At 38.6% G+C, this 72,089-nt stretch overlaps 3 protein-coding genes and 1 pseudogene across 3 annotated transcripts; 1 reads left to right on the top strand and 3 right to left on the bottom strand.

Annotated features, from left to right (window-relative positions):
• Positions 1–15,232: 15,232 nt before the first annotated feature.
• On the bottom strand, positions 15,233–16,178 carry LOC112829297 (olfactory receptor 5B3-like). Its single transcript, XM_025878777.2, is given in 2 exon segments — positions 15,233–15,842; positions 15,844–16,178. Coding segments are annotated over 2 exon segments (942 nt in total). The 5' UTR covers positions 16,176–16,178.
• A 24,425-nt stretch (positions 16,179–40,603) lies between these two features.
• Positions 40,604–41,524, top strand: LOC112829295 (olfactory receptor 5B3-like). Its single transcript, XM_025878776.1, has one exon. It carries the CDS (start codon positions 40,604–40,606, stop codon positions 41,522–41,524), a length of 921 nt encoding a protein of 306 aa, XP_025734561.1.
• Positions 41,525–48,011: 6,487 nt separating this feature from the next.
• On the bottom strand, positions 48,012–48,953 carry LOC112829294 (olfactory receptor 5B12-like). Its single transcript, XM_025878775.1, has one exon. The coding sequence runs from the start codon at positions 48,948–48,950 to the stop codon at positions 48,012–48,014; it is 939 nt and encodes a 312-aa protein (XP_025734560.1). The 5' UTR covers positions 48,951–48,953.
• Positions 48,954–59,494: 10,541 nt separating this feature from the next.
• Positions 59,495–63,740, bottom strand: LOC112829293 (olfactory receptor 5B2-like; annotated as a pseudogene).
• Between the last annotated feature and the right edge of the window lie 8,349 nt (positions 63,741–72,089).

Below are 72,089 nucleotides of genomic sequence, written 5' to 3'. Positions count from 1 at the left end.
TGACTCAGCATTTATTAAAACCCTTAAAACTTACATAGAAAAGAGTAAAATTAATATGTACAAGTTTTGGTTTCCTCATTTTACAAATGTCCCATGGTAATATTAAGATTACTCTTTAGAGGAAACTAGGTAAGAGTTGTATTCGTTTCCTATGACTGTTATAACAAATGACCACAAACTTGGAAGCTTAAACAACATATATTCATTATTTCACAGCCTAGAATCCAGAGGTCCAAAAAAAGTTTCCCTGGAAAAAAGTCGGTGTATTGGAAGAGCCATGCTCCCTCCATAGGCTTTAAGAGAAAATCCATTTCTTGCCTCTTTCATCTTCCGATGGCAGCTGTCATCCATGGTTTGTGGTTATATCACTTTCATCTACTTCCAGGGTCACATTGTTTACTCCTCTTTTATCTGTGATTAAACTTCTTAAAAGTATACATGGGATTACCTTTAAGGTATACACAGAAAATCTGAGATAAAATCCTTAAGCTAATCACATCTGCATAGTCCTTTTAGGCCATATAAGGTAACCTTGGAAAGTCCTAGGAACTAGGATGTGGATCTCTTTGCAGGCCATTAATCAGACTGCCACAGGGTTACTTTGAATAGTCTGTAGCATTTAAAAATTTTTTTATAACTCTCAAATAGTTATAAAATTAAATAATTATTTTTTATTATGTTCAGTTAGCCAGTATATAGTACATCATTAGTTTTTGATGTAGTCTTCAACGATGCATTAGTTGCATATAATGCCCAGTGCTCATCACAACACCTGCCCTCCTTAATACCCGTCACCTGGTTACCCCATCTCCCCACCCCCTCCCTTCTGTAACCCTTAGTTTGTTTCCCAGAGTCCAGAGTCTCTCATGATTTGTCTCCCTCTCTGATTTCCCCCCCTTCAGTTTTCCCTCCCTCCCCCTGTGGTCCTCTGTGCTATTCTTTATGTTCCACAAATAAGTAAAACCATATGATAATTGACTTTCTCTGCTTGACTTATTTCACTCAGCATAATCCCCTCCAGTTCCATCCATGTTGATGCAAATGGTAAGTATTCATCCTTTCTGATGACTGAGAAATATTCCATTGTATATATGAACCACATCTTCTTTTTCCATTCATCTGTCGATGGACATCTCGGCTCCTTCAACAGTTTGGTTATTGTGGACATTGCTGCTATGAACGTTGGGGTGCAGTTGCCCCTTCTTTTCACTACATCTTTATCTTTGGGGTAAATCCCTAGTAGTGCAATTGCTGGGTCATAGGGTAGCTCTATTTTTAACATCTTGAAGAACCTCCGTACTATTTTCCGAGTGGCTGTACCAGCTTGCCTTCCCACCAACAGTGTAAGAGCATTCCTCTTTCTCCACATCCTTGCCAACATTTGTTGTTTCCTGACTTGTTAATTTTTGCCATTCTCACTGGTGTAAGGTGGTATCTCATTGTGGTTTTGATTTGTATTTCCCTGATGGCTAATGATATAGAGCATTTTTTCATATGTCTGTTAGCCAGTTGTAGTGTCTGTTCATGTCTTCTGTCCATTTCTTGACTGGATTATTTGTTTTTTGGGTGTTGAGTTTGAGAAGTTCTTTATAGAGCTTGGATATCAGCCCTTTATCTGTAATGTCATTTGCAAATACCTTCTCCCATTCCGTGGGTTGCCTCTTAGTTTTGTTGACTGTTTCCTTTGTTGTGCAAAGGTTTTTTATCTTGATGAAGTCCCAAAAGTTCATTTTTGCTTTTGTTTCCCTTGCCTTTAGAGATGTGTCTTGAAAGAAGTCACTGTGGCCAATGCTGAGGAGGTTATTCCCTGTGTTCTCCTCTAGGATTTTGATGGATTCCCATCTCACATTTAGGTCTTTCATCCATTTGAGCTTATCTTTGTGTATGGTGTAAGAGAATGGTCCTGTTTCATTCTTCTGCATGTGGCTGTCCAATTTTCCCAGCACCATTTATTGAAGAGACGTCTTTTTTCCATTGCATGTTTTTTCTGCTTTCTCAAAGATTATGTGACCATAGAGTTAGGGTCCATTTCTGGGGTCTCTATTCTGTTCCATTGATCTATGTGTCTGTTTTTGTGCCAACACCATACTGTCTTGATGATCACAGCTTTGTAATATAGCTTGAAGCCAGGCATTGTGATGCCCCCAGCTTTGGTTTTCTTTTTCAGCATTCCCCTGGCAATTTGGGGTCTTTTCTTGTTCCATACAAATCTTAGGATTCTTTGTTCCAGCTCTGTGAAAAATGTGGATAGTATTTTGATAGGGATTTCATTGTATGTGTAGATTGCTCTGGGCAGCATAGGCATTTTAACAATGTTTATTTTTCCAACCCACGAGCACAGAATATTTTTCCATCTCTTTGTGTCTTCCTCAATTTCTTTCATAAGTGTTCTGTAGTTTTTAGAGTATAGATCATTTACCTCTTTGGTTAGGTTTATTCCTAGGTATCTTATGGTTTTTAGTGCTATTATAAATGGAACTGATTCCTTAATTTCTCTTTCTTCAGTCACATTGTTAGTGTATAGAAATGCCACTGATTTCTGTGCATTGATTTGTATCCTGCCACATTAGTGAATTGCTGTATGAGTTCCAGTAAATTGCGGGTGAGGTCTTTTTTAAAATAATAATTAGAAATGTTTGCAATAGGAGAAACATCACCATTAAAATAGAAGTTAATATTTGTATTATTCTACACTGCCCTCAAATAGTAGCATAAGAATATTAGAATATTCAAGCACAATCTTACAAATACTGAAATATTAAAGACTCCTATTATCTAGAGATAACAAATTAGATGAGGGTACATATTTATGTGGGTAGGTTTTGTGTATAGAGCTCTCTGAGGTTCAAAATTAAAAGCATAAAAATTGTGCATTATACTAGCATATTGAATGTGCATTATCTTTATTATTGACAGTGCCATGTTTATATTCTATATAGATACTCAGAATCATTTCAGTTCATTATATTTCATATGTATGAAGTAATTTTCAAATATAATCAGATACTAACCATTAATAATCTCATATTTAATGTCTTTTTATGATTTACTAACTAGTATTTATTTGATGTGTTACTTGCCATGTAATGAGACAACACTGCTAAGTGAAAATTATGAGATTATTTCAGATGATTCACTTGATTATGGGATCCAAGAAATCATTGTTTCCAAATATTGGAGTGCAAGTACTTAGTGAAAATGCAGATAAAAATATTTCAGCTAAGCAGAAAATCAACTGTGCTTCTTGAAATGCATTATACATCTATCAAAAAACTGAGTATTTACCCCAAAGATACAGATGTAGTGAAAAGAAGGGCCATATGCACCCCAATGTTCATAGCGGCAATGTCCACAATAGCCAAACTGTGGAAAGAGCTGAGATGCCCTTCAACAGATGAATGGATAAAGAAGATGTGATCCATATATACAATGGAATATTACTCAGCCATCAGAAAGGATGAATACCCAACATTTGCATCAACATGGATGGGACTGAAGGAGATTATGCTAAGTGAAATAAGTCAAGCAGAGAAAGTCAATTATCATGTGGTTTCACATATTTGTGGAACATAAGGAAGATCATGGAGGACATTAGGAGAAGGAAGGGGAAAATGAAGGGGGGAAATCAGAGGGGGAGACAAATTATGAGAGACTATAGACTCTGGGAATCAAACTGAGGGTTTTAGAGGGGGGTGGTGGATGGGTGAGCATGATGATGGATATTAAGGAGGGCATGTATTGCATGGAGCACTGGGTGTTATATGCAAACAATGGATCAAGGAACACTACATCAAAAACTAATGATGTACTGTGTGGTGACTAACATAATAAAAAAGTTTATGTTGTGGGTGATATGTTATAACTATCAATGCTTAAGGATTCATCATATTGATACAGTTTGACTCAAAGCTTAATTATTTTATTCATTCATATTTTGAGAATCTACTCTGAAACAGACACCCATTTTGGTACTGAAGATTGTGTTGTAAACAAAAAAAATAAAGCCATTGTTTTCACAGAGTTTAAATTCTAGTTGGGGCACATGGGTCATAAAGAAGAAAACAAATAAACAGACAAGAGATGAGGGTTTATAAGGATATGAAGAATATCACAGAGGGAAAGAACAGTGCACATGGTAGTAAAAGGGGACTATCTTATAAAGGTGGTCAGGAAAACATTCTGTAATAGAGTAACATTTAAGCAATAACTATAATGGAGTAAGGGAACATTCTACACAGAGAAAAGCAAGTACAAATGCCCTGAGTCAGGAACATGCTTAACTTGTCAGATTGTGAAGAAATAGAAAGAAAATCATGTGAATGAAGTAGGGTGAAAGAATGAAGTAACAAAAAATAATTTAATTCAACAAAGGAAACATGAAATACCAGCATTAATCATTCCAAAGCATTTCCAGAAGCAAGATGTACATTACTGGTTTTCGATGAATTTTTTAGTAGTGTGACAATTGGTAATAATATCTGAAGAAATTGAAAAATAGTTTTAGTCTTCTTCTATTTTCTCCTACTCTGGCTGTTTTTTGCCTTTTTTATTGTTATGTTAATCACCATACATTACATCATTAGTTCTTGATGTAGTGTTCCATGATTCATTGTTTGTGCATAACACCCAGTGCTCCACGCAGAATGTGCCCTCTTTAATACCCATCACCAGACTAACCCATCCCCCCACCTGCCTCCCCTCTAGAACCCTCAGTTTGTTTTTCAGAGTCCATCGTCTATCATGGTTCGTCTACCCCTCCGACTTACTCCCCTTCATTCTTCCCCTCCTGCTATCTTCTTCTTTTTCTTTTTTCTTAACATATGTTGTATTATTTGTTTCAGAAGTACAGATCTGTGATTCAACAGTCTTGCACAATTCACAGCGCTCACCATAGCACATACCCTACCCAATGTCTATCACCCAGCCACCCCATCCCTCCCACCCCCCACCACTCCAGCAACACTCAGTGTTTCCTGAGATTAAGAATTCCTCATATCAGTGAGGTCATAGGATACATGTCTTTCTCTGATTGACATATTTCACTCAGCATAACATACCCTCCAGTTCCATCCACGTCATTGCAAATGGCAAGATCTCATTCTTTTTGATGGCTGCATAATATTCCATTATGTATATATACCACCTCTTCTTTATCCATTCATCTGTCGATGGACATCTTGGCTCTTTCCACAGTTTGGCTATTGTGGACATTGCTGTGATAAACATCGGGGTGCACGTACCCCTTCGGGTCCCTACATTTGTATCTTTGGGGTAAATACCCAGTAGTGCAATTGCTGGATCGTAGGGTAGCTCTCTTTTCAACTTTTTGAGGAACCTCCATACTGTTTACCAGAGTGGTTACACCAGCTTGCATTCCCACCAACAGTGTAGGAAGGTTCCCCTTTCTCCGCATCCCCGCCAACATCTGTCGTTTCCTGACATGTTAATTTTAGCCATTCTGACTGGTGTGTGGTGGTATCTCATTGAGGTTTTGATTTGGATTTCCCTGATGCCGAGCGATGTTGAGCACATTTTCACGTGTCTGTTGGCCATTTGGATGTCTTCTCTGGAAAAATGTCTGTTCATGTCTTCTGCCCATTTCTTGATTGGATCATTTGTTCTTTGGGTGTTGAGTTGGATAAGTTCTTTATAGATTTTGGATACTAGCCCTTTATCTGATATGTCATTTGCAAATATTTTCTCCCATTCTGTCGGTTGTCTTTTGGTTTTGTGGACTGTTTCTTTTGCTGTGCAAAAGCTTTTTATCTTGAAATCCCAATAGTTCATATTTGCCCTTGCTTCCCTTGCCTTTGGTGATGTTTCTAGGAAGAAGTTGCTGTGGCTGATGTCGAAGAGGTTGCTACCTGTGTTCTCCTTTAGGATTTTGATGGACTCCTGTCTCACGTTTAGGTCTTTCAACCATTTGGAGTCTATTTTTGTGCGTGGTGTAAGGAAATGGTCCAGTTTCATTCTTCTGCATGTGGCTGTCCAGTTTTCCCAACACCATTTGTTGAAGAGACTTTTTTCCGTTGGACATTCTTTCCTGCTTTGTCGAAGATGAGTTGACCATAGAGTTGAGGGTCCATTTCTGGGCTCGCGATTCTGTTCCATTGATCGATGTGTCTGTTTTTGTGCCAGTACCATACTGTCTTGATGATGACAGCTTTGTAATAGAGCTGGAAGTCCAGAATTGTGATGCCGCCAGCTTTGCTTTTCTTTTTCAAGATTCCTCTGGCTATTTGGGGTCTCTTCTGGTTCCATACAAATTTTAGGATTATTTGTTCCATTTCTTTGAAAAAGGTGGATGGTATTTTGATGGGGATTCCATTGAATGTGTAGATTGCTCTAGGTAGCATTGACATCTTCACAATGTTGGTTCTTCCAATCCATGAGCATGGAACGTTTTTCCATTTCTTTGTATCTTCTTCATTTTCTTTCCTGAGTATTTTATAGTTTTCTGAGTACAGACCCTTTGCCTCTTTGGTTAAATTTATTCCTAGGTATCTTATGGTTTTGGGTGCAATTGTAAATGGGATCGACTCCTTGATTTGTCTCTCTTCTGTCTTGTTGTTGGTGTATAGGAATGCCACTGATTTCTGTGCATTGATTTTATAGTCTGCTACTTGACTGAATTCCTGTATGAGTTCTAGCAGTCTTGGGGTGGAGTCTTTTGGGTTTTCCACATAAAGTATCATATCATCTGCAAAGAGTGAGAGTTTGACTTCCTCTTTGCCGATTTGGATGCCTTTGATTTCTTTTTGTTGTCTGATTGCTGTGGCTAGGACTTCCAATATTATGTTGAATAGCAGTGGTGAGAGTGGACCTCCCTGCCGCGTTCCCGACCTTAGGGGAAAAGCTCTCAGCTTTTCCCCATTAAGAATGATATTCGCTGTAGGTTTTTCATAGATGGCTTTTATGATATTGAGGTATGTACCCTCTATCCCTATACTCTGAAGAGTTTTGATCAAGAAAGGATGTTGTACTTTGTCAAATGCTTTTTCTGCATCTATTGAGAGGATCATATGATTCTTGTTCTTTCTTTTGTTAATGTATTGTATCACGTTGATTGATTTGCGGATGTTGAACCAGCCTTGCAGCCCAGGAATAAATCCCACTTGGTCATGGTGAATAATCCTTTTAATGTACTGTTGGATCCTATTGGCTAGTATTTTGGTGAGAATTTTTGCATCCATGTTCATCAAGGATATTGGTCTATAATTCTCTTTTTTGATGGGGTCTTTGTCTGGTTTTGGGATCAAGGTAATTGGATTACACTTCTCATTAAAAATGTTTACAGAATGGGGTGCCTGGGTGACTTGGTCATTAAGCATCTGCCTTCAGCTCAGGTCGTGATCCCAGGGTCCTGGGATCAAGCCCTGCAGTGGGCTCCCTGCTCAGCAGAGAGCCTGCTTCTCCCTCTCCCACTCCCCCTGCTTGTGTTCCCTCTCTCGCTGTGTCTATCTCTGTCAAATAAATAAATAAAATCTTTATAAAAATGTTTACAGAATATGGATGCTTACCTGTCTGCTGGGAGAGCAGGAAGAGCTGATTCTGAGTAGTGGGTCTGAATCAGAATCTCAGCTGCAGAATAATGCATAAATACTACTCTTAGGACATGGTCATAAGGTCTCTAAGGCAGGTGAAAATGGAAAAAAGACCATTAACATGGTTCAGTTTCTGTACTTACCATGCTTTCCTTCTGTGTCCTTATAGGGATCACTTATCTCCTCCTTATTTGTCAAATAAAGATGATAAGTTTACCTCTTACATAATTCACATACTTTTGTCTGTGAATAAGAAGCAAGGGAGGGTCTGTAAAACATCTCCATAAGAAGTTATCATTTTTAAGTCAATGAATATAATTTTTATCTTGGGGCATTTCCCCTGAATATGAATGGGGGCTCATAGCAAATCCTGAGATAAGGCCTCCATGCACTAGCAAATATTAACATTCAAATGAATAAATGATCCCCACATGGGTTCAGCATGTAGACTAGTGTCTCTACAATGGTGGCATGTGGAGTCATATTGGGATTTCAATGGCTAGTGCGTGGGGACGTGGAGAGAATTATAGAGACACAGAGCTCTCTGGGAATTTCCCCTGGGAGAACATTTCCAGCACCTCATCCCCCTTTCCCAGGACAGAGGCAATTACACTGCCTGTGGGGTCCATGCTGGTTATTTCGTTGAACACACATGTTTTTGTATTACTTGTTATTTCTTGTGATTTTTGTTAGTTTATAATTAAGTGTAATTTCCATATAATAGTATCCACAATCCCAGTGGACAGTTGTAAGATTTTGTCAAATTTATGTCCAGAAGCACTGTCACCTAAAAAACTTCATGCAAACCTCTTCTGACAAACCCATTCTCCAATCCACTGTCCCTGGCAACCAATACACTGGTTTGTCCAAATAAATTTGCCTTTCCAACAGTGTCCTTAACTGTAATCCTAGAACATGTACTCTTTGTTGAACAGACCAACCATGAGAGACTATGGACCCCAGGAAACAATCTGAGGGTTTCAGAGGGGAGGGGAGGGGGGTAAAGGGTAATGGGTAGTGAGGAGGGCATGTGCTGTGATGAGCACTGGGTGTTATATGTAACTGATGAATCGTTGAACACTGCATCATAAACTAATGATGTACTATACAGTGGCTAACAACATTAAAAGAAAAAGAATATGTACTCTTTGAGTCTGTAATCTTTCACTTAGCATCTGAGGCCCATCCATATTGTTTCCTGTGTCAGGGTGGAATATTTTTACTGCAGAGTAGTATTTCACTTAACAGTTGTTACTGCTTGTTTATCCTATTCTCAGTTGAAGAACATTTGTATTGCGTCTAGTGTTTGGTGATTATAAATAAAGCTGATCTAAACATTTGCATAGAGACTTTCCTGGTTGCCGTCATGACTTATGATCAGCATGCAGTTGTGTAAGCCCTTACATCACACCACCACTCTGACCACCAGCAAATGTGTGCAAAAATGGTGATAGGACTTTGGTGAATCTGTCGTCCTCACTGGATTCCCCTTCTGCCTCTCCTTCTGCCATTCTAATGTGGTCCACCCCTTTTCTGTGATAACCCCCCCAATCCTAGCTCTTTCCTGCTCTCATGTCTACATAAAGAAGATTGTGTTCTATATCTTTGTAGATTTCAATGTCTGTTTTGCCCTTGTAGTAATCTTGACCTCTTATCTGTTCATCTTCATTGCCATTCTAAGTATGTGCTCAGGACAGGGACAGTTACTCTGCTGATTTCACATGGCTCACTCATGAGGTTGCGTATCTTCTGCATGTTCAGCTGGGCTGAAAGGTTTGAGATGAACTTAAATTTCCAACTGTTGATTCAGGTCACTCTCTACCTCTTCTCTACAAGGTCTTTCATCCTCCAGAGGATGCACCAGATTTCTTATATAATATTTTCAGTATGAAAGTACAATTTAATGGTTTCATGAAATCTAGACTCTTAACTCTTACAACATTTTTTTTCCTGCCACATTATATTAATCAATGATGTCAAAGGGCTGCCCAGATTCAAGTATGAATCAAGCATGAAGAATGACTCCACCTCTTGAGGAAAACAGCTGCAAAGAATTTGTACCCATAGTTAATCTAGCACAATTAGAAATCTGGTCAAACTGTTGTAACTGAGAAAGCCAAAATACAGTGGCTTAAATAAGGCAGCAATTTGTTCTCAAATAGTGGAAGTTAATGAACTTCTGTAAGAACTATCTGTACAGCTGGTGTGTCCTGGTCATTCTGGAGCCAGGTTCAGTGCACATAGTCTCTCTCTACCATCTCCTCGAGGGTTGAAAGTCTGTCCTCATCATAACTATTCTACCTGAGGAGAAGAGAAAGAGGTGAGTGAAGGATAAATAATTTCTTTTCAAGAAAGTGATATAGCAGCTGTATGCATTACTTCTGAGTACATTCCATTGGCAAGAATTCAGTCATAAGGCCACAAAAAACAATTGGATAAACCAACTTCAAAATTCTATCTCTAGCTGAAAGGCAGTGTACTTAGCTGAAATCTCAATACTCTGGAAAAAGAAATAATGTTTTCAGAGGAAAGTCAGGATACTGCCACACAGTTAGTAACTGAATCTGAACTTCCAAGGCCTGGAACTTTCTCAATACAAGGTCAGAGAGATGAATAGCCAGTGGAGGTGGGTGGTGTCCTAGAAACCAAATGATGAGAAATGCATCTAGAGGGAATGGATGTGTCAGAGCCGCCATTAGGTTAAGAAATATCAAAACTAAGAATTGGCAATAGGCCACAGTGATAGGAAGTTGGTGGGTGACTTTGAGTGGTTATAGCTGGATGGTGGGGGCACAAATCTCATCAAATGTATACTCTACAATCTAGTCCATGATTATTCTTTGCTTTACATCATTTCTAAGTATTTTCCCAACCTGCATGATGGAGTAAATGTATGTTGTCTTTTCCCAGAGCAGCTAGAGAGATAAGGCTTTGAGACTTTCAACTTTGAGAAGAGAGATGGACAAAGCCTAACACGTTGGGAAGCCAAGGTTTCAGGAAATGACTGGTAAAGAGAGATTTTGGCAGTAGATGATGCTTCATGAACTTGAGCATCAGTTATATTGAATGCCTACTTTGCAGCAATTCGTTGTTCTGGGCTTCACTTCCCTGCCATTTTGTCTGAGTACAAGATTAGTGTGTAATTGGATCTTTGGAAGAATGAAGGAGAGGGAGTGGTTTAGGTCACCTTGGGGAAAAGCAGTGTAGAGACAGGAAAAGAAGAGGCACAGGAGGTGGTGTGGTGCTTGAAGTGATGGACAAATGAGACAAAAGCAGGGATTTGGAACAGGAACTGAGAGACAAAAAGAAAGCTTAAACACACACACTCCCTACTCAAGAACACCTCAAAACCATTTAGGAAGGTACTCAGTCTCCTGTAGCTAGTTGCTATTTAATCTACCAGTTAAAGGAAAGAAGGCTGGAGGATTTGGGTTCATTTGAGTTACAACTGAGAAGTAAGATGGCCCCTTTGGAGAAAGAGCTGATTACTGGGTTGGGACAGGAATAGCACAAGAGGAACCTGGAGTGTCTTGTAGTTCCAGAAAGTAAGGAGGAGCTCAGAAAACAAGAGGGTTGAGTATATCAAAAGGAAACAAGAGTAAAACTGAAAGTGCTCCCAATGGCCAAAGACAGAACAATTTGAACAAGAAAGTAAATAACACAGGACTACATTTTACCCCAAAGTATAAAGCAGACATATATAAGTCCATGCTGTAAGTAAGTAAGAGACTAAAGCAGACATATATAAGTCCATGCTGTAAGTAAGTAAGTAAATAAATAAATAAATCTTTCTTATAGAAAAATTCTAAATAATATGTTTAGCCTTCCCCTAGGAGAGAGAGTGTAGTCCTTTCTACCATGAGTATGGCCTGAATGGAGTTTCTAAAATATACAGTATGCAGGGGGAAAAGGTAGCATTACACTGAAGCACCTGGCAAACATATTTGGTTTGGGTGATTAAGGTTAAGATCCCCAGTGACAAGTCATGTTGGTAATATGTGTCCCCTGATCAGATATGATAAGAATAGCACTTCTCTCTATCTCTCAATATCTAAACCTCTGTGTAACCATGACCAACAAAATCAGACAAAGCTAAATTGAAAGACCTTCTACAAAATACCAGAGCAATACTCCTCAAAACTATTAAGGTGGTGAAAATCCAGGAAAGTCTGACACTGTCACAGATCAGAGGAGACTAAGGAGACAAGACAATATATGCAGGGTTGGATCCTGGATTGGATCCTCTAAGAGCTAATGACATTAGTTGATACATAATAATCTGAATGAGTTCTTGAAGTTTGGAGAATAGTAATGTATTAATGATGGTTTCTTTGTTTTGGTTAGTGTATTATGATAAAGTAAGATGTTAACACTAGGGAAACTGGGTGAGAGGTATGTGGGACTTGTCTATAATATCCCAGCAAATATTTTGAAAATCTAAAATCATTTTCAGATTTAAAGATATTTTTAAAGTAATTATTAAAAAATGGCTCCAGAAGAGAAACCATTTTCATAGACTTCAGAGCAGATATTTGTGTTGTATCACACAAACCCCACCAATGTCAGCATGATACTCTTAGGAAATTCAAGCACAGGTTTGCAAGTCTTGAGAGGTTGAATCTTTCTAAAATTATAGAGATAGAAAAGGAACATGCGTACAAATTCCTTTGGGTAGCTTTATTATAAAATTGAGCTCACCTAAAAGTCAAATAAAATACACAATGATTGTATATTATATTAATACATTGAGGTAGGTTATGTTTATTGTTGTAAAGTATTGTCATGCTTACACTTTTAATTTTTTTGTAGAGAGGAAGAAAGAGAGAGTGAGTGAGTGTGGGGCAGTGGAGGGGCAGAGAGAGAGGGAGAGAGAGAGAGAATCTCAAGCAGGCTCCATGCCCAGTGTGGAACCCGATGTCGGGCTTGATCTCACAACACTGAGATCATGACTTGAGCCGCAATCAAGAGTTGAACACTTAACTGACTGAGCCACCCAGGCGCCCCCTGTCATGCTTACATTTTCTATGGATGTTCAGAGTCATTGGAGTTGATTGAATAATTGTAATTTATGAAGGAATTTTGCAAATTGAATCAGGAAAATTTTGCAGTCTCATATTTTGTATTATTACAATTTACTAAATAAAATGTACTTCATGTGTTATTTTTCATTTAATGAGGTTTCTAATAAAAAAAGAATTAAAATAGTTTTATATGATCTGCTTGATAGTGTGGTTTCCAAAAAGTTATTTGTCCAAAAGTGGAATATGTAAATAGGGAATGAAAGAATATTTTTTTTTGAAAAAATCACATCTTATGAAAGCCTCTAAAATTCTTTTCTAAAAAATTACATAATGAAAAAAATAAAGAATTATATAAGGGGTAATCAACTCTAATTATCAGTGGTTCCAGTATATTTGCTGCTGGACTCAAACAATTAGTTTATTCATTAATTTAACAAATGTCTGTTGAGAAATTAGTATGAACCAGGGCATAATTTAATTACTGGGGATGAAGCTGTTAGTAAAGAAGACAAAGCTGCTCTTCTTGTGCAGTATACATTCTAGGTAGATAGGTAAATGAATAAACAAGCTAACAAAAAAGTGAATAGAAATAGTTGAGGAGTGATCAGGACTATGAAGAATAAAGCAAGTTGCGAAGAGTGTCCATGGGGAGTGGGGAGACTATGATATGGTAACATTTAAGCAAAGACCTGAGGGAAGTGAGGAAGCTTTCTGAGCATTGGCAATAGCAAGTACAAAGACCCTAAGGCAGGAGGGAGCGTGGATTATCCAGGAACAGCAGGGAACTTAGTGTAAGTGAAGTGGAAGAAGCAAGTAGGAGAGTGGCAAGACATGACATAGCTCATCTGAAAGTAAAGTGTCCCTGCATGAGGGGCACTAGTCATTTTGTAGTACTTCCAGAGAGAAAAACAGATAATGTTATCATAATGCATTCATCTTACACAGTTGAAGAGTTGGTAGTCCTATACAGAAAAATTGAAAAATTTCTTTGTTATCAATTGATCATTGTATGGTGACTAACATAACATAATAAAATAAAATAAAATAAATAAAATAAAATGAGTCTGAAGTTGTTAGGGACAAACATAAGTTCTAGTCAACCATTATATATACCACATGGTATATATATCCTATTTGGCATGTGGTTTATTGGATATTTGTGATGACTCTTTCAGACTCACATATTTACAAATGACTTTGTATATTTTACTACATATGTACTAATGTCATAGAATTTAATCTTCTGTAGAAGGTCAAGCCAAAGTGCTAGCAGTTTTTTGTTGAAATGAACGATAACAATTAAAGCTTTAAAGAAATTTGTAAAGGTCTAGTAATAAAAACTCAGCAGATGAAGTTAAAGCAAAGGGACTATTTTTGAATGCCATATCTAGGGTTGATGTTTATTATTAGATGGTATGTTTAAAAGAATTTTAGTGTTTTGGATTCATCTTTTCTGCACTCATACCATTTAGCAAATTAATGGGACATATGTCATGGTTTTTGTAAAAAAAAAAAAAAAGACCATTGGGTGTCATGATTCAGTTTCTGTTTGGACATCCCTGGCTTTCATTAAACCACGTTTATTATCATGAATAAATATTACCGTGTTTTCAAAAAAAATTGATCATGCTGTCTTATACTCTGGTCTTCTTGCTTTTGAAAATTATTCTGTGACCATACATTTTCTACCAAACGGTACCGAAGATAGAAAAATTAATTCCTTTGAAATATTATACATTTGTAGCTCTGAATAAATGTGCCCCCAAAAGCATACACCTTTATTTAAAAATTTATGTAATGTTTTTCTTCATTTTGGTCTTTTGAAATAGTTTTTCAACTAGAGAAAAAAATGACAGACATAAATTTATATTCTGATACTTAAATTGATTTTTTGAACTTTTTTATTAGAAACTAGGCATACTGCATCCAACTCCTTGAACAAATTTTCCACTCCTATGTATATGTGCACATATGGGCTTGCATATGTTTCTATTCATGAGTTTGTGTATTCCATGGTTTACATATAGGCTTGCATTGCCATAAACTAGAGTACATATAACATGTAATTAATAAGGTTTATTATGAGCAAGGCCCCCAAATTCTTAAGGTCCCTCTTGGTCATCCTTGTTTGGATATCACATGTTTGGAATACTATTTTCTTTTTTAGATGATAGACTTTGGAATAGGAAATGGTATTGCCTCAATCATTTAGGTGCAGGGCAGGCATTGAAGTGTCATGTGGTTCAGTCATATGTGGAATTTAAGAAACAAAACAAACGATCAAAGAGAACAAGTGACAAACAGAAAACAGACTCTTAATTACAGAGAACTTGTGGTTGCCAGTTGGTGAGTTGAGTGGGGCGATGGGTGAAAGGGATAAAGGGAATTAGAGTTACCAACTTCCAGTTACAAAATAAATAAGCCATGGAAATGAAAAGTACAGCATAGGGAATATAGTCAATAAGATGGTAATAATGGTATTTGGTGACAGATGGTGCCTATAATTATTGTGGTGAGCACTGAGTAGTGTATAGAATTCGGATCATTACTTGTACACCTGAACTAATATAACACTAAATGTTAATTATACTTTGATTAAAAAAATGTGAGGCATTGCATGTTAGAGATCTGAGAGGAATGAAACTCGGTCATTGTGGATCCTACAATTTAAGAGGCAAATCCTAGAGACAATTTTACCTTCTCAACCACCTTCTTGAATGCAGTTTTAACTTCTTTGTTCCTCAGGCTATATACCAGGGGTTTCAGCATGGGGATGACCATAGTGTAGAACACAGATGTGATTTTGTCTGTGTCCACGGAATGGCTGGAGCTGGGCTGGGAGTACATGAAGATGGCTGTCCCATCGAAGGTGGACACTGAAGTGAGGTGGTAAGTGCAGGTGGATAAGACCTTCTGATATCCCTCAGCTGAGTGCATCTTCAGGATGGTGACAAAAATGAACAGGTAGGAAATCAAGATAATGAGGAGAGCAATAAGAATATTGAAACTTGCTACAACAACAAGAACCAGCTCACTGACATGTCTATCAGAGCAAGGGAGAGCCATGACTGCTGGAACATCACAGAAAAAGTGATGGACTAGATTGGACATGCAGAAAGAGAGACTGAATGTGTCCCGAATGGGGTTGGAGGCATTTAGGAAACCACAAACGTAGGAGCCTATGGCAAGATGTGCACACACACTGGTCGTCATTATGGTGGTGTAATGTACGGGTTTACAGATGGCTGTGTAGCTGTCATAGGCCATTGGAGCCAAAGTAGGTTTCCACAGTGGCAAAGGCTACAAAAAAGAACATCTGAGCAACACATGCATTGTAGGAGATGACCTTGTCTCCTACAAGTAATCCAGCCATGACCTTCGGAGTGACAGCTGTAGAGTAACAAAAGTCCACCAGAGACAGGTTACCGAGGAAAAAGTACATGGGTATGTGGAGATGGGAGTCCAAGAGAATTAGCACCATCATCCCCAGGTTCCCAACCACATTGATGAGGTAAATGAGGGTGAACATAATAAAGAGGGGGATCTGCAGCTCTGGGGCATGGGTTAGTCCCAGCAGGAGGAACTGTGTCCCTTCTGTGCTGTTATCCATGGATGTTATTTAGGAACTATTAAATGTCCTGTAGCAATGAGAATAAAGGAGAAAAGTAAGAAACAAAATTCTAGTGAAATTGAAATGTGTAAATACCATGTGCATTATTTCATTAATAATCTATACTTCAAAATAATCCTGGTCTAATGTTAATGGCTTTACATATGTGTGTGTGTGTGTGTGTGTGTGTGTGTGTGTGTGTGTGTGTGTTTGTATACAGTGGGTACTATTAGTATTTTTATTTTACCATTAAGGAATTAGGGATTTGAGAAGTTATATGATATTTTACAATTATATAGCTAGTATGAAGAAGATTCAAGTTTGAAACTCAGTTTTGACTTAGTTTGAAACTCAGTTTTGACTTAATCAGAATCTGTGTGCTTTTATCCCCCTCACAGACAGCATACCTAAAAGTGCCAGTGATAAAAAGGTTGAGATTATAGGACAACAGTTAAACTACAGTTTGATCTTGCTAGTTCATTTAGTCCCCTGTGTAGCTTAAAGAAGACTCACTTCACACTTAACCTTCCCTCTTTATTTTACCTCCAATGAGAGACCAACTGATAGTGAACAAAATGAAATTATTATGTACTCAAGTAGAGTGTCATCTATCTTATTTTTTATAAGGAAGTAGCAGGATATTTCACTAGTATCATTAAACCCCCTACTAATGGAAGTTTTGTCACTTACACTCCGCCTCAACTATTTTTATTTTATTTTATTATGTTATGTTAGTCACCATACAATACATCATTAGTTTTTGATGTAGTGATCCACGATTCATTGTTTTCATATAACGCCCAGTGCTCCATGCAGTACGTGCCCTGCTTAATACCCATCACCGGGCTAACCCATCCCCCCATCATCCTCCCCTCTAGAACCCTCAGTTTGTTTTTCAGAGTCCATAGTCTCTCATGGCTCATCTCTCCCTCCGATTTCCCCCCTTCATTTTTCCCTTCCTTCTCCTAGTGTCCTCCATGATATTCCTTATGTTCCACAAATACGTGAAACCATATGATAATTGACTTTCTCTGCTTGACTTATTTCACTTAGCATACTCTCCTCTAGTCCCATCCATGTTCATGTAAAAGTTGGGTATTCATCCTTTCTGATGGCTGAGTGATATTCCATTGTATATGTGGACCACATCTTCTTTATCCATTCATCTGTTGAAGGGCATCTCGGCTCTTTCCACGGTCTGGCTATTGCGGACATTGCTGCTATGAACATGGAGGAGCACAGGGCCCTTCTTTTCACTACATCTGTGTCTTAGGGGTAGATACCCAGGAGTGCAATTGCTGGGTCATAGGGTAGCTCTATTTTTAATTTTTTGAGGCCCCTCCACACTGTTTTCCAAAGTGGCTGTACCAACTTGCATTCCCACCAACAGTGTAAGAGGGTTCCCCTTTCTTCACAACCTCTCCAACATTTGTTGTTTCTTGCCCTGTCCATTTTTGCCATTCTAACTGGTGTAAGGTGGTATCTCAATGTGGTCTTGATTTGAATTTCCTTGATGGCTAATGATGATGAACATTTTTTCATGTGTCTGTTAGCCATTTGTATGCCTTCTTTGGAGAAGTGTCTGTTCATGTCCTCTGCCCGTTTTTTGACTTGATTATTTGTTTTTTGGGTGTTGAGTTTGAGAAGTTCTTTATAGATCTTGGATATCAGCCCTTTGTCAGTAGTGTCATTTGCAAATATCTTCTCCCATTCTGTGGGTTGCCTCTTTGTTTTGTTGACTGTTTCCTTTTCTGTGCAGAAGCTTTTTATCTTGAGGAAGTCCCAAAAGTTCATTTTTGCTTTTGTTTCAGTAGCTTTTGGAGATGTATCTTGAAAGAAATTGCTGTGGCTGATGTCAAAGAGGTTACTGCCTATGTTCTCCTCTGGGATTTTGATGGATTCCTGTCTCACGTTGAGGTCTTTCATCCATTTTGAGTTTATCTTTGTGTATGGTGCTAGAGAATGGTCGAGTTTCATTCTTCTGCATGTGGCTGTCCAATTTTCCCAGCACCATTTATTGAAGAGACTGTCTTTTTTCCATTGCATATTTTTTCCTGCTTTGTGGAAGATTATTTGGCCATAGAGTTGAGGGTCCATATCTGGGCTCTCTATTCTGTTCCATTGGTCTATATGTCTGTTTTTGTGCCAGTACCATGCTGCCTTGGTGATCACTGCTTTGTAATACAGCTTGAAATTGGGCAACATCATGCCCCCAGCTTTGTTTTTCTTTTTCAACATTTCCTTGGCGATTCGGGGTCTTTTTTTATTCCATACAAATTTTAGGATTGTTTGTTCATTCCAGCACTTTGAAAAATATCATTGGAATTTTGATCGGGATTGCACTGAGGGTATAGATTGCTCTGGGTAGCATAGACATTTTAACAATGTTTATTCTTCTGATCCATGAGCATGGAATATTTTTCCATCTTTCTGTGTCTTCTTCAATTTCTTTCATGAGTGTTCTGTAGTTCCTAGAGTATAGATCCTTTACCTCTTTAGTTAGGTTTATTCCAAGGTATCTTATGGTTTTTTGGTGCTATTGTAAATGGAATCGTTTGTCTATTTTCTCTTTCTACAGTTGCATTGTTGGTGTATAAGAAGGCAACTGATTTCTGTGCATTGATTTTGTATCCTGCTACATTTCTGAATTGCTGTATGAGTTCTAGTAATTTGGGGGTGGAGTCGTTTGGATTTTCCATATAAAGTATCATGTCATGTGCGAAAAGAGAGTTTGACTTCTTCTTTGCCAATGTGAATACTTTTTATTTCTTTTTGTTGTCTGATTGCTGTTGCAAGGACTTCTAGTACTATGTTGAACAATAGTGGTGAGAGTGGGCATCCTTGACGTGTTCCTGATGTTAAGGGAAAGGCTCTCAGCTTTACCCCATTGAGGAAGATATTCACTGTGTGTTTTTCATAGATGGATTTTATGAACTTGAGGAATGTTCCCTCTATCCCTATACTCTGAAGAGTTTTCATCAGGAAAGGATGCTGTGTTTTGTCAAATGCTTTTTCTGCATCAATTGAGAGGACCATATGGTTCTTCTCTCTTTTCTTATTAATGTGTTCTATCACATCGATTTGAGAATGTTGAACTACCCTTGCATCCTGGGGATAAATCCCACTTAGTCGTGGTGGATGATCCTTTTAATGTATTGTTGGATCCTATTAGCTAGGATTTTGTTGAAGACTTTGGAATCCATATTCATCAGAGATATCGGTCTGAAATTCTCCTTTTTATGGGGTCTTTGCATGGTTTGGGGATTAAGGTAATGCTGGCCTCATAGAATGAATTTGGAAGTTTTCCCTCTGTTTCTGTTTTTTGAAACAGCTTCAGGAGAATAGGTATTATTTCTTCTTTGAATATTTGGTAGAATTCCCCCGGGAATCCATCAGGCCCTGGACTCTTGTTTTTTGGGAGGTTTTTGATCACTGCTTCAATCTCGTTACTGGTTATCGGCCTATTCAGGTTGTCAATTTCTTCCTGTTTCAGTCTTGGCAGCTTATAGGTTTCGAGGAAGGCATCCATTTCATCCAGATTGCTCAGTTTATTGGCATATAGTTGTTGATAATAATTTCTAATAAGTGTTTCTATTTCCTTGGTGTTAGTCGTGATCTCTCCCCTGTCATTCATAATTTTATTAATTTGGGTCCTTTCTTTTTTCTTTTGGATAAGTCTAGCCAGTTGTTTATTGATCTTATTAATTCTTTCAAAGAACCAACTTCTAGCTTCATTGATCTGATCTACTGTGTTTCTAGTTTATAATTCATTGATCTCTTCTCTAATCTTAATTTTTTCTCTTCTAATGCGTGGCTTCGGCATCGTTTGTTGCTTTTTCTCTGTTCTTTAAGGTGTCGAGTTAGTTGGTGAATTCGGGATTTTTCTATTTTTTTTTTTTTTTGAGTGAGGCTTGGATGGCTGTGTATTTCCCCCTTAGAACCGCCTTTGCAGTATCCCATACATTTTGTACTGATGTGTTTTCATTCTCATTGGTTTCCATTAATTGTTTAAGTTCTTTGATTTCCTGGTTAACCCAAACATTCTTGAGCAGAGTGGTCTTTAGCTTCCAAATGTTTGAATTTCTGCCAAATTTTTTCTTGTGATTGAGTTCCAGTTTTAAAGCACTGTGGTCTGAGAATATGCAGGGAATAATCTCAATCCTTCTGTATCAGTTGAGACCTGATTTGTGACCCAGTATGTGGTCTATTCTGAGAAAGTTCCATGTGCGCTCGAGAAGAATGAATATTCTGTTGTTTTAGGGTGGGATGTTCTGTATATATCTATGCGGTCCATCTGGTCCAGAGTGTCATTCAAAATTCTTGTTTCTTTGTTGATTTTCTGCTTAGATGATTTGTCTATTGCTGAGAGTGGAGTATTGAGGTCTTTTACAATTAATATTATTATCAAAATGACTCTTTATTTTGGTGAACAGTTGGCTTATGTCGATGGCTGCTCCCATGTTGGGGCATAGATATTTACAATTGTTAGGTCTTCTTGTTGGATAGACCTTTTAAGAATGATACAGTGTCCTTCTGTGTCTCTACAGTCTTTAGTTTAAAATCTAATTTGTGTGATATAAGAATTGCTCCCACAGCTTTCTTTTGAGGTCCACTGGCAGGGAAGATGGATTGCCATCCCTTCACTTTCAGTCTGGATGTATCTTTAGGTTCAAAATGAGTCTCTTGTAGACAGGATATGGATGGGTCCTGTCTTTTTATCCAATCTGCAACCCTGTGCCATTTTATGGGAGCATTTAGGCCATTCACATTGAAAGTGATTATTGAAAGATATGAATTAATTGTCATCATGTTGTCTGTGAAGACCTTGTTTTTATAGATTTTCCCTATAAATTTCTGTTGTATATCACTCTTGGGGTGTTTCTCCTTTTATAGAACCCCCCTTAATATTTCTTGCAGGGCCAGCTTAGTGGTCACATATTCTTTCAGTTTCTGCCAGTCTTGGAAGCTCTGCATCTCTCCATCCATTCTAAATGAGAGCCTTGCCAGATGAAGTATTCTTGGCTGCATGTTCTTCTCGTTTAGTACCCTGAATATGTCCTGCCAGACCTTTCTGGCTTGCCAGGTCTCTGTGGATAGGTCTGACACTATTCTGATGTTCCTCCTCTGTATGTAAGGAATCTCTTACCCCTAACTGCCCTTGAGATGGTTTCCTTGGTTCTAAGATTTGCGAGTTTTACTATTACGTGCCAGGGTGGTGTTGATCTGTTTTCCTTGATCTCGGGAGAGGTCTTCTCTGCCTCTAGGACACGAATGTTTGTTTCATTCCCCAAGTTAGGGAAGTTCTCAGCTATGATTTGCTCAAATATATCTTCTAGTCCTCTCTCTCTCTCCACCCCCTCTGGGATTCCAATAATTCTGACATTGGAATGCTTCATGGTGTCACTTATTTCTCTGATTCTATTTTCATGGATTTCCCTGGCCTCTTCTTTTCCCTTTTTATCTATTAAATTGTCTTCCGGGTCACTAATTTGTTCTTCTGCTTCACTTACCCTAGCTGTTAGATTATCTAGATTAGATTTGATCTCACTGATAGCATTTTTAAGTTCTGCCAATTCAGCTTTCATTTTTGCCCTTAGAGACTCTATGTTGCCATTAATTGATTTCTCCATTCTAGCTATTGTCTTCACAATTGCTAGCCTGAATTCCATCTCCAACATTTTGGTTATATCTGCATCCATTTTAAATCTGTGGCATAGGTCATAATCTCTGAGTCTTTCCTATTTTGGGGGTTCCTCCTCCTAGTCATTCTGTTGATGGGTGGTTGAGGGAATGTATAGAGTCCAAATTAATAACCATAACCCTAGCTAGATGCACCTGTTTTCTAGGGACATTAGGATTGCAGGCCTTTCGTTCTCCCAGACTGTCTTCTGGGGGAGGGTCCTGTCACACTGTTACTCAGGCAACCCTGTTTGGGCAGAGTTGCCCTGCCCCCCCTGTGGCGGGGGATGGGCTCTGGGAACTGGTTTTTTGGGGCTTTTGTTCTCTGGCAGCTTTCCCTGGCGGCTTTCTGTGTTTCTTCTGAGAGTCAGAGCAGAAGAGACTGTTTCCAACCCTCTGTCTCAGAGCAGAGAGATTGCAGTCTCTTCTTCAGTGAGCTCTCCAAACCACACTATCTCTGTTTCTGTCTGTGCTGTAAACTGCAGTCCTGGGGTGTGCACTCCCCTGCAGCGTTCCCAGTCTACACCTCCAGGTCGGGGCTCCTCTCTGTCCTTTGTGCTTCTAAAACCACCAGCCACCCCCAGTTCGCACACGTGCCCTGCCGATCCGGTTTCCTTCCTGGGGGCTGCCCTAAAGTCCTTTCCCCGCTGCTACTGGTCTGTGAGTCTGTGCCCCATCCCCAGCGTGGGAAGCTCTTGCTCACCAGTGGTGTAGGATCCCCACAGCCGGGCTCCCTCCCACTACCATTTATCCTCTGATATCTCCCTGTGGAATCACTGCTCCCCGCTTCATACCTCGAAACCAACCACCTGCGATCTTCTGTTTGTAGAGATCCAGATCCTCTTACATCTCAGGCTGATTTCGTGGGTGCTCAGAGTGGTCTGGTAGATATCCAGCTCAATTCTGGGGACCAGTTGGAATAGGGTCCCCTACTCCTTCGCCATCTTTTCTAAATCCCCTCAACTTACTATTTTTGAAAAAATGTTCAAAACATCTATTTATCTGCTCAAACAATAGTATATAGAGCTCCTTTTGCATGAATTATGTTTTTCACTAACAGTGTATGTGGAATATAGTGGCTTACCTTGCTCCTTGAAGGGAAGGGCCAGTCAGTCCTGAATACTGAGTGTGAAATGAGAAACTCATCCATGAAATAACCCATAAATAATGTAAAGAAGCTACATCTTAGGTATGGCCAAAAGGATCCATGTTCTCTAAGGCAGGAAAAGATGGGTGAAAACATACTAACAAGGACCCAGGAATCTAGGCTCAAGTTCCAAACCTACCATTAATTCCTACTGTGCTCTTGGAGAAGTCACTTGCCTTCTCCTTATTTGTAAGATAAACATAGTAAAAATACTTCTCCTACATATTTTACAGAATTGTGTCTGTAATAGCAAATGAGGGAAGGTCTATAAAATAACTCAGTAAGGGGTTACCATTTTAAAGCCACTCAATACAATTTTTATCTTGAGGTGAGTTCCTTGGCTATGGTTGCAGACCCACAGCAATTCCTCAGGTAGGGAGAAGGCCCGAGTGCAATAACTATTAACATTCAGATGAACGTATGATGATCACTGAGCCCATGTGCAATCTGGTCTCTCTAAAATGATGCCATGTGGACAGTTGTTGCTATTTTAGACACAGTATAAGGCACCTGGAGTGAGTTATAGAGATATGAAGCTCAGGGGATGCTCCTTCAAGAGCATCTATAGCTGCTCACCTCACCTTATGGAAGAAGCAGTTAAACTACCAACGGGGACCTAGCTGCCTATATTGAGTGGACATGCACAGTTGTCATCACTTGTTGGTATTTCTTTTTTTTCCCTAAATACATGATTTAGCTATTATTCAGCCTACGCAAGGCCATGTGGGAACATTTTGCACTATCTCTGAAAATTTTCTGTAATTCTGAAAATATTATAAAATTAAATAATTAGGGGCACCTGGGTGGTGCAGTCAGTTGAGCAACCAACTCTTGGTTTCAACTCAGGTCATGATCTCAGGGTCATAGGATCGAGTCCCACGTCAGACTTGCGCTCAGTGTGTCTGCTTGAGATTTCTTCTCCCCTCCTTCTGCTCCTCCCACTCATGCTCTCTCTCTCTCAAATAAATAAATAAAATCTTAAAAAAATAAAATTAAATAATTAAATTTCAATAAGAGAAACATCACTATAAAGACAGAAGGGAGTCTTTTGATACACTACACTCTCCCACAAATAGTAGCATGACCATCCTAGTACATTCAAAGAAAACCTTACAAATAGGGAAATGTTGAAGCCTATAATTAGACAGAAACGAAAAATGGAGCCATGAGTGCACATTCCCAGAGGTAGCTTTAGTATAGAATGGGGCTCTTTGAGGAACAAATTAAATACATAAAGATTGTGCATTGCTTTGGGATTTTGAAAGCACGTTATGTTTATTACTGACAAATATTTTCTGGTTTAGATTCTACATGGACATTTTGAATCATTTCAATTAGGTGTATAATCAGTGTGTATGAAGTAATTTTCCAAATTAAATCAGACAGCAAACTTTTATATAATTTCATATTAATGTATTTCTGCAATTTACTAAATAGCACTCTGATGTTTACTTGACATTTTAAAAGCTATTACTTCTGACTAAAAATTATAAAATGATTTGAGGTTACCCAGCTGTTAAGATTTCCAGGAAATCAAGCCAAAAGTGAGGAGTGCAGGCACTGAGTGAGACCATCTATTAAAATATCTCAGCAAGGCAGAAAACAAGCTATAATTCAGGAAATGCTTTAGAAGTATATCTAGACTGTTATTTCAGGGAACAAACTACGATCATCAAAGACTCAAAGACTTAACATATAGTACAATTGGGCTTAAACTTAATTTATTCATTTGTTTGATAATTATTTATTAAAGATCTACAATGAATCACATACTCATTTAGGTATTGGTGATCATGTGGTGAATAAAACAGATAAAGTCACCATTCTTATGGAGTTGCAGTCCAGTTAGGAGAGATAACAAAGGAACAGGCAAACAAATATACAACTGATGAGTGTTTATAAGGACTACAAAGAACAATGCGGGGTGAGAAGTTGGTGTATGTGGGAAAGAGAAAGTGATTATTTTAAAAAAAATTTTTATTTAAATTCTATTTAATTAACATATACTGTATTATTTTCAGGGGTAGAATTTAGTGATTCATCAGTTGCATATAACACCCAGGGCTCATTACTTCAAGTTCCCTCCTTAATGCCCATCACTCAGTTACCCCATCCTCGCCACCTCCTCTCCAGCAACCCTCAGTTTGTTAGAGTTAAGAGTCTCTTATGGTTTGCCTCCCTCTCTGATTTTATCTTATTTTATTTTTCTTTCCCTTCCCCTATGTTCATCCGTTTTGTTTTTTAAGTTGACTATTTTTTAAAGGTGGTCAGAGAAGGTCTCTCTGATAGGGTAATATTTAAGGAGATCCTGAATGGATTAAGGGATGATTCCATTCAGAGGGAAGAGCAAATACAAAGACCCTTAGGGGAAGCATACTTGAGTTGTTAAGAAATAGCAAGAAAATCAGCATGAATAAAGTGGGGGAGAATTCTGGGGGAGGGACAAGAGATGACCTAACACCACTAAAGTATGAAAAAATGGGAAGCATTAACCATTTCAAAGCATTTTCAGACAGAAAAGGGTACATTATTGATATTCTATGTGCATTTTTCAAACATTATGAAAATTTGAGGTTATATGTCAATAATGGAAAATGCTTTTATTTTCCTCCTTTTTTGTATTCCAGATCTTTTGTCCTTTTAAAAATGGTCCTGTTAACATATTGTTGATTCTACAAAATGACTCAGTCAAGATAAAACTCTAACTCCATTTAGGGGCATCTGGGTGGCTCAGTCACTTAAGGGTCTGACTCTTGGTCATGATCTCAGGGTTGTGAGATTGAGCCCTGTGTCAGGCTGGGCGTAGAGCCTGGTTAAGATTCTCCCTCTCCCTCTCCCCTCCCTTCCCCCTTCCCCCTCCCCTTAGCACTCCTATTCTCTCTCTCTCTCAATAAATAAATAAATAAATATCTCCATTTAAATGCAGTATTTATGTGTCTTTAAATAAGAACATCTGAGCAACACATGCATTGTAGGAGATGACCTTGTCCCCTATAAGTAATCCAGCCATGACCTTGGGAGTGACAGCTGTAGAGTAACAAAAGTCCACCAGAGACAGGTTACTGAGGAAAAAGTACATGGGGGTGTGGAGATGGGAGTCCAGTAGGACCAGCATGATCATCCCCAGGTTCTCCCAAACACTGATGAGGTAAACGAGGGTGGACACAATAAAAAGTGGAATCTGAAGTTCTGGGTTATCGGTCAGACCCACCAGGAAGAAATCCATCACTTCTGTATTATTCTCCATGGGAATTACTAAATTTTCCATAGTAATGAGAAAGAAAGGAACATTTGGTAAACAGAAAATGGATTGGACTGAAACTTAAATATATAAATACTCTGTTTATTTCACTATGGTAATAGTTTATTCTTCATGATTCTCTGATCTAAAGCATAGATTTGAACAAAGTGCTTAGTACTTAGTAGATAAATGATCTACATGGTTACATAGTGTTGCAACCAAAAGATCCTTAAAGGTCACACAACCAACTTCTTATGCGCAAATGAACAAACCAAGATGCAGAAAGAGGTGATGATTTATCCAAGGTCACATACATTTTCCAAATCAGATCACCTGAGTCTGTTGACAGCTTACATTTATATAGTGCTCATTTCAAGTACACACTTATGTTTAATATGTTTAAATATGCTTAATCCTCTCAACAAATCCACAAATGATTAAGTGTTTGTACAAGTTTACACTAGTATTAATGGACAGAGTCAAGCTTTGGGCTCAGGTAATGTTATTTCCTAGACCTATGCTCTTAACTGAAATTTTTTTTTCTGTGTGTAAAGCGTCTTTCTTTTTTTTAAATTTAAATTCAATTAGCCAACATATAGTACATCATTAGCTTCAGATGTAATGTTCAGTAATTCATTAGTTGCTTATAATACCCAGTGCTCATCACTTCATGTGCCCTCCTTAATGCCCATCACCCGATTACCCCATCACCCTACCCGCCTACCCTCCAGCAACCCTCAGTTGAGGGTTTAATTTTTAATTTGAATTTGGAACTTCTGGAAGTATGTCCACTCTCTGGTGACTACTTTTCTCTACCTCTTATCTACCTTCTCTTTCCTCCTGGCCATTTTGCAACTTCACTCTACATTCCTTTTTTTTTTTTTTTGCATTTTTAAAATTTTATTATGTTATGTTAATCACCATACATTACATCATTAGTTTTTGATGTAGTGTTATATGATTCATTGTTTGCATGTAACACCCAGTGCTCCATTCAATACATGCCCTCTTTAATACCCATCACCAGGCTAACTCATTCCCCCACCCCCTCCCCTCTAGAACCTTCAGTTTGTTTCTCAGAGTCCATAGTCTCTCATGGTTCACCTCCCCCTCTGATTCCCACCCCCTTCATTTTTCCCTTCCTACTATTTTCTTCTTCTTTTTTTTTTAACATATAATGTATTATTTGTTTCAGAGGTACAGGTCTGTGATTCAACAGTCTTACACAATTCACAATACTGTCCCTAAAGGCATTTGTGTTTATAAATTTCTGACACACATGATAATATAATCTATAACTTTTAAATAAATAGAATATGCAGTGTTCACTAATAAGGGAATTTTGTATTCAGATATTGATATGTTTCACTTAATCTTCATAACAGTATTAAAATTTGGCACTATTGTCACTATTTTAGCAGATAAGAAAACTGAAAATTTACTTCCTAGAATTACGTGTCTAATACAAAGCAGATTCAAGACTCAAATGTATCTATGATTAATTTCACAACCTATTCTCTGAATGACTGCCCTGTCAACTTTTCTAGATGTCACGAAAAGGGTGAGATTTGGGGGTAAAGAATATTAAAGGGGTATTATGCTAAGTGAAATAAGTCAGTCAGAAAAAGACAAATACTGTATCATTTCACTCATATGTGGAATTTAGGAAACAAACAGATGGACATAGGGGAAGGGAGGGAAAAATAAAATAAGATGAAAATAGAGAGGGAGGCAAACCATAAGTGATGCTGAACTCTAGGGAACAAACCAAGGGTTGCTGGAGGGGAGGATTCCACTTGATGGAATGAGCACTTGGTGTTATATGCAAATGATGAATCACTAAATACTACCCCTGAAACTAAAAAAAAATTTAAAATAAAAAATAAAAAAAGAATATTAAAGGGGAATACAGATCTAAATAATCTCATGAGGATCCTTCTGGGATCTAAAGAGCTGTCAATTCAAACTTTGTTTGTGAGCATCACCTACAATGACAGGGAAAGATAGTAAACGGGAGGAAATTACCATCTGCTCAATCAGAATGTCATTCCTCTTATGTCTTTGCCCATCCTTTTTAGCAACATAACAGTGTTTCATGAGTGTCACTGAACTTCCTACGAAGGGACGTACTTTGTAATTGGGCATAAAGTCCCAACTGTTTCAGAAAAATGTTCATGGCATTGTATTTTGAGCTCAAATAACTCATAGCATCAACTTCATTGCTCTTTTTACATGTATTATACTTCTCACTGAAAATGTGTATAGAATACAGAAGCTTATTCACCCGGCCCTTGAAAACAGGTACTGGAAATCTTGAATTTTTAGTCATTGATCTAAAACTCTGCCAGGAAAGAATGTATCAATCCAGTTGGAGACGCTCTCCTTGGGCACTAGTCAAAAGGTGCCCTTAGAATAGTCACTTACGGGCGCCTGGGTGGCTCAGTCAATTAAGTGTCTGCCTTCGGCTCGGGTCATGATCCCGGGGTCCTGGGATCGAGCCCCACATCGGGCTCCCTGCTCAGTGGGAAGCCTGCTTCTCCCTCTCCCACTCCCCCTGCTTGTGTTCCCTCTCTCACTGTCTCTTTCTGTCAAATAAATAAAATCTTTAAAAAAAAAAAAAAAGAATAGTCACTTACTTGATGCCAAACAGTTTCTTTGTGAAATAGAAAATTATTAACACATGGGCATAAGTCATAGAATTGTGGCTGTGAATAGCAGATAAAAAGGCTATAAAACAACTCAGGAAAGGGTTGTCATTTTGACTGCATTCAATATAATTTTCATCCTGGAGGTTTTTCTGTCAATGGTTGCAGACTTACAGAAAATCCACAATTTGGGGGAAGTCCAGCACATGTACTAACAACTATTCACATTCACATGAGTAAATAAATTACCAAAACAGCTTAGTATATAGTCTGTTCCTTTCAAAATGATGTCAAAGAGAAGAACTACATTGGGATTTTTAAAAGATAATGAATGAGAACCAGAAGGGAGTTTTAGAGGCCTGGAGACCTCAGGGGAACGGGCCCCTGTGAAGACAGCTACAGAGCCTTCTCCCACTACTTAACAAAGAAGCCATTAAACCACCTGTGAAGACCTAGCTTAGTTGAGTGAACACACAGATGTATTCACATTTTTTGGTTGCCATTTCTTCCTTTTTTTCAGTTTACGTATAATTTATTACAGGAAATTTCATGAATTTTAGCGTATAGTCCTGAGAGTTTGGACAAATGGTGTTTGATCGTGGAAACACAACACAATCAAAATAAGGAATAGTCCCATTTGCCCCCCAAAATTCCCTGTGTTCTTTTGTAGTGAAACTCCCCTGCCACCCTCAATCCTCAATTTCCTATGGAAGCAATGTCACATAAATGAGGTCACACACTATCTATTTTTTGAGTCTGGCTTGTTTCATTCAGCATAATGTATTTGGGAGATTCATCCATTTGTTGCATGTATCAGTAGTTTGTTTCTTTTTATTGTCGAGTAGTAGTCTATTACATGGATCTAAGCGCATTGTTTACTTCTAGTTTGTATTGATTGCAGTTAAATCTGCTATAAACTTTTGCATACAGAACTATGTATGAACATAGGTTTGAGTAAATACCTTGAAGTGATATTGTTAGCTGATACAGTAAGTTTATGTTTAACCTTATAAAATATTACCAAATGGTATTTTTTTTTGAGTACCATTAGTAGTGCATAATAATCTCAATTTCTTCATGTCATTGCCAACCCTTGGTAGTGTCTATGACAGGATAGAGTATTCCTGACAGAATGAAGAGCCTGAGAATTCTATGGCTACGAAAAGTTACATTGCTTACAGACTATGAGAATTGCATTAGCCTTGCAACAGCATTTGTCAAAACTACTGCAGAAGGATAAATCACAGCTGCCAAGAGCTGTAATACTGTTTGGGGAAAGTGAGGGACAAGTCAGACATTTTAAAGGGATATTTAGGAAATGATACAGCCATGTGGGCTTTGAAAAGCTCTGACATATTCCTGGGTATGTATCTGTTCAATGCTATGTAAGCATGCAGGTAAAACAGCAGATGCCAGTTACTCATTCCTGGCTGCTCTCACGGTCCCACCCAAGAAGAAAGCAAAAGCCAGGGCAGATTTGTCAACTTGCCCGAACTTTGAATATATTTCTCAAACCATATGCAGAAACTTCCATCAAAATGGGTCTAAGGAAAACTTCTGACACATCATTGGCTGGCCACTGATACAGTGGCTACCCCTAAGAGCACAGGCTTATAAATAAAAACAAGGTTAAAAAAGGATGGAATTGCGACTTCACTGGCCACACACAGCAGAGAAACAGACTCTAAAATCAGGATAGTTTGATCAATCAAACAAAAAGGAGTATCAAACAACAACTCTTGGAGGACACCTGGGTGGCTCATTTGGGTAAGCGTCTGACTTCAGCTCAGGTCTTGGGTCCTGGGATGGAGTCTCACATTGGGTGCCTTGCTCAGTGAAGAGCCTGCTTCTCCCTCTGCCTGTTGCTCCCGCTGCTTGTGCACATGCACTCTCTCTCTCTCCTTCTGACAAATAAATAAAATCTTAAACAAACAAAAAAAGACAACTCCTGGGATGTTCAGAATTCAGAGTTTCTATACTTTATTATCTGGTGTCCACCTTTTTAGGAAAAAAAATATTATGAGGCATGAAAATAAAAAGGAAAATGTGACCCAAACAAAGGGAGAGTAGTCATTACAAACTCTCTGAGGGAGTTCAGATATGTGCAAAGAGCTGAAGAAAGCAAGGAAAGGAAAATATGGTGCCAATGATTCACCTAATAAAGAATATCAATAAATAGATGAAACTTATAAAAAAGTAACAAGTAACAATTTTGGAGTCACAATGTTAACTGCATCAAAATTCAATTTTTTTTCTATATCAAGAAACACCATTAATCAAATAAAAAACCAAAATTACAAATTGGGAGGAAATTTTTACAAATCTAATATCTGATCTACAAGTTTATTTTGAGAATATAGAAATCTTACAACTCAATTATGAGAAAACAAACATCTTGATTAAAAAGTGGGGAAAGATATAAGGAGACTTTTTTAAAAAAATTTTTTATTGTTATGTTAATCACCATATATTACATCATTTGTTTTGGTGTAGTGTTCCATGATTCATTGTTTGTTCATAACACCCAGTGCTCCATGCAGAATGTGCCCTCTTTAATACCCATCACCAGGCAAAGAAATTGTGTGAATACTGATAATCACATGAAAAGATACAAAATATCATTAATCATAAATATTAAAACCAGAATGAGACACAAGTTCATACACACTTGGATGGCTGCATTCAAATAAACAGATGACAGATTTTTGTACAGGTGTGGTGAAATGAGAGTCCTCATACATTGCTGGTAGTATTCAAATTTGGAGTTACCTGAGAGGCTGGAGAATTGGGACAAACTCTTCTACAGAGGTAGAACAAAATCCTCTGTGGTTTTATTATACAAAGAAAATAAATAACTGCTAAAGGAAGGGACCTTGTCTCAAGCCTCAAGACAATATCACTCACAGGATATAACTGTCTTTTGAAGGTAATGGAGTGAGGTGTTAAGGGACTGGGCTAGACATTTCTGAATACATTAAGGACATAAAGGCTTTTTAAAGTTCCAATCAAAATTCCTGGGAGGGAGCACCTGACATTCCAGTAATTATAGCGAGTATAGAAGCTCAATTATCAGCATATCTAAGGGACAAATTTGTCCCCTCCATCCACTCCAAATGTGGGTCCTTTTGATCCAACAACTTATGAACTAAGAAGAAAACTTAGCTCATCCCATATGCACATCCAATATATAATATTGAAGTAGGGTAAAGATAATAAGGGAAAAAATCCAACTCATTCATAAAAGTGAAGAAAAGAAGGCAATCAATTCTAGAATTTTGCTGAGTTGGCATTACAAAGTCTCCTCAACCATGAGGATGGTGGATAATTCTTCATTAGATCTTGGTTTTTCTTTTTGTGAAGAACTACACTTGCCATTCTTTTTCTTAAAACCTGATTTAATTTTTTGGAAGTTGCTTTCTTTTTAAAAAAATTTTATTTATTATTATTATTATTATTATTATGTTCAATTAGGCAACCATGAGAGACTCTGGACTCTGGGAAACAAACTGAGGGTTAGCGAGGGGCAGGGGGGTGGAGAGATGGCGTAACTGGGTGATAGGTATTAAGGAGGGCACTGTTGTGATGGCACTGGTTGTCATATGCAACTGATGGATCTTTGAACACTACATCAAAAACTAATGATGTACTATGTTGGAAGTTGCTTTCTTACCCATTATTTTTTATTTACAACTTTAGAAGTGGTGTTGAAGGATCTATTCTCCTTGAGGAACATCATTTGGCAACTTACTTTCATCCATGCAATTTTTAATTTCCACAGGTGGTTTAAGACTTTTTCAATGAAGGCACAGACATCCTAGAAATGCAGTTCCTTAAAAAACCTGGACATTTCTTATAAGTTGGCTCCCATATTCTAGTCACCACACCCTGAATTGTTTTCTAGATATAACTCTCTAGATTGCTTCATTTACTTTTGTCCCTACTCCTGTACCTTTCTCTTTTAATGTATGTGGTTCAAAGGGACACATGTACCCTGAAGGTTATAGCAGTATTATCAACAATAGCCAAATTATGGAAAGAGCCCAAATGTCCATTGACTGATGAATGGATAAAAAAGATGTGGTCTATATATACAATGGAATATTACTCAGCCATAAAAAAGAATGAAACCTTTCCATTTGCAAAGATGTGGATCGAGCTAGAGTGTATTATAAGCGAAGTAAGTCAGCCAGAGAAAGACAAATACCATATGATTTCACTCATATGTGGAATTTAGAAAACAAAACAGATGAATATCAAGGGAAAACAAGAGAGGGGCAAACCATAAAACAGATTCTTATCTATAGAGAACACACTGAGGGTTGTTGGAGGGGAGGTGGGCAGGGGATGGGTCAAATGGGTGATGGGCATTAAGGAGGGCACTTGTGATGAGCACTGGGTGTTATATGGAACTGATAAATCACTAAATTCTACTCTTAAAACTGATATTACACTGTATGTTAACCAAGTAGAATTTAAATAAAAACTTGAAACTACTAAAGATAAATAATATCTCTGAGAATGACACATTGCTGGTGACACACTACTAGTGTGTAGTAGTCTGGCTTAAAATAACACAATTTTTATTTGCTTCTGTGGTATCCAAGATCGGATCCTGACCAAAGGTGGTGGGAGGGGGAGAGGACATTAGTGGAAAAAGTAGTGAAATTTGAATAAACTCTGGACTTCAGTTAACAGTAAAGTACCAATATTGGATTCTTTGTCTTAAAAAATGTGGCACAATAATATAAAATGATAAAATTTAGATGCAAGTTTTAAGGGAAACTAAGTGAGTGGTTATACAGGAGTTCTTGGTAATGACTTTGAAACTTTTGTGTAAATCCTAAACAATTCCAACATTAAAAGTTTATGAAAAATAATTTTAGCGGTGGGCTCTCTAGACGGCATACAAAGGGCTCAACAGACCTTCTCTTCAGTGAAACAACAACATAACTAGTGAAAATTATTTTTTTTAAACCCAACAATTTGAAATCCTTTATACTTATCTTAAGGACATATAGCAAATGGAGAAATATTTATTCAAGGAGATCTGCTCAATCTTACTAAGAACAGCGTCTGTGGCATTTAAGCCAAGACCCGCTTCCATCACCTTTCCCAGCTCTGTGTGGTAGAAGTTATATTCCAGGAAAATGTGTCCAAGAAGGCAGGGAAACTTTCTAACTCCAGGTTCCAGTGGGCTACAATATCACTCTATGAGGAGCAAGACACTGGCATCTCTCATCCTTCCCAGGCCCATCCTGCGGAAGCACTGTTCCCATTGAGCAAGGCTGGGTAGGCCAGGGCTGTCATCTCCAGGGTAAAATCTTACAGAAGTCTGAGAATTTGGGGACCCCGTGGTCTCTGCCTCAGTTTATTTTTTGGGCAGTGATTACACATTGGGAGGGGCAAGCCAAGAAACCTAGGGCTATGGTCTTCCCACCAGCACTTACTTAACAAAGAGGAGGATCATTCTGGGAGAAGCTGAACGCTGTCTGCCCCCACAGTTCCAGTACAGTGGTACAGAGTTTATATCCAGCGGGCTAGGCAGTCCACAAGGACATAGAGCTGCAAAGCTTTGCCTGAGGTGACTGACTTTAGTTATAGCAAGTGAGAAGTTCATGCCTAAGAGTATCGTGGAAAACCATGGAGGATTTGGTGATTAGCAATTAAAAGGGGTTTGGAAAATTTCATGATACTAGTAGCAAAAAGTAAAATGGTCGAGATGCCAGTAGATTCAAAGAAAGAACAGGGGCAAGAGAGAGTCAAGAAGAGTCCTTCTAAAATCACACTCATGCCTAAGGGTCCTAAAGCTTGCATTCACACCCTAGATAGCATCCACTTAAGAGCCATAAAAGCCGGAGGTGGGGAAAACATGAAAGTTTTACCAAATCACACAGTGATCCATTAGCAAAGGACCTTGAACTCTAAGCACACTCGAGCACAACTTTGACCAAACGCTGGCTAAAAATAAGCTACTTTAATCCAGGCATGACTCTAAAGAAGTAGTCTTAAAAATAAAGTCATACTTATCCCTGTCGGTCTGGAAGATGTTCTGCATTCCCAAGGCCACACCATCTCGGGAGGCATAGGAAGGAAAATTTCTGAGGTACTAGTCCTTGGCTAAATGTAGGGCAAAATTATAATGTCCCTGAACTGTGAAAGTGGTATCCAACTCATACAAACATCCAATGGTAAAATGTGAAATTTGGGGTCTACTTGGTTAAGGGGATTTAAGAATAATTTTTGCTGTGTAAATGGTTCATAAGGACCCAAGAGCAATCCACAGGAAGGTAGGCTAAGAGATAAAGAAGGAAAAAAAAAATAGAGCCGGGACATCAGAGCTTATGTACTTCAGGGGAAATACACTTTGAAGAATTAGCCCTGCCAAGCCATCAAGCATATAATAAAGGACCAGAGAGTGAGATGAGCAGGACGGAGGGATGGAAAGTCCAAATCCATGTTCCCTTACAGAAAGACAGATTTAACAATATAAGTAACAAAATGCTCTTATGAGAAGTCCAAAGTCCAGTTCAATGTCTCATTTGTTGAAGTCCTAACCTCAGTACTTCAAAATATGATCTTATTTGTAAACAGGATCGTTGCAAATTTGATTACTTAAAATGAGATCATACTGGGGTAGGATGGGCCCCAAATCTAACAGGACTCATGTCCCTTTAAGAAGGGAAATTTAGACAGACACAAACATAAGGGGAGAACACCATATGAAGATGAAGACAGAAGTCAAGAAGATGTAGCAGACCAAGGAATGCCAAAGAATGCCAACACATCACCGAGATGCTCAAAGACAGATGTGAAACAAATTCTGCCTTTCAGAAATCACAAGCAACCAGCAGAACCAACCCTGTCGACACATTGACCACAGGCTCCTAGGGCCAGAAATGTGAGACAATAAATTTCTGTTGTTTAAAACACCTGTTTTGTGGTACTTTTTAATGGCAGTCTTGGGAAATTAATACAGGTAACAATATGGATGAATCTCAGACACACTGTGCTAAGTGAAGGAATCCAGATACAAAGGCTACACACACTGGGATTCAATTTATAGGACATTCTTGCAAAGGCAAAATTACATGGACAAAACCAGTTTAGTGGTTTCCAGGTGCGGCAGGTGGGAGAAGGGATTGATCACAAAGAAGCTGGAGGGTTTGGTTTAGATGATGGAATTCTTCTATATCGCAATTGTGCTAGTGGTTACATGACCTTGTAAATGTAACCAAACTCTGAAATTTATACAATAGAAACTAAGGATGTTATTGTGTATAAATTCTGCTTTAATTAGAAAAGGGGGAAAATAAGAAATAACAAGTGATATGAAAACATGTGTGACCTTAATCAAATCCAGCTAGGGCCCCACAGGCTGTTTAATTGCTTCTCCCTAAGAAGGTGGATGAGAGCTATAGACGCCCTCCTGGGGGACATGCACAGAGAACTCCATGTCTACATAACTCCCTCCTGATTCCATGAGTTAGCCCCTGAAATCCCAACATGACTCACAGGACATCATTTTTAGAGGGACCAGACCATGTGCCGAGCCCCTTTGGCCACCATTTATTCATTTGACTGTTAATGGTTGCTAGTACCTGCAGACCTTCCTCCCCGACTTGGACCTGAGAATTTGCTTCAAGCCTGCAATCATGGGCAGGGAAAACATTTCAACGGGAAAATTATACTGATTGACTTTAAAGGGATAACCCCTCAGCAAGATGTTTTACTGAGCTTCCTTCCTTTGCTTATCACAGACATAATTCTGTGAATGATGTAGGAGAGGTCACTTTATTCTTTATCTTACAAATAAGGAGAGAACGAGTGACTCCTCCAAAAGAATAGGAAGAATTAATGGTAGATTCAGGACATGGATCAGGTTTGTGACTCCCTGTTGGAATCTTTCCTTCATCTTTACCTGCCTTAAAGGTCTTGGAATATTTTGGCTGATAGCTGATGGAGAACATCTATAACAGTATATAGGCGTTATTCCATGGCAAAAAGTCTGATTTCAGACTCACTATTCAGGATTTCCTATCCCTTCTTTTCCAGCAGCAAGGTAAGCTTCTATGATCCATACATATATGTGTGTGTGCGTATAAATATATATATATTATATTATATTATATATAATGTCAGTCTCTCTATATATTTCTTTATTTAAATTCAACTAACTAAGTTGAATTACTAGTTTCAGGGGTAGAATTTAGTGGTTCATCAGTTGCACATAACAGCCAGTGCTCATTCCATCAAGTGCCCTCCTTAACGCCCATCACCCAGTTACCCCATCCCCCCACCCACTCCCCTCCAACAACCCTCAGTCTGTTCCCTAGAGCTAAGAGTCTCTTATGGTTTGCCTCCATCTCTGTTTTTATCTTATTTTATTTTTCCTTCCCTTACCCTATGTTCATCTGTTTTGTTTCTTAAATTCCACATATGAGTGAAATCATATGGTATTTGTATTTCTCTGACTGGCTTATTCCACTTAGCATAATACCCTCTGGTCCCATCCACGTTGTTGCAAATGTATTTTTAGCGAGAAGTGTAATTCATGCAGAATCCATGGGGCTACTCTACCTACTATGAATTATTTGAGCACAGAAATAGATGATTTGAACATTACGTCTAAAGTAGTGAGCTGAGACTGAGATTTAAATATCAAAACTTCTGTCAATGGGGAGTTTAGTGATATTTATGGAATACCATCATGCTGCTGTCTTTTAAAAGATCCACCAGGGCGCCTGGGTGGCTCAGATGGTTAAGCGTCTGCCTTCGGCTCAGGTCATGATCCCAGGGTCCTGGGATGGAGTCCCACATCAGGCTCCCTGCTCGGCGGGGAGACTTCTTCTCCCTCTGCCTCTCTCTGTCTCTCATGAATAAATAAATAAAATCTTTAAAAAAAATAAAAGATCCACCAAACAAAAAAGATAGGTGATGCTCTTATTCAGTAAGTTTTAAATTCATCTTATTTGCTATCTCTGTCCTCTCACTGGAGGTTAAGAAAAACAGAAGACAGTAAAATAAACATTCTATAAACTACAAAAGTATTATAATTAACCAGATCTGTACTCCACTGTAATCTTTCCTGCATAATGCATAATGTCATCCTTATTATTATTGTTAGCACATCTGTAAAGGCCAACGATAAGGTCACTAAAAGCACAGGGTTTTTTTAAAGATTTTATTTATTTATTTGACAGAGAGAGACATAGCGAGAGAGGGAACACAAGCAGGGGGAGCGGGAGAGGGAGAAGCAGGCTTCCTGCTGAGCAGGGAGCCAGACGTGGGGCTCCATCCCAGGACCCTGGGAACATGACCTGAGGCGAAGGCAGCCGCTTAACGACTGAGCCACCCAGGCGCCCCTAAAAGCACAGGCTTTTGATTTGGTCACAGCTGGATTTGAATCTTGACTCTTCCTCATCTGAGCCAAGTAGTTGTAGAGCTTTACATAATTCCTCAAATCCTCAGTTTTCTTAATGGTAACTTGGGAGTAATAATTCTACTTACTGTGAATTTAAATGTAATGATATGTGTTTACATACACACACACATAAATATATATGTACAGCTATGCATAAAGAAAAATATATAAGCATATAGCTCTTACTATTTGTAGAACATGCCACATTCTAAGAGTGGTTACAATTGTCAGAGGTTGACAAACTTAATGATTTTAGAGCTGGGCTTGCAGAGGGAAGATTTGCAGGAGCGGGAGGACAGTGGTAGAGAATGATTAGCAGAAGAGATGTCTTTCTAAAGCCTTCAAATTCAAATTCAAAAGATTGAAGGCACTGTTCCTATATAAGATCATATCACATAAAAAAATTTTAGAGGCGCCTGAATGGCTCAGTTGGTTAAGTGTCTGCCTTCGGCTCAGGTCAGGATCCCAGGGTCCTGGGATCGAGTCCTGCATCGGGCTCCCTGCTCGGCAGGAAGCCTGCTTCTCCCTCTGCCTCTGCCTCTCTCTCTCTCTCTCTCTGACTCTCATGAATAAATAAATAAAAAACATTTAAAAAAATTTTTTAAATGTGGATCTCACTACCAAAACAGACCTGCAGGCTAAAGGCAGCCAACAAACCAGGACCTTTCAGCCCTTGATCTTGGTGATTCAACCATGAGATGATAGTAATGAGAGGAAGAATGAGTTTCAGAAAGGACATTCTTTGACTCATGCTAAAATATGGATTTTAAGAAAGAAATTAAGCAAAAGAATGGCTCATTTGGAATGGCTAGAACAGCCACTCAAGCTGGCAGAGGACAGACAGACTGAGGAACACTGGAGGGGACAAAATCATCAGTGGACCAAGTGTGTGAGAACAAGGAAATGAAGAGAGGCTATAAACTTCAGAACTCATCCATCCCTGAATTTCTGCATGTCACCACCCACCTTTCTCAAACAAACATAAGGGCTATCATTCCATCCTAAGGACAATACTACAGCTAACTTATATATTAGGCCATGCTAAACACCCAGCATTTTGCTCATTGTTTATAATGCATTATCTCTTTATTTCTATAAGGAAAGAGAGAGAGAGAGAGAGCGAGGCACACCATAAGAGACTCTTAATGGTGGAGAACAAACTGAGGGTTGATGGCGGAAGGTGGGTTGTGGATGGGCTAAATGGGTGGTGGGTATTAAGGAGGGCACTTGTAAGCACTGGGTATAATATATAAGTGATGAATCACTAAGTTCTACACCTGAAACCAATTTTACCATATTTGTTAACTAACTAGAATTTAAATAAAAAGTTTAATTAAAAAAAAACTAAAAAAGAAGACAATATCTTGAGGTAGATCTCATGACAATCCTCATTTTGCGTATGGAGAAAATCAGGTCTAGGTACTGAGGTTGGAACCAATACCCCTTCGGTAGTCAGTGATAGGGCTGATGTGCACCTCTTCCCAGAGCCCGAGCTCTACACCGGATGCTGTGCCTTGCTCTCTGAATTGCCTCTGCTGGTTGTATATGCCCTATTGCTCCAGTTACCCTACTACATCTACTCTGCTTATATGCTCAGTTACCTAAGTATAAGGCTCCAAAAACTGAGTGTGGGACAATGGAGACAATGAGTAATTGTAAATTGAGTTAAATTCAATTTTACTTGAGACCAGTGGACTGAAGAAACACTCTTGGGTACAAAACTTGGCTTTGGCAGCATAATGTTGTAAACATGAACACATGACTTAATCTCTGTGCTTCATAAATGAAATGGGGGTAATAACCAGTCAATCTCATATGGTTGTTGAGAAAAAAGAATGAATATATGCATAGTGTCTAAAGTAGTTTCTGTCTAGAGCAACATACAAGTGTAAACATTTAATGACCCATGGAACTGAAATGACAGATATATTTGATTCCAGACATGCCATCTTTTTTTTTACTTTCAATGAGCCAAGGTATAGACACATCATCTTAATCAAGACATTCTTTTTCCACATCTCAGTTTACAAATTTACAAAACTTAGAAAGTGGAATATGATCCATGAAGATCCTTCAGTTTTAGCAATGTATAACTATATAGGTAATTCATGCATTAAATTTTGAGATCTGAATAATATGAAGTAAGAATTATTGGTATAATGAAACCATGCACATCTATTGATCTATCATTTTTCTGTGTATCTCTTTCAATTTCACTTCAATTACTTGTTTGTTTTTTATTGTTTCTTTATTTCTCATCCCTACAGGGCTTCCTGTGATTCTCCAACAATACCCATGGAAAACAACACAGAAATGACTGAATTCATCTCTCTGGGACTAACCCATGCCCCAGAGCTGCAGATCCCCTTCTTTATCATGTTCACCCTCATTTACCTCATCCCTCTGGTTGGTAACATGGGGACGATTCTTTTGATTCTCTTGGACTCCCATCTCCACACTCCCATGTACTTTTTCTTCAGTAATCTGTCTCTGGTGGACTTTTGTTACTCTACAGCTGTAATTCCCAAAGTGACGGCTGGGTTCCTTGTGGGAGACAAGGTCATCTCCTACAGTGCATATGCTGCTCAGAGGTTCTTTTTTGCAGCCTTAGCCACCATGGAAAATTTCCTGTTGGCTTCAATGGCTTATGACCATTTTGCAGCAGTGTGCAAACCCCTCCATTACACCACCACCATGATGACAGGTGTGTGTGCTTGTCTGGCCATGGGCTCCTACATCTGTGGTTTCCTTAATGCCTCCATTCACATTCAGGACACTGTCAGTCTCTCTTTCTGCATGTCCAATCTAATCCATCACTTTTTCTGTGATGTTTCAGCAGTCACGGCTCTCTCTTGCTCTGATAAACATGTCAGTGAGCTGGTTCTTGTTGTTGTAGCAAGCTTCAAAATCTTTTTTGCTCTCCTCATTATCTTGATTTCCTACCTGCTCATTTTTATCACCATCCTGAAGATGCACTCAGCTGAGGGATATCAGAAAGCTTTATCTCCCTCTGCCTCCCCCCTCACTACAGTGTCCATCTTCTATGGGCCAACCTCCTGCCATTCCATGGACTCAGACAAAATCGCATCTGTATTCTACACAATGGTCATTCTCATGCTGAATCCCCTGGTCTATAGCCTGAAGAACAAGGAGGTTAAAACTGCTTTCAAGAAGGTGGTTGAGAAAGCAAAATTGTCTGTTGGTTTTACCTCTTGAAATCATAGTATCCACAATGACCTGTGTCATTGTTGTCAGGTCTCTAATGTGCAATGACCATTTTAATGCTCGCACTGCACCTAAATTACTGAGGTGATACCATTTCTTGTTCAAAAATCTATAATCTGAAGAGAAAATATATGTTCAAATATGTGATATCTGAAGGAGGATGGCCAAGGGGAATCTTATGAATTTGGGGGCTCTGCTTGTAGTAAGTTTTATTAATTACATCTTCATTATTTTTTCTACCATATGGCAATGCAAGCCTCCATGCAAACCATGGCACACACAAACCCATGAAAAAAAGCATATGCAAGAATCCCATATGTGCACATACACACAGGAGGGGGGAATTTGTTAAAGGAGTTGATTGTAGTATGACTAATTTTTAATAAAAAAGTTAAAATAACCAATTTAAATATTAGAATATAAATTTATGTCTGACATTATTTATTTCTGTAGTTGAAAATTTTACAAGAGTCCAAAATGGGGATTAAGAGTACATTACCTTCATGAGCACTGAGAAATATATAAAATTGTTGCATCAATATATTGTACACTAGAAACTAATACAACACTGTATGTTAATTATACTTGAAGAAGAAAAAAATGATTTAAGATGGTGAAAAAAAGGCCAAAATGAAATAAAACATGACATAATTTTTTTTTTTTAGAGAGAGAGAGAGAGAGAGCAGGGTGAAGGGGCAGAAGGAAAGAGAGAGAGAGAGAATCTTAAGCAGACTCCATGCCCAGCTCACAGCCTAATGCGGGGCTTGATCTCACAACCCTGAGATCATGACCTGAGCAGAAATTAAGAGTTGGACATTTGACCAACTGAGCCACCCAGATGCCCAAATACATGATATAAGTTTTTAAATAAAGATATACGCCTTTTGTGGCACATTTTATTCAAAGCTACAACATACAATATTTTAAAGGAATTAATATTCTGTCTGTTGGAAACAGATTTGTCACAGGGCAATTTTCTTTTTTTTAAATTTTTTTATTAACATATAATGTATTATTTTTTCAGGGGTACAGGTCTGTGATTCATCAGTCTTAAACAATTCACAGTGCTCTTCATATTACATACCCTCCCCAATGTCCATCACCCAGCCAACTCAACCTTCCCACCCCCCTCCCCTCCAGCAACCCTCAGTTTGTTTCCTGAGATTAAGAGTCTCTTAGGGTTTGTCTCACTCTCTGGTTTCGTCTTGTTTCATTTTTCCCTCCCTTCCCCTATGATCCTCTGTCTTGTTTCTCAAATTCCTCGTATCAGTGAGATCATATGATACTTGTCTTTCCCTGATTGACTTATTTTGCTTAGCATAATACCCTCTAGTTTCATCCACATCATTGCAAATGGCAAGATTTCATTTTTTTGATGGTTGCATAATATTCCATTGTATATATACACCACATCTTCTTTATCCATTCATCTGTTGATGGACATCTAGACTCTTTCCATAGTTTGGTTATTTTGGACATTGCTGCTATAAACATTGGGATGCACGTGCCCCTTTGGATCACTACATTTGTATCTTTGGGTTAAATACCCAATAATGCAATTGCTGGGTTGTAGGGTAGCTCTATTTTCAGCTTTTTGAGGAACCTCCATACTGCTTTCCAGAGTGGCTGCATCAGCTTGCATTCCCACCAACAGTGTAGGAGGGTTCCCCTTTCTCTGCATCCTCACCAACATCTGTCATTTCCTGACTTGTTAATTTTAGCCATTCTGACTGGTGTGAGGTGGTATCTCACTGAGGTTTTGATTTGGATTTCCCTGATGCTGAGTGATGTTGAGCACTTTTTCATGTGTCTGTTGGTCATTTGGATGTCTTCTTTGCAGAAATGTCTGTTCATGTCTCCTGACAGGGCAATTTTCAAAAAAAAAGAAGGCCAGAAAAAGAAAAGTTGATCAGTATATAATAAGGGAATTTTCCAATTTATCTGTTTATAATGATCCTTTCTTATATTTTGTGAAAAAATAAGTGCACTGAGTAATGATCACATTAGCTATTTTTCTCTCTGGAAATACTATGAGATGGCTAGTGCTCCTCATTCAGGACACTTTGGTTTCAGATGAGCTACATCATGTGTGGCTGCTCTCTACTTGCTCCTTCCACTTCACTCACACTGAGTTCCCTGCTGTTCCTGGACCATCCAAGCTCCCTCCTGCCTTAGGGTCTTTGTACTTGCTGCTGCCAATGCTCAGAAAGCTCCCTCACTTCCCTCAGGTCTTTGCTTAAGTGTTACCATACAATAGTCTCCCCACACCCCTTGGACACTGTTCCCAACTTGTTTTACTCTTCATAGTCCTGATCAGTACTCAAGTATTTCTATTTATTTGTTTGTTAGCTTGTTTATTCATTTACCTGTCTACCTAGCACATACACTACACAAGAGTGAATTTGTTTTATCGACAACTTTATCCCCAAACAAAAATTATACCCTAGTTCATACTAATTTCTCAATAAACATTTGCTAAATTAATGAATAAATAAATTAATTAAGCTTTGAGTCCAGAAGTCAATATATTTGAACTACTGATAATTATAGTTGATTACCCATTATGTAATTCTTTAAAAAAGAATTTGAGAGCATTTTAGGAGATGTGGCTGTTTTCTTTATATAGTCTCTCACTCACTGTTTGCATTTCCCGCTTTCATACAAATAAATTTTGGAAGCCACACTATCACGTGAATCATATCAAGCCATCTTAATTCTTTTCTTCTAGGAATTTCTCATTAAATGAAAAATAACACATGAAAGACATTTTATTTAGCAAATTGTAAAAACACAAAATATGAGACTGCACAAAGTTTTCTAAATTATTCAACTTGCAAAAGTCCTTCATAAATAATGATTATTCAATCAACTCCAGTGACTAAACATCCATAGAAAATGTAAACATGACAACACTTTACCACAATAAACATAACCTACCTCAATATGCTAATATAATATATAATCATTGTGTATTTTATTTGACTTAGAGGTGAGCTCAGTTTTATGATAAACCTATCCAAAGGAATTTTTACCCATATTCTTTTTCTTATCTCTATGATTTTACTTTTTTTTTAAAGATTTGATTTATTTATTTGAGAGAGAGAGAGAGCATGAGGGGGGGAGGGTCAGAGGGAGAAGCAGACTCCCTGCCGAGCAGGAAGCCCGATGCGGGACTCGATCCCGGGACTCCAGGATCATGACCTGAGCCGAAGGCAGTCGCTTAGCCAACTGAGCAACCCAGGTGCCCTGGTTTTACTTTTTTATTTACTTTGTTTTTTTTTTTAATTTTTAAAAAGATTTTATTTATTTATTTATTTATTGAGAGAGCTCAGGGGGAGGGGCAGAGGAAGAGGGAAAGAGAGAATCCCAAGCAGGCTCTTTGATGAGCACAGAGCTCATCCCGAAATCATGACCAGAGCTGAAACCAAGAGTCAGACGCTTAACGTACTGAGCCGTCCAGGTGTGCTCATCTCCATGATTTTAAAAGCATTCAGCTTCTCAAGACTTGCAAACCTGTGCTTGAATGTCCTAAGACATTGCTGACATTGGTGGGGTCTGTGTGATGCAACACAAAGATCTTCTCTGAAGTCTATGAAGATGGTTTCTATTCTGGAGCCATATTTTAATAATGACTTTAAATTTGAAAATGATTTTAGATTTTCAATATTTGTTAAGATATTATAACAAGTCCCACCTACCTCCCACCCAATTTCCCCTAGTGTTAACATCTTACTTTATCATAATACACTAGTCAAAACGAAGAGACCAGTATTGATACATTACTATTCTCTAAACTTGAAGAATTCGTGCAGATTATTATTTTTCAGCTAATGTCGTTTTGTTCTTACAGGGTCTGATCCAGTATCCAAACCTACATATACTGTCCTATCTCCTTAGTCTCCTCTGATCTGTGAGAGTGTCAGTCTTTCCTGGATTTTAACTACCTTAATAGCTCTGAGGAGTATTGCTTTGGCATTTTCTAGAAGGTCTTTCAATTTAGGTTTGTCTACTTTTTCTGGTCATGGTTACAGGGGTTGTAGGTTTTCAGAAAAATAACAAATTCATATCTGATCAGGGGACACATTACCAACATGACTTGTCACTGGGGGTCTTAACCTTAATCACCTAAAGAAGGTATGTTTGCCAGGGGCTTCAGTGTAATGTTACCTTTTTCCCCTGCATGCTGTACACTTTAGAAACATCACACTAAGTTCAGGACACACTCATGGTGGAAGGGACTACACTCTACCTCCTGGGGAAGTCTGAATATATTATTTAGAATTTTTCTATAAGGAAGATTTGTTTGCTTACTTATTTATTTATTAATTACTTCTATCAACACCAACTTACATATATCTGCTTTATACTTTGGGGTACAATGTAGTCCTATGTTATTTACTTTCTTGTTCAAGTTGTTCTGTCTTTGGCCATTGGGAGCACTTTCAGTTTTACTCTTGTTTCCTTTTGATATACCCAACCCTCTTGTTTTTCTCCTCCTTACTTTCTGGAACTACAAGACACTCCAGGTTCCTCTTGTGCTATTCCTGTCCTAACCCGGTAATCAGTTCTTTCTCCAAAGAGCCCATCTCACTTCTCAGTTGTAACTCAAATGAACCCAAATCCTCCAGCCTTCTTTCCTTTAACTGGTAGATTAAATAGCAACTAGCTAGCTACAAGAGGCTGAGTACCTTCCTAAATGGTTCTGCGGTGTCTCTGAGTAGGGATTGTGTGTGTTTAAGTTTTCCTTTTGTCTCTCAGTTCCTGTTCCAAATCCCTTCCTTTGTCTTACTTGTCCATCACTTCAAGCACCACACCACCTCCTGTGCCTCTTCTTTTCCTGTCTCTACACTGCTTTTCCCCAAGGTGACCTAAACCACTCCTTCTCCATTCTTCCAAAGAACCAGTTACACAATAATCTTGTACTCAGACAAAATGGAGGGGAAGTGAAGCCCAGAACAATGAATTGCTGCAAAGTAGGCATTCGATATAACTGATGCTCAAGTTCATGAAGCATCATCTACTGCCAAAACATCTTTTTACCAATCATCTCCTGAAACCGTGGCTTCCCATCATGTTGTTAGGCTCTGTCTATCTCTCTTCTCAAAGTTGAAAGTCTCAAAGCCTTATCTCTCTAGCTGCTCTGGGAAAAGAAAACATACATTTACTCCATCATGCAGGTTGGGAAAATACTTAGAAATGATGTAAAGCAAAGAATAATCATGGACTAGATTGTAGAGTATACATTTAATGAGATTTGTTCTTCCACCATCTAGCTATAACCATTCAAAGTCACCCACCAACTTGCTATCACTATGGCCTATTTCCAGTTCTTAGTCTTGATATTGCTTAACCTACTAGCAGCTCAGACACATCCATTTCCTCTTGATGCATTTCTCATCACTTGGTTTCTAGAACACCACTCACCTCTAAAACACCACTCACTGGCTACTCATCTCTCTGACCTTTTATTGAGAAAGTTCCAGGTCTTAGAAGCTCAGATTCAGTTACTAATTGTGTGGCAGTATCCTGGCTTTCCAGGATATGTTTTTCCATTATTTTTTCCAAAAGTATTGAGATTTCAGCTTAATCCACTGTCTTTTAGAAAGAGATTAAATTTTGAAGTTGATTTTGCAGGTTGTTTTTGTGGACTTATGACTAAATCCTTGCCAATGGAATGTACTCAGAAGTCATGCAGATAGTGACTATATTACTTTCTTGAAGAGATATTATTTTTCTTTCAACTCATCTCTTCCTCCTTTCCTCCAGATAGAGGAGTTATGATGAGGACAAACTCAACACTCAACACTCTAGGAGATAATAGAGAGAGGTTAGGTGGACTGAACCTGGCCCTGAATGACCAAGACACACCAGCCGTCCAGATAGTTCATTTTCACGTTGCTACATTAGCTTCCATTATTTGAGAACAAATTGCTATGGTATTTAAGCCACTGTATTTTGGCTTTCTCTGTTACAGCAGTTTAACCTAATTTCTAATTATGGTGGATTAACTATGGGCACAAATTCTTTGCAGCTATTTCCCTCAAGAGGTGGAGTCTTTCTTCATGCTTGCATTGGGGCCAACCCTTTGACACCATTGATTAGTATAATGTGGTAGAGAAAATGTGTAAGTTAGGAGTCTAAATTTCAAGAAACTGTTCAGTTTTACTTTCATACTTAAAATATGTAATAAAGCTTGTCCATCCTCTGGAGGATGAAAGAGCATGTGGAGAAGAGGTGGACAGTAACCAGAATCCACAGTTAGAAATATGAGTTAGAAACATGAACCTTTCAGCCCAGCTGACCTGGCAGAAGGTATGCAACTTCATGAGTGGGCCCATAGGAAAGCACTAAAGGAACTACCCCACCAACCACAGAATTATGAGAAATAATAAACTGTTGTTTTAAGCATTGTGATAGTTTGCTACACAACAATAGATAACTGATTAACTATACAGCTTTTATAATCTCTCTAATTGATCTACGGGCTGAACAGAATTTTCAGCTTCTTAGTGGCTTTCCTGAAAGCATTATTCACCTCTTTATTCCTTAGACTATAGACAATAGGGTTCAACGTGGGGACTATTATTGTATAGAACATAGATGCCATTTGGTCATTGTCCATAGAATGACTAGAACTGGGTTGTAAGTACATAAACATGACAGTCCCATAGAAGATGGTTACAGCAGTGAGCTGTGAGGCACAGGTGGAGAAAGCTTTCTTCCTTCCCTCAGCTGAGCACATCCTCAGGATGGCAATGAAGATGAACAGATAGGAGGTCAAGGTAACTATAAGGGCAAAACAGACATTGAAAGCTGCTAAGGTAAAGAGCACAATCTTATTTATATAGATATCAAGGCAGGAAAGAGCCAAAATTGGGGGGATATCACAGAAAAAGTGATGGGCCACATTGGAATGGCAGAAAGAGAGGCAAAATGTGAATCCAGTATAGATGACAGAGTCAACAAAGCCCCAGACATAGCAGCTTACTGCCATTTGAGCACACAAGCTTGTAGTCACAGTGGTGATATAATGTAAGGGCTTACGTACTGCTGCATGCCGATCATAAGCCATGGCAGCTAACAGGAAACAGTCTACACTGGCAAAAGCCACAAAGAAGAACATCTGAGCAACACATCCGCCATAGGAAATGACTTTATCCCCTGTGAGAAACCCAGCCATCACACTGGGGGTAACAGCTGAGGAGTAAGCACAGTCCTCCAGAGAGAGGTTACTGAGGAAAATATACATGGGAGTGTGGAGACGAGCGTCCAACAGAATCAACATGATCATCCCAAGATTTCCAATGAGGGTAGTGAGATAAATGAAAATGAACATTATGAAGAGAGGGATTTGCAGTTCTGGGCTGTCAGTCAGTCCCAAGAGCCTAAACTCATTCACCTTGGTGCTGTTCTCCATAGATACTATTTTGAAATTATGGTTCACCAGAAGGCAAAATGGATAAATTACTTATGCATGGAAAATGACTCAGAGCTCACCCAAGTCACCCAAATGACATGAGTGCACCATGACACCATTACCAGTACAGGGTTCCCAGTAACCCAGAGACTGGCATCTTCTGACCTCCATCTTTCAATGTGTAAGGGTACATACATACTTGTCAGTTCCTGACCCCACTGAGATATTCCAAATTACCACTCAGTTATCTTCAAACTGGCTATTGCTTATTTTCATGGAGGTTGAAGGTTTCTGTGATCTTCATTTTATTGCCTCGGAAAAGCAACATAAATGTTCCTGAGCTTTAATTTCTTCATCTGAAAAAACTAAGTGGGCATTGTGTTTCCTACTTTTACTATATTACAAGATTCTTAGAGGAATTTTAAAAGGCACTTTGAAAACAACACAAGTATTTCCAGAGGCGGCATATTGTTCTAGTGAAGAACATGGTCTCTGGGTGACCTATCTGCATTCAAATCCTGGCATTTCCACTTGCTAGCTGGTAATCCTGGGCAAGTCACAGCCTTTCTGTGTGTCGGTTTAAAACAGAGGTGATATTGAGGAGGGCACGTTCTGCATGGAGCACTGGGTGTTATGAACAAACAATGAATCATGGAACACTGCACCAAAAACTAATGATGTAATATATGGTGATTAACATAACAATAAAAAATAAAAAAAAATAAAACAGAGGTGATAATAATAGTACTTCACAAGGCTGTTTGGAGAATTTAATGAGTTGATATATTTGAATCACCCAAAATACTGCCTAATAGTGTGTAATAAATCATAAGTTGTATTATTATTAAATAAATATTATTATTATTAATAGTATGTATATAAGGCTGTTGAAAAAAATAACAAAAGAAACCAACACAATTATTGGAACCATACTACTAAAGAAACTTATGTGGGTGAGTGACCTCATAACTTAAATTCAAATCTGTTTAAACAAACATACTGTTTTTAAAAATATTAACAACAAAAAATTGGGGGCCAAACATCAGGAATGATAACAGGTACAAATGTTGAGATACTATCTTTCATGGCATGACTACTGCAAAAGGAATCTCTTGAAGGTTATACCAATTATTTCAGCCAACTGTATAATCTCATCATAAAATAGCCTCCACAATTCTCAGAATCCAGGTTACATATCTGGCTAACCCTGATAAAGTCTTCCACAAAGAATCTCTTAATGCCAGAATTATTCAGCCCTGGCTCTTTCCCTCACACTCCACATGTAGTCCATGAGCACATCTTGTTATCTCTACCTTCAAAATATAGCCTGAATTCATGTCCTTGTCACCACCTCCTGTGTACCTGCTCTAAGCCATGGCATCACTTAGGCCATGTGTGGTAAGAACTGAGTCCTGCAGTGGGTCACTGGAAAAGGTAAGAAGAGAAAATCAGAGGTGAGATGCAGATATGGGAGCTGAAAGATGGTGGGAGCCAAGGAGTAGATATTAACGATGCCAAAGTTTTGTCTTTTCAAGTAGATAATAAATGTGTCCCATAGGCCATGTCTTTTTAAAGCTAACAACAATAAGATCAATAGAGCTCCTGGGTGGCTCAGTTGGTTGAGTGTCAGACTCTTGGTTTTGGCTCAGGTCATGATCTCAGGTTCGTGATCTCAGGATCATGCTCTCGGGGTCATGAGATCAAGCCCTGCACCAGGCTCCACGCTCAGCATGGACTCTGCTTGAGATTCTCTCTTCCTCTCCCTCTGCTCCTCCTCCCCCACTGCTCACATGTGCTCTCTCTCACTCTCTCTCAAAATAAATAAATAGATCTTAAAAAAACAACAATAATATCAACAATAATGGGTAGCCAGGCACTACTGTTACTTATTCACAGAAGTCTAAAACCTTTGATCCAGGGCCTCTACAAAGCCTCTGTTAAGTTGCACATGAGACTAGCTTTAATAACACAGTACCAGGTACTTCAGAATGTGCTTCATTAACAGGCTTAATAAACAGCTCATTCAGAGATTCATTCATTCATTCATGTATTCATTTATTCATCTTTTCACTCATTACCTCCACAAAGATGTACTGAGTCCTTACCAGTTTCTAAGTGCTCTCTTAAGTGCAGGGATGTTAAATGATGAGAAAAATACCATCTCTATTATTTGAGAAAAATCACCATTTTCCTAATCAATAAAGGTTGCTCTAACATCTGGACTCCAGCCAAGCAGTCTGGAAGCGTAAGAATATTAAACTCTGAAAAATCGGTGTTGGGAAGGTGTTGGGAAGGTGTTGCCCTTGTAACTTCACATAGCACATCTTCAAATACCACAATCTAACAGACCAGAGAACTGAGCTAAACATTTACCTTGCCCTTCAAGGAAGGTGACACAACTTCACTTATGATCTTCAAATTGCTAGTGCCACTCAAAGAGAAAGAAAATGTCCCATTGATCTCCTTGCTTAATGTCTGGTCACAAAGATTGAGGTTCTCTAGAGGCAGGGAGATATAAAGAAAAGGTAGTTACTAGATGGGGATTATAAAATATTCTCCAACCTGTCACACAGAGATGCTGCCATGTGGAAAAACAGAAGAAAGTCTCTGAATGGACTCTACAGTGCTGAGCCACTCCAAAAAAGAATCATCATACCCACCAGGGACAAAATTTCGGCCTGGGATTTTGTCCCTGCTCATTTCACAGGCTCAGAGTAATATGTCTGTGAAATAAGGCCACTTAGTGAAATAGACAACATTTTACATGAAGATTCACAAAAAGAACACCAAAGAGCCTATGGCACACAGACTGGTCCCTCCAAAGTGATGTCAAATAGAGTCATGTTGGGATGTTAGGAGCTAATGATGGGGAAACAGAGGGATTTATACATACATGAGATTCTCAGTGGAATAGGTACCCAAGAGAGCAACCATAGCCTCTGAGTCCATTCACGTAGAGAAGAAGCAATTAGAGACCCAGCTTAGTTTGTTAAGGCATAACATTGATGTATTTACATGACTTGGGATTATTTCTTCTTGACAGTGCAGATATCTTCAGAAAAGATTCAGCATTAAATTTCCCAGTGGCAATCAGACAGAATCATGAGAGAGGTCATGAAAACCAGGCTGGAGCATTATGGAAGTTGTGTTGTCCCACAGCCACATGACCTCCAAAAATTAATGTGAAGAAGGTTACAGGTTATATAACCCCTCTACACTTCAGCTCCCTCATTTGTAAAATGAAGACAATGATAGTGCCTACTTCATACAGTTGTTATGAGAAGCATATAAATTAACATTTATATGCTTTTAAAACAAAGCCAGGTACACAGTAAACTCTCACCAAACATTGTAAAAAATAATTGCAAAGTCTTACTTTTTTGTGAGAGAGCCTCCATTCATTTCTGAAAGTGCCCATTGTCTCTAAAAGAAATAATTTACCCCCTAGCGGCCTTAGAAGTCACCATGACTCAATTCCACAGACCCTACCATGGTGGGGTTGAGGTGTGTGTTAATGATTAGCAAACTGAGAAGTAAGAATTCAAGTGAGAAAAGAAGAATTCAAATACGAGCTGCTTAAGTTGACAAAGCAGGGAAGCAAGAATTCATCTATAGCATATTCAGTTTGCCCACTGACTTCCAGACTAAGCTGAACAACCCAGGGACTCAACAAAGAAATTCCAGGTATATGTCTTTGTAGAAACTATAACATGGCCACCAGGAGCTGAGATACGACATTTTTCTGGATGCCCTTTACCCAAACTCTTCCTACTTTTGATAATTGCCCAATATATGAAACGTGGTAGGAAACTACAGCACTGGGTTCACAAGTAGGAAACTGTACAACACTGTGTTCACAAGTTCACAAGAGAAGACTCCAGAGGGTGGCATGTGTGCAGATCCTGGTTCTGTCCAAACTGTCCTGGAATGTGGGGGAGCTAATTAATGTCTCTAAGCCTCAGTTCCTCTTAAGTAAAATGGGAATTGCAATAGTACTTATTTGTGAAGTTGCTGTGAAGATTAAATTAATTAAGACGTGTAAGCACTAAGAACATGGTCAATGTACTAGGAAGGGGTGTATTTGAGAGCAGTAATTATTATTATTATTATTATTATGCTTACCATGCTCACAGCTCAGCAAGCATCAGAAGAACTTATCTCAGCCAAAGGAATGCAATTAATGCCATACAGAAGTTAGGATAGTTAGAATTTTTTGCAATAGGTGTTATGGCATATGACATTAGCAAGGGTCCAACAGTTGTGGTAGTGGCAGCCGTCAATAGTAGCGTCCAAGGCAGAAATGGTGGATGTGCCAGAGGAATTGTCTTAACAAAACTCTTTCAAGGGCTTTGTCTTGCCTGTGGTTCCTGCCTTCTGGCTTTCTTTGTTTAACACCGATTTTCTTAGCCTAAATTATCACATATTCCCTTTGGTTTTGTGAGCACCCCTTTAATCTTCTAATAAATTTCTTTTCTGCTTAAGTTAGCCAGAGTTGATTTCTGTTGTGTACATCAAGATCACCTCTCTCCCCCACATTATCACCCACACCTATGTGATAGGCAGGGATGGCAACAGTGGAGGGAGCCTAACCAGGAAAACAGATTGCCACTACCACTTTTGCTCAAAGTCCTGAGTTGTCTTGTCTCACCGTTTAATTCCCAAATGGGCATGACTAGACTCCTTGACACAACATGCCAAACATCAAGAATCTTAAGTTACAGATTTTATATCTTAAATATGAGAATGGCTGACATGCTTTTTTGTCCCTCCTTACTCACACCTTGGCCTGATTACTCATCAGTGTTGTATCAACTTTGTTCTAGCAGGGGAATATTCCAACTCAGTTAGCTGGGAAAGAAAATTAAAAAAAGAAAAGTGAAGGAAGAGCTATTTGGATCAGTTTCTCAGGTTTCCAAATCCAGCAAAATGTAAATACAATTTATAACAGTTTCTTTTACTAAGCAAATGACAAACAAAACAAAACAAACAAACAAGCCAAAGCATAGAGAGTACCCGAATCCTAACACCAGATAAGATAAATGCCTTACCACTAAGGAAAACTACAAGCAAACATTTCTCGTGAACATCGATACAAAAATCCTTAGCAAAATATTACCAAACCAAATGCAGCAGTGTATAAAAAGAACTATACACAATGACTAAGTGGAAATTATTCCAGGTATGCAAGGCTGAGCCAACATTTGAAAATCAGTGAATGTAATTGACCTTATCAATATGCTAATAAAGAAAATTAAACGTGATCATATCATTTGCTGCCGAAAAAACAGTTGACAAATCCAATATTGATTCGTGATAAAAACTGTCGTTGAGCTAGCACTAGAGGAAAAGAAGTCACACAGGAAGTGGGGGAGGTTGGAAAGAACAAAATTAAAGTCAGAAATATTTAGCTTATTACAGGTATAGATGGGCAGATACAGAAGTAAGCATAAATGTGTGTGTATGTATATTTCCTAGTTTTGTCTTCTAAGATCACCTGGAAATGACAGCCAAGTAGCAATGAGCCTACCCAGCTCCTAGATCTTATTTTCTAAATAGTATTCTCCAATAGATGGGAGCAGGGCTCTCTGGAGAAATAACTGATTCCAGGCCTGGAGAGGGTCAACGCAAGATGAGTCTGAGCATCTCATAATGCTCCAACACAAAGAATTGTTCAAAACAGATGGGGGCGTGTCAAAAGGGTTATACCCCAAAGTATACAATAAATGTGGGATCCCATACTGATATAAATAAATGACTGAAGAAATAAGTAAATGGTGAAAATAGACAGAATTCTAAATCATTTATTTATATGTCCCCCTCTACTCCCAGAGGTGGACCTTAGTCCCCCACTGCCTGGAGTCTAAGGTAGTCTTAGTGAGTTACTTACAAAAAATAGAATATAGAATATAAAGAAGGGAAAACATTGCCTCACACTGGACAACCTGGCCAAGCCTTCTTGGCCACGTGATCAAAGGTAATATCGCAGTACCAAGTCGTGTTGTGAACGTGTACCGCCGATACAACACGATGAAAAGGGAACTTCTTGTTCCTGACAGAAAATCCATATCCCTTATTTAACCATGACCCCCCAAAAAACCAAATAACTGCAAATTGAAAGCTATTCTACAAAATATCTGACTAGTACCTCTCAAAACTGTCCAAGTCATGAGAGACAAGGAAAGACTGAGACACTGTTATAGGAAACCAAGGAGCCATAACAACTCAATTCAGTGTTGTTCCTGAATTGTAGCCTGCAAGAGAAAAGGACATTCCTGGAAAAAAAGGATAAAATCCGAGTAAAATCTTAAGTTTAGAGAACAGTAATGCTGAGATTAGCTTCTTCGTTTTGACAAACATACCATGTTAAAGTAACACATTAGAAATAGGGGAAAGTAGGGCAGGGGTATGTGGGAAGTGACAGTAATATCTTTGTAAGTTTTTGAAAATTTAGAACATTCTAGAATTTAAAAAATATTTAAAGTGATAATAATGGTTCCAGGAGGAGAAACATCACCATTTCTATAGACTTTAGAGCCAGAAGGGAATGCATGCTAGTGTCCCACTAGCGTATGATACTAGTGAGATAAACTGGTGGGACAAAAAAGCATGTCAGCCATTCCTATATTTAAGATATAAAATCTGTAACTTAAGGTTCTTGATGTTTGGCATGTCGTGTCAAGGAGTCTAGTCATGCCCATTTGGGAATATCAGTTTATCTCATGCTAGTATCTACATGACTGCCTTAAGGCATTCAAGCACAGTGTTATAAATCTTGAGATGTTGAATACTTCTAATCAGATAGAGATAGAAAGAGAAGACACAGATGCAAATATCCTTGGGTAGCTTTATTATAGCTAACAGGAGAACCAAAATCAAATGATAATTATTGTATCTCACACTAGGATACTGAATGCAGGTTATGTTTACATTCAATATTAGGTCTTTTCATAATTTACTAAATAGGATTTGTTTGATTGTGTGACTTGCCACTTAATGAGACATTCCTAAGGGAAAAATAAGAGATGGTTTCAGATGACACACTGAATGGCAAGGTGGGTTCCAAAAGATCCTTGCATCTAAAATTGGGAGTCCAAGCACTGAGATTGTAGATAAAAATATTCCACAAAGGAGAAAAGCAGCCATGTCTCTTGAAATGTTCTAAATTATATTTAGAAGGATTATTTAATAGTGGTGTGACAGAATTATCAGTGGTTCAAAGATCCAACATATTGACATAGTGTACTCATGACAGAGTTACTTCGTTCATTCCACAAAAGAATCTTGAGCCAGACACTCTACTAGGTACTGGGAAGAGAGTTGTGAACACAGAAGATCAAACTGCAGCTCTCGGGGAGTTTATATTCTAGTTAGCAGATATAGATGAACAGGTGAACAGATAAAATAAGTCAGTGTTAATAAGAACTATGAAAAATAGAGCAGGCTGAGGTGAGGAGGCCCATGAAGAACAAAGTGAACATTTTATAAGGGGAGTCATACCTATAGGACAGGTAACATTTAGGGAGAGTCCTGAAGGAAGCAAGGGAACATTCTAAGCAGAGGGAATAGCAGGTACAAAGGTCCTGAGGTAGGAGCATGCTTGGAATTGTGAAGGAATAACAAGGAAGTCAGTGTGAACGATGTGGAGTCTGTGACTGGGAGAGTGATAACAGATGGTGCAGATCAACTAGGGTAAAAGTGAATGAGGACAATAACCATTTCAAAGCATTTACAGACAGAAAAAAAGTATATTTGTTATTCTTAGTGCATTATTTTTACTCAACGTGAGGAGTTGGTAGTCATGTACACATAAGGTGGAAAGGCCGGTATTATCTCTTTTGTTTTCTTCTACTCTGGTCTTTTATCTTTTTGAAAATTATTATGTGAACCTGCTGTTTCTACATAATGGCTCAGTCAAGATGGAATTCATTTAAGTGCTATACTTATGTAGCTTTCCATAAAACGTATTGACTTAAACACATGCCTTCATTAAAAAAATACTAGAGTACTTTTTTCTGCATTTGGGACTCTTAGAACAGTTTTTCAAATAAATAAATAATTATGATTTGACATAAGTTTATATTCTGATGCCTCAACTGATTTGTTATGTTTTTTCATCAAACATTAGCCACACTATACTTACTTCTTTGACAAATTTCCTATTCCTACCTGTATGTGTATAGATGGAACTCTGCATTACTTTTTATTCACAGGCTTGTGTGCACCCCCATTCTCATGTACTCATGTAGGTTTATATTGAATGTGGTAGAGCAAATGCATGTCCTATCCATTTTAATTATGTTTAGAAGCTGGATGGGGATTAATTTGTGGAATTGTGTTGTAGACATTTGACAGTATTTCTCATCATACATCCATCTACTTCTTGCCAACAGCCTCCAGACTGTCTTATGGGAATCTCTTTATATTAGCTGGTGTAAATAATACGAGCTGTTATTCAAGGAAACTCCCAAATCACAGTGGCTTAACCATAGAGACTTCACTTGCTCATATACTGTTCAGTTAGTTGTTCTATGTGACCTGGATTCTCTATCCAATAGGTGACAGTGGAAGAGAGAATAAGCAAAGGATCACCTGGAAGGTTTCACAGGCCAGACTCGGAAGTGGCACAGGTAACTTATACTCACTTTCACTGACAAGGATACAATGACATGACCTCCACTAATTGCATGCAGGCTGAGAAATTAAGTGTAGCTATGTGCTTAAGAGGAAAAAGAAAATAGTTTGGCACAAAAAGAACAAGTGTCTTCTACTGTAATATTTATGTTCATCAAATATCCATTTTATTCCCCCTGTTCCCACAGACCATATTATCTGCTTCCAGTAGGGAGACAACCTAAATCCCAACTAATCACTATAGAGGCTCAATACCCAGGACACTAAAGGGGTTCAATGGTTCTCTCCATTCAGTCCAAACGTGGCTCCTCATGGTCTAGGAACTTACAAACTAAACAAACAAATAAAAACCAAACAGCTTATCTCACATCTTACTCAATATATTACATACAAACAGGATGAATATAAGTGAAAAAAAAAAGTTCCCTATTATGAAAGTAAAGAACAGAGATATAATGGTCGCTTTTGAAATCTTGCTGAGTCAGCCTTATGAAACAGCCCCCTCCCGCAACCTTGACAGTGGAGATATTTCTTTATGAGATCCTGTTTTTCTCTCTAGGAGAATTCTACTTTCCATTATTTTTCCTGGGCCCTAGTCTAGTTGGATTTTTCCCCCCCTTACCCATTATTCTTTAAGATCATTTCTGAAGGGTATCAAAGACAAAATCTGAGACAAAATTAACAGGCTGGTTTTGTTTTGTTTTGTTTTGCCTTGTTGTATTTTGTGTCAGCAAGGGAAGCCATCTGCTATTACTTGAGTTTTAGCAGGGGTTATAAAAATGTTATAAAGGAGAGTAAGTTTTATAGATTAAAAAGAAGAAATACTGAGAGATGTATAAAATTGACGAACATGTTACGAAGATGGGATTTTTGGAAAAGGAGACTTTCTAATTGGTTTTCAGGTAACTTTGATGGGCCTTAGTTTGTTGCAGGGTTCAAGTGAACAGTTCTGGGGCATTTCAAAACAGAAAGAACTGTCCGGTGCTAAAGACCTTGGGTATTAGAGTCTGGCCATGTCCCAGAACAAGTGGGAGATATATTGAGTGCTGTTGTGCAATGTTTTTATGTGAAGCTGATGGCCACATCAGGCAGTTTAAGTGCATGTGGGGGATTATGAGCTCTTTGAGGAATATTCAGTTTTTACAGCTTACTTCTGCACACGCAATTTTAAATTTCTAGAGTTGTTTTAATGCTCAGTCAAGGCTCATAGCTTTCTTGCCAATGCAATTCCCTCAATAACGTGAAGTTGTGTTTTCAATTTGTATTACTAGGTCCAATATTGGTCATCATATCCAAAATTTTTTCTTTATTTTTTTAAAGATTTTATTTATTTATTTGAGAGAGGGAGGAGAGCACGAGTAGGGGGAGGGGCAGAGGGAGAAGGAGAAGCAGACTCCCTGCTGAGCAAGGAGCCCAGTGTGGGGCTTGGGTTCCCAGGACCCTGGGATCATGACCTGAGCCGAAGGCAGGCACAACTGACTGAGCCACCCAGGCACCCACCAAGTTTTTTCTTATATGTAACTACTTCACCTTCTTTGTCTCCTTACCCCCATGACTTTTTCTTTCACTTATATGCTGCTTGTAGAACATCACCCAAAATAATGACATAAAACAATAACCACTTTTATTTCCTTATGGGGTATCGTGGATAGGATACTGGAACAGAAAAAAGACATCAAAAGAAAAATTAGTGAAATCCAAGTAAGTATGGGATTCAGTTAATAGCAATGTATGAATGTTGGATTCTTTGTATGGACATATGTACCAAGGTAATATAGATGATAACATCAGAGTAAACTGGGTAAGGGATATATGGGAACTCTTATACTGTCTTTGCACATTTTCTGTAAGCCTAAAACTATTCCAAAAGTTTTTATTAAACTTAGTTTCTTTTTTTTATAGATTTTATTTATTTATTTGAGAGAGAGAATGAGATAGAGAGAGAGCACGAGAGGGAAGAGGGTCAGAGGGAGAAGCAGACTCCCTGCTGAGCAGGGAGCCCGATGCGGGACTCGATCCCGGGACTCCAGGATCATGACCTGAGCCGAAGGCAGTCGCTTAACCAACTGAGCCACCCAGGCGCCCTAAACTTAGTTTCTTAAATGATTCCAGCAGAAGATACATCACCATCATCATAGATCTAGAGCCAAAAGAGAACGTTTATATTATAACACACTGCCCATGCTAGTGTCAGCATGACCATCCTAGCATATTCAAACACAGTCTTTTTATTTTTAGAGCAAGGAATGGGGGAGGGGCAGAGAGAGAGGGAGAAAGAGAATCTCAAGCAGGCTCTACGCCCAGTCTGACACTGGGCTTGATCTCATGACCTTGAGATCATGACCTGAGCAGAAACCAAGAGTCAGCCACTTAACTGACTGAACCACCCAGGTGCCCCAAGCACAGTCTTTCATATACTGTGAGTATGAGTGCCTCCAAGTGTGTAGATGCAGAAAAGGAAACAGTGCAAATTCCTATAGGGAGCTTCATTATAGAATTGATCTCTCCTGAGGATCAAAATTAAACACATGATCACTTTAATGCTAGGATATTGAATGTGGATTGTATTTACTATTGACAAATACTATTGCATTCCCATTCTCTATGGATATTTAAAAGGCGAAAGATTTATGTGATCTGAAGAGAAATCAGAGTATCTCTCTATGGATATTTAGAATCACTGGAATTAACTGCATAACCAGTGTGTATAAAGTGATTTTCTGAACTGAATGAGATATTAAACTTTAAAATAGTTTTATACTTTATATCTTTTCATGATTTACTAAATAGAATCTATTTGATGTGTTACTTACTAGTCAATGAGATGTCATTCCTAAGGAATGATAATGTAGTTTCCAGAAAATTATTGCATCCATAAATGGGGATTAAAAGCATTGAGTGAGAATGTAGATAAAAATATTTCAGCAAAAAGGAACACTGGTCATGAATCTTGAAATGTTCTATAATTTTATGTCTGATGAATTTAAAATTTTTTTTATTTTAAATTTTTTATTTTATGAATGATGAATTTTATGAATTTATTTTATGAATGATGAATTATAAATATTCATGATCCAAATAGCCAATGTATTGATATGATTAAACTAAAAGCTTCATTTATTAATTCATTCATTTCACAAAGAGTTACTGAAATTTCCTATGAACCAGAGATTCATTTAGCTATGGAGGGTAGAGTTATGAGCAAAGCAGACAAAGCTACTGTTCACATGGAGTTTATGTGTTAACTGGAAATACATATGATAAATGCTATTTTGTTTGTGTCTATGGAATTCTTGGAGCTAGGCTCTAAGTACATGAAGATGAAGATGATTGTCCCATAGAAGATGGTCACTGTAGTGAGGTGGGAAGCACAGGTGGACAAAACCTTTTGATGCCCCTGAGCTGAGTGCATCTTCAAGATGGTGATAAATATAAACAGGTAGGAAATAAAGATAACCACAAAGGCAAAAAAAAAAAAAAAATGGAAGCCAGTCATATAGATAAGAACCAACTTACTGATGTACTTATCAGAGCAAGACAGAGCTGTGACTGCTAGAATATCAGATAAAGTGCTGAACCACATTGGACATACAGGAAGAGAGACTGAAGGTATCTCCAACATTTATAGAGGCATTCAGAACATCACAGACATCCAGCCTATGGCCAGACAAACACACAAACCTACTGTCATGGTGGAATAATGGTCTCTGATAAGATAAACTCAAAATGGATGAAAGACCTCAGTGTGAGACAGGAATCCATCAAAATCCTAGAGGAGAACATAGGCAGTGACCTCTTTGACATCAGTCACAGCAACTTCTTTCAAGATACATCTCCAAAGACTAGTGAAACAAAAGCAAAAATAAATCTTTGGGACTTCATCAAGATAAAAAGCTTCTGCACAGCAAAGGAAACAGTGAACAAAACAAAGAGGCAACCCACAGAATGGGAGAAGATATTTGCAAATGACACTACAGATAAAGGGCTGGTATCCAAGATCTATAAAGAACTTCTCAAACTCAACACCCAAAAAACAAATAATCAAGTCAAAAAATGGGCAGAAGACATAACAGACACTTCTCCAAAGAGGACACACAAATGGCTAACAGACACATGAAAAAGTGTTCATCATCATCAGCCATCAGTGAAATTCAAATCAAAACCACATTGAGATACCACATTACACGAGTTAGAATGGCAAAAATGGACAGGGCAAGAAACAACAAATGTTGGAGAGGTTGTGGAGAAAGGGAAACCCTCTTACACTGTTGGTGGGAATACAAGGTGGTACAGCCACTTTGGAAAACAGTGTGGAGGTGCCTCAAAAAATTAAAAATAGAGACACCCTATGACCCAGCAATTGCACTCCTGGATATTTACTCCAAAGACAGAGATGTAGTGAAAAGAAGGGCCATATGCACCCCAATGTTCATAGCAGCAATGTCCGCAATAGCCAAACTGTGGAAAGAGCCGAGATGCCCTTCAACAGATGAATAGATAAAGATGTGGTCCATATATACAATGGAATATTACTCAGCCATCAGAAAGGATGAATACCCAACTTTTACATCAACATGGATGGGACTGGAGGAGATTATGCTAAGTGAAATAAGTCAAGCAGAGAAAGTCAATTATCATATGGTTTCACTTATTTGTGGAACATAAAGAATAGCATGGAGGACATTAGGAGAAGGAAGGGGAAAAGGAAGTGGGGGAAATCAGAGGGAGAGATGAACCTTGAGAGACTATGGACTCCAGGAAACAAATTGAAGGTTTTAGAGGGGAGTGGGTTGGGGGAAAGTCTTAGGCCCGTGATGGGTATTAAGGAGGGCATGTACTGCATGGAGCACTGGCTGTTATACGAAAACAATGAATCATGGATCACTACATCAAAACTAATGATGTATTGTATGGTGACTAACATAATATAATAAAATTAAATTAAAAAAAAAAAGAAGTCCTGTCATGACCTTGGGTATGTAACAAAAATCTATCAGAGACAGATTACTGAAGAAAAAGTACCTGGGATTGTAGAGATGGGAGTCCAACAGAATCAACACAATCACCCCCAGATTTCCAACTAGAGTAAAGAGATAGAAGAGGGTGAATGTCATAAAGAGTGAGACCTGCAGTTCTGGAGCATCTGTATGTCCTAGAAGGATGAACTCACTTCTGTGCTGTTCTCCATGGATGTCAGTGGGGAATCACAGGATGCCCTGTAGTGATGAGAAGTAAAGGAACAGAGTGTTAATTGGAAAAGAGAGTAGAATGAAGTTGAACTGTGTAAATTGATTGTTTCAATTATGGCAATAATTTGTTCTTCAAATCTAGAGCACACACAAGACAAAACAACCAGTCATTATGCTCATTTATTTTGTGAGGGAACTTAGGCTCAAAAGGTTGTGTAATCTGTCCAAGCTTACCCAAATATTAACTGGCAGAATCAAGCTGTGTACCCAGGCAGACTAATTCCAGAATCCCATGACAGTAACTGAAATTTGAATTGAATTGAATTAATTCTATTCACATGAAGCCATTGAATCTATCAGAACCATGTTAATGTTAGTTGTGAGGAATACTGACATGATGAAGATACTATTCCTGGATTTGAGACTTGCAGTGGGGTGACAGAAGCATAGAGGTAGAGTGGATGTGGTGGGGGAGCTGCTGCTGCAGACATGGACAACCAGCAAAGGCACTTCTGAAGAGAAGGTAATGCACCAAGTACAAGAGCTCAAGCTCTTGTGCTCAAATGGTACCCTAGCATTTACCGTCTGGGAGACACTCTCCTAACCTAAGTTCTCTGAGCCTCAGTTTTTTCATCTCTAAAAATGGAGATGTAACGTGAAGGGGCAATTGTGAGTTTAAAAATAATGCATGAGAAACAATAATGACAAATCTCATGAGTGTTGGCTCTAATGTTATTAGTGGGATGAAAGGGTGCTCTCTGTCTTGGCTGGGTAAATGTGGGAAGCCATATCCAATCTCTAGGTTACAGATTAGTTTTGAAGTCTGAGAGCCTCACTCTTTGATTTGTCTTTCCCCACACACCATGTCCACTCAGATCTTCTGATCCTCCTGTGTGTCTCATTCTGTCCTACCTCTGACCGTATCATTGGCCACACCAGCCATTGGTTCAGTTTCTTCCTTGGGATCCATATTTTACCTTGGGTTGAAACAGTTTTCTTCTGTTTTGAACTCACTCTTACTCTCATTACTCTGACCCCTTAAGCTGGATGACAAAGAACCAGGGTCAAAATCTCATGTCCCTGGGTTTGACTCTAGCTTTCAGATCTGCCTTCGAGGTGAGCTCCATGCTGTGATTTTTCTCATTTGAACTGAATGAAGCCTATGCCACAGCTTTCCCTCATTGGTAACCACTCTTCTCTACCATCTGAAGAGGCGTCACAACTTCCCCTTTCATACCCAGTTCCTAAAAACATTTGTATGTGCTCACCTTTGACAAATATAAGATTTTTTTTTAGCATATACTAAGTTCTACAACCTCTGATAAGAGCATTCCGAGTGTGGGTGTGTAGTCTTTCTTTATCCTCATGACTTTATAAGGATAACTTATAAATTGACAAGAATAACTTTAAAAGTTATAGTATCCTACAATGTTATAAGATATGGAGTATTAAAAAAAGATATGGAGTATTTAATATCCACATTTTGTGGTTAAAGAATTGAGGATTTGAGAGGTTTGGTGACTTTACAGAGGTCCACTCTACACCTAGCAAGAAATAAACTCAAGATTCATATACAGATCAGAAAGTTCATAAGCCTGTGCTTTTAGCTACTACACTTTCAGCTTTTTTATGTGAGCCAGTAATATGAGTAAGGTTAGAGAGCAAAAAAAGGTTGAAATAGAGTATGGAGATTTATAATCATGAGGATCCTCTTGGAGTCTAAAGAAATATCATTTCACCTTGTTCTACTTAACTTCCCTTCCATAACAGACCCACAATTAGTAAACAGAATGAAATTACTACCTGTTCCATTGAAGCATAATCTATCCTCTATTTCTTGTTATTGCTGTTCATCGTCCTTAGAAAAGCAATATGTTGTTTCCTAATTATCACTAAATTCCTTATTTGTTGAATAATGATGTACATTTGAGCATTTAAGACCAGCTCTGCCTCACTGTTCAGAAAAATACTCACAGCATCCATTACTTTGCTAAAATAATTTACAGCAATTCCTAGAGCATAGATCGTTTACCTCTTTGGTTAGGTTTATTCTGAGGTATCTTATGGTTTTTGGTGCTGTTATAAATGGAATCGTTTCTCTAAATTCTCTTTCTACAGTTGCGTTGTTAGTGTATAAGAAAGCAACTGATTTCTGTGCATTGATTTTGTATCCTGCCACATTACTGAATTGCTGTATGAGTTCTAGTAATTTGGGGGTGGAGTCTTTTGGGTTTTCCACATAAAGTATCATGTCGTCTGCAAAAAGAGAGAGTTTGACTTCTTCTTTGCCAATTTGAATACCTTTTATTTCTTTTTGTTGTCTGATTGCTGTTGCTAGGACTTCTAGTACTATGTTGAACAATAGTGGCAAGAGTGGGCATCCTTGACGTGTTCCTGATCTTAGGGAAAGGCTCTCAGCTTTTCCCCATTGAGGATGACATTTGCTGTGGGTTTTTCATAGATGGATTTTATGAACTTGAGGAATATTCCCTCTATCCCTATACTCCAAAGAGTCTTCATCAGGAAAGGATGCTGTATTTTGTCAAATGCTTTTTCTGCATTAATTGAGAGGACCATATGGTTCTTCTCTCTCCTCTTATTAATGTGGTTCTATCACGGTGATTGATTTGCGAATGTTGAACCACACTTGCATCCTGGGGATAAATCCCACTTGGTCGTGGTGGATGATCCTTTTAATGTATTGTTGGATCCTATTAGCTAGGATTTTGTTGAGGAATTTGGAATCCATATTCAGCAGGGATATCGGTCTGAAATTCTCCTTTTTGATGGGGTCTTTGCCTGGTTTGGGGATTAAGGTAATGCTGACCTCATAGAATGAGTTTGGAAGTTTTCCTTCTGTTTCTATTTTTTGAAACAGCTTCAGTAGAATAGGTATTCTTTCTTCTTTGAATGTTTGGTAGAATTCCCCAGGGAATCCATCAGGCCCTGGACTCTTGTTTTTTGGGAGGTTTTTGATCACTGCTTCAATCTCGTTACTGGTTATTGGCCTATTCAGGTTGTCAATTTCTTCCTGTTTCAGTCTTGGCAGCTTATAGGTTTCCAGGAAGGCCTCCCTTTCATCCAGATTGCTCAGTTTATTGGCATATAGTTGTTGATAATAATTTCTAATAATTGTTTCTATTTCCTTGGTGTTAGTCGTGATCTCTCCCCTTTCATTCATAATTTCATTAATTTGGGTCCTTTCTCTTTTCTTTTGGATAAGTCTGGCCAGTTGTTTATCGATCTTATTAATTCTTTCAAAGAACCAACTTCTAGTTTCGTTGATCTGATCTACTGTGTTTCTGGTTTCTAATTCATTGATTTCTGCTCTGATTTTAATTATTTCTCTTCTAATGCATGGCTTAGTCATCATTTGTTGCTTTTTCTCTAGTTCTTTAAGGTGTAGATTTAGTTGGTGAATTTGGGATTTTTCTATTTTTTTGAGTGAGGCTTGGATGGCTATGTATTTCCCCCTTAGGACCAACTTTGCAGTATCCCATAGGTTTTGGACTGATGTGTTTTCATTCTCATTGATTTCCATGAATTGTTTAAGTTCTTCTTTGATTTCCTGGTTGACCCAAACATTCTTGAGCAGAGTGTTCTTTAGCTCTAGGAACTACAGAACACTCATGAAAGAAATTGAAGAAGACACAAAAAGATGGAAAAATATTCCATGCTCATGGATCGGAAGAATAAACATTGTTAAAATATCTATGCTACCCAGAGCAATCTATACCTTCAATGCCATCCCAATCAAAATTCCAATGATATTTTTCAAAGTGCTGGAAAAAAGAATCCTAAAATTTGTATGGAATCAGAAAAGACCCCGAATCGCCAAGGAAATGTTGAAAAATAAAAACAAAGCTGGGGGCATCACGTTGCCCGATTTCAAGCTATATTACAAAGCTGTGATCACCCAGACAGCATGGTACTGGCACAAAAACAGACATATAGACCAATGGAACAGAATAGAGAACCCAGATATAGACCCTCAACTCTATGGTCAAATAATCTTTGACAAAGCAGGAAAAAACATGCAATGGAAAAAAGTCTCTTCAATAAATGGTGCTGGGAAAATTGGACAGCCACATGCAGAAGAATGAAACTTGACCATTCTTTAACACCATACACAAAGATAAACTGAAAGTGGATGAAAGACCTCAGTGTGAGACAGGAATCCATCAAAACCCTAGAAGAGAACATAGGCAGTGACCTCTTTGACATCAGTCACAGCAACTTCTTTCAAGATACATCTCCAAAGACTAGTGAAACAAAAGCAAAAATAAACCTTTGGGACTTCATCAAGATAAAAAGCTTCTGCACAGCAAAGGAAACAGTGAACAAAACAAAGAGGCAACCCACAGAATGGGAGAAGATATTTGCAAATGACACTACAGATAAAGGGCTGGTATCCAAGATCTATAAAGAACTTCTCAAACTCAACACCCAAAAGACAAATAATCAAGTCAAAAAATGGGCAGAAGATATGAAAAGTGACTTCTCTGAAGATGACATATAAATGGCTAACAGACACATGAAAAAATGTTCATCATCATCAGCCATCAGGGAAATTCAAATCAAAACCACACTGAGATACCACATTACACGAGTTAGAATGGCAAAAATGGACAGGGAAAGAAACAACAAATGTTGGAGAGGTTGTGGAGAAAGGGGAACCCTCTTACACTGTTGGTGGGAATACAAGTTGGTACAGCCACTTTGGAAAACAGTGTGGAGGTACCTCAAAAAATTAAAAATAGAGACACCCTATGACCCAGCAATTGCACTCCTGGGTATTTACTCCAAAGACAGAGATGTAGTGAAAAGAAGGGTCACATGCACCCCAATGTTCATAGCAGCAATGTCCGCAATAGCCAAACTGTGGAAAGAGCCGAGATGCCCTTCAACAGATGAATGGATAAAGAACATGTGGTCCATATATACAATGGAATATTACTCAGCCATCAGAAAGGATGAATACCCAACTTTTACATCGACATGGATGGGACTGGAGGAGATTATGCTAAGTGAAATAAGTCAAGCAGAGAAAGTCAATTATCATATGGTTTCACTTATTTGTGGAACATGAGGGATAGCATGGAGGACATTAGGAGAAGGAAGGGAAAAATGAGGGGGTGCGGAATTGAAGGGAGAGATGAACCATGAGAGATCATGGACTCTGAGAAACAAACAGGGTTTTGAGGGGGGATTGGTTAGCCCAGTGATGGGTATTAAGGAGGGCACATACTTCATGGAGCACTGGGTGTTAAACGAAAACAATGGATCGTGAATCACCACATCAAAAACTAATGATGTATTGTATGGTGACTAACATAACATAATAAAATTTAAAAAAATAAAATAATTCACAGCAGACACAGCTTGCCTACTGTTTTGGCATGAATTACACTTCTTACTGAAAATGTCTAGGATATGTAGAATCTTACCTTGCTCCTTGATGAAAAGGGAAAGGCAACCATGAATTGTGTCTCTGATATCAGAACTTCAACCGGGGTAGAATGTGTATATCTTATTGAAGAGGCTCTCTCTCTGGTACTGGTAAAAAGGCTTCAAGGTCTCTGAACCATGGAATAATGGAGGAAAACTCACTGACGTGGATCTAGGAAAATGGTCCAATTCCCGCATCTCCCATGTATTCTTCATGATCCCCTGGAAGAGTCATTTACTTCTGTCAAGCCCAGTTTCCTGATACGTGAAGTAAACTAATAAAATTGCATCTCCCGCATACCTTACAGAATTCTGTGTGTGAATAGCAGATGAGGGAAGGTCTATAAACCAACTTGGTAAGGGGTTTATCGTTTTAACCTGAATTAGTATAATTCTTATCTCAGAGTGGTTTTTTCTTGTAGTTGTTTTTTGTTTTGTTTTGGTTTAGGTTTTTTTGGCTTTGGTTGCAGCCTGGAAACAAATCCTGTTTGGAGGAAGACAGCAGGTATACCAGGAAAACTAACTTTAAGATGAATGAACAAGTCCATATATACGATGGAATATTACTCAGGCATCAGAAAGGATGAATACCCAACTTTTACATCAACATGGATGGGACTGAAGGAGATTATGCTAAGTGAAATAAGTCAAGCAGAGAAAGTCAATTATCATATGGTTTCACGTATTTGCGGAACATAAGGAATAGCGTGGAGGACACTAGGAGAAGGAAGGGAAAAATGAAGGGGGGGAAATCGGAGGGAGAGATGAACCACGAGAGACTATGGACTCTGAGAAACAGACAGGGTTTTAGAGGGGAGGGGGGTGGGGGGATGGGTTAGCCCGGTGATGGGTATTAAGGAGGGTACGTCCGGCGTGGAGCACTGGGTGTTATATGAAAACAATGAATCATGGATCACTACATCAATAACTAATGATGTACTGTATGGTGACTAACATAACATAATAAAATTTTTTTTAAAAAGATGTATAAACAAATGAACAAAAGGGTTCTGCACACAGTTGGGTACTCTAAAATGATGTCAAATGGAGTGATTTTAGGATTCCCAAGGCTAATGAATGGGAACCAGGAGAAAGTCAAAAAAGAAAGAAAGAAAGAAAGAAAGCTATAGGGAGGCAGAGTTCTCAGGGGAACAGACCCCCTATGAGAAGATCCACAGCTCCTCATCTCATTTAGGGAAGAAGCAATTAAACTGTCAGTGGGGAACTGAAGTGTCTGTTGAGTAAGAGCACTGACCCATTTGCATTACTTGTCTCTCTTTTGTTTTCCTTTTTCTAATTAAAGTATAATTTACATAGTTATATCCACACTTGCAATGCATTGTTCTAAGAGTTTGTACAAATGTAATTGGCCATATAACCACCATAATATCATGATATAGAACAGTTTATTAACCCCCCACAGTTCCTACAAGCCGTTGCAATTGACCTCTCCTTCCACCTCCTAGCAACCGCTAATTTTTTTCGGTCCCTATGGTTTGGGCTTTGTAAGAATGTCATAAAAAAATAATCATACAGTAGGTTATCTCTTGAGTCATGCTTCTCTCCCTTAGTATAATGCATTTGAAATTTATGGAGTTGTGTATTTGTTCTGTAATTGGTTCCTTTTTATTTCTGAGATGCAGTCTATGTATTCAAATTATTTATCCATTCTTCAGTTGAGGAAAATGGGTTATTTCCAGTTTTTAACATACAAATAAAGATCCTATAAGCATTAACATACAGGATTTTATGTGAACATGTGCTTTTATTTCACCTGAGTAGATTGTTAGGAGTGAGATTTCTAGGTTATGTGATACTGCCAACCTATTTTCTAAAATAGCATACATTTTGCATTCCCACCAGCAATGTATGAGAGTTCCAATTGCTTTACATCCTTGATGGTACTTTACATTTACAGATGGGCTTTTTTTTTTTTACATTAGTTATTCTAATAAGTTTGTAGTATATCCCCTTGTTGTATTAATTTGAATTTCTCTAATGACTAATGATGTTGAGCCTCTTTTTATGTGTTTAATTTCCTTCCCAATTATCTTCTTTTATGAAATGTCTGTTAAAATCTTTGGCCTGTTTTTGATACATGCACCCCAATGTTTATAGTAGCATAATCTACAACAACCAAATTGTGGAAAGGGCCCAAGTGTCCATCAACTGAAGAAATAAAGGAGATGTGGTATATATGTGGTGTAATATTACTCAGCCATAAAAAAAGAATGAAATCTTGCCATTTGCAGTGACATGGATGGAACTAGAGAGTATTATGCTAAGCGAAATAAGTCAGTCAGAGAAAGACAAATACCATGTGATTTCACTCATATGTGGAATTTAAGAAACAGAACAAGCAAAGGGAAAAAAAGAGAGAAAGAAGTAAACCAAGAAACAGACTCTTAACTATAGAGAACAAACTGATGGTTACCAGAGGGGAGGTGGGTGGGGGAATGGGTGAAATAGGTGATGGAGATTAAGGGACACCCAAGTTGTGCTGAGCACTGGTGATGTATGGAAGTGCTGAATCACTATATTGAACACCTGAAACTAATATTACATTGTATGTTAACTAACTGGAATTTAAATAAAAACTTAAGGGAGGCGGAGCAAGATGGCAGAGGAGTAGGAGACCTAGATTTCGTCTGGTCTCAGGAATTCAGCTGAATAGGGATCAAACCATTCTGAACACCTACGAACTCAACAGGAGATCGAAGAGGAGAGTAGCAACAACTCTCTGAACAGAGAAGCGACCACTTACTGGAAGGTAGGACCTGCGGAGAAGTGAATCCGAGGCGATATTCGGGAGGATAGACGGCGGGGGAGGGGGCCTCCGTCGGCCGCTTCTGGCAAGTGCTAGAGCCGCGGAGCACAAAATCGGAACTTTTAGAAGTCGGCTCCGCTGAGGGATGTCGTTGCAGTGGCTAAGCGGGGGGTGGAATCCTCCTGGGACAGTGTGGTCTCAGGACCCTTGGGGTCACAGAGAGACCGGGGGTGCCTGAGTGCGGCAGAGCTCCCGGGTATCGGAGCGGGGAAGCCGGCTACAGAGACAGAGCCGAGGTGCAGGCTCTCAGCTCGGGGTTGCCATAAACTGTGATCCGCGGCCCAGTCGGGCCACTGCTCCTCCAGCAGGGACCCAACAAGCGGCAGATCCGGGGAGACTCCCCTTCCTCCCCCGGGAAGAGTGGCGCAGGAGTGCACCACAGGGATCTGCTGAGTTTGGAGACTCCACACGGGGTCGGGTGCCAGACATAGAAACGCTCGATCACAGGCCGGGTGAGGACGCAGTGCAGCCGGAGACCGGGGAGACGGAAGTGACTGCTTTTCTCTGGGGGCGCACTGAAGAGCGGGGCCCCGAGTTCTCAGCTCCTCGGGGTGGAGATTGGGAGGCCACCATTTTCACCCTGGTCCTCCAAAGCTGTACCAAGAGCTTGCAGGGAACCAAAGCTCCTGAGAGCAAACCCGAGCAGCTTGCTTAGCCCGGACCGACAAGGGCGGGGCAATTCCGCCTCTGGCAAAGACATTTGGGAACCACGGCAACAGGCCCCTCCCCCAGAAGATCAGCACGAACAGCCAGCAAGCCAAGACCAAGTTTACCGATCAAGGAGAATGGGAGAACTCCAGCGCTAGGGGAATACTGCACATAGAATTCAAAATCTTATCAATCCTTTTTTTTTAAAAAAACATTTTTTATTTTTCATTTTTAGAGTCATATTTTCTCCCTTCATAGTAGTTACCCTTATTTTTGGCATATATATATAAGTTGTTCTCTCTTTAAAATTTTGAGATACAATTTCTTCTAACAGATCAAAATATACCCTAAATCACTAGTGTATGGCTTAGTTCTAGTCTCCTGCCTGATCACATT

Source organism: Callorhinus ursinus, unplaced genomic scaffold (genome assembly GCF_003265705.2).
Source record: "Callorhinus ursinus isolate GAN/ISIS: 27379988/994484 unplaced genomic scaffold, GSC_fseal_2.0 scaffold21, whole genome shotgun sequence".
Lineage (NCBI taxonomy): Eukaryota > Metazoa > Chordata > Mammalia > Carnivora > Otariidae > Callorhinus > Callorhinus ursinus.
This window is presented reverse-complemented; position numbering and strand designations above follow the sequence as displayed.

Excerpts from the sequence above, each read along its gene's own strand:
- LOC112829295 (XM_025878776.1), top strand. The coding sequence starts at position 40,604 with ATGGAAAACAACACAGAAATGACTGAATTCATCTCTCTGGGACTAACC.
- LOC112829294 (XM_025878775.1), bottom strand. The coding sequence starts at position 48,950 with ATGGAGAACAGCACCAAGGTGAATGAGTTTAGGCTCTTGGGACTGACT.